We start from the raw sequence: 72,089 nt of genomic DNA, 5'->3' as shown, positions 1-72,089 counted from the left end.
TTCAGAACAAACTCCATTTATAAATAAAGAACAAGCTCAAAAATTCTTCCTAAAATAAAAAAAAAAATTAATGTAGTATTTATCTTCTAAAATAGAACAAAGGCAAAAAAAAATCTGTTGTGTTTTATCAGTAAAACCACATTTATGAAAGTAAAATTTTAAAAATGTAAAAATAACAATAAAATAAAATTAGAATATCTTTTCCATTTGCTTTAGTGTCTAAACCTTTGGGAGAGGCTGGATTTTACCAAAGCAGGAAAGATAAATTGAATATCACTAGTTTATAGCTGACCAAAGGCAAGATAGTAAAAATTAGCATATTCTTTTTCCAGTTTATAAATTAACAAAGGCCCAGATAGAAAAATAAGATATGAGATAGGAGATCAAAGTATGATATCAGCTCTCACATTCTTGATTTAATAATTTTATTTATTTTTCCTGATTAGAAGGGTCAAAGAAAAATAAGGCAAGAAACATAGGAGGAAAAGAAATACAATACTTTTTCTCATACTAGAACTGTAAGCTAAGCCTGTAAAATACTTTGAGCTTACAGAAAAGTCACACCCAGTTAGGTAATGCTGATGAGCACTCCATGCAAACTCCACAAAATCTGGACAATACAAAAGTAGGGCAAAGTGGGCCTAACAATCAAATTACTTGAAATATGCTTAACAAATTTCAGTTTTTAAAGAAATATTACATTGATTCCACTCATCGATGGAAAAAAATTATTCCTGATTTTTCTTTTACTGAATTACATATACAATTTGCTTAAAGCTAAGCACCACAAAAGACAAGAGCAAACTTTAAAAATAGTTTTGCACATAAAAAATATAATAGAAATAACTATGGTTCTGACTGAGAAATTTATCTTGTATTTGGATGTTTTCTGGTATTTGGCAATTGGCTGGGATAACTTATGTTTGTTTCAAAATCTGTGTACTCTTTATTTTCATATAAAAATCATTTTTATATAGAATTCTTTTCATAAAATAAAGTTACAAACTCAACCCAGGCAAATAAAATACAAAAATTATTCACATTAAACACACAGACAACAGACAATTCCATTATAATTTTTCTCTGAGGTCATATACCACAATTAAGCCATTTTTGTTTGAGTCTGGGGCATACTTAGCTTTATAAATTTTTTATGAGATAATCACTTATCTTCAGGGAAAGCTAAATGAGCACCCTACTGAGTATAACCTCATACTGAGTAATCACACTGATAATCAGTAATGACAGCTTAAATAAAATTAAGTTAATAAACAACAACAACAACAAATAGGCTTTATAAGACTATTTAGATTTTTATCTATAGCATATTGTACTAGCTAAAAATTCAGTGTTTCGAGTTTTCACTTTTACAACATTGTAACTACCAAAAGAGCTGTATGAGGTTTTTCTGAAAAAGAAAATACATTTATCAGTCATTTTACAATTTCACTAGTTTGAAAAATTATGTATGACCATAAACATATTTTTTAAGAATCCAGTAGTGAGACTATTCATGAAATCCAGGAGAATTTATTCAGCAAAGAGAAGATCCTCCTAGCTATGTAATCAATTCTAACCAAATATGCCTAAAATAAATATTGCTTAAAATTATCAGTCTTATATAATCTTATATATGTATCAACAAGCTGACAATTAAAATAGCCTAATTCATAAAGTTAGCTTACTAACTTGATGACTTCCTGATGAAAAACATGGCTACTGTGTGTGCCTTCCAAATCTTCCTGGCCCGGGGCTTGCTGTGGTAATAATCACCACACCACATAGGCTTTGCATGACACTGCCTAGCACAGAGTGTTATCAAGAAAGACGACTGCCCACTAGTGGCCTGAGGGCTGGTTGTTCCAGTTGGTAGGCAGCTGGCAAGCCAGTCTCCAGCAGGAGAGAAAAGGAGGAACTCATGCAAGTGGAAGAGGAGAGCGGGGAATGTGTTGCACCCAAAATTAACAACAGTATGGGAATGTGGGAAGACGGAGCACCTTCTAGTCCTTGATGCCAAAAGGCCCTGCTCCTTAACACAAGCTCTCCAAAGGAGAGCTAGGGGTTTTAGCATCAAGGCTGAACAAGCATATGTCTCACTGCCAGAAAAGCCTGAGCACTTGTGTGGGCAGCTGTGGGGCTAGAGACCCCTTGCAACCCTTTATCTTCTAAAAGGGACTTAGAGACATTGCCTTGGCTAAATGCAGTTACACTTTTCATAGGATTTCAGATGTCCCACGGGTACCTATATCAGGATGAAGCCTGTCTTTATTTTGTATTTTTTCTCCTTTACAAGCTAAAACTTTGTGATTTACTCAGTTCTGCCCATTTTGCCTTATTTTCCTAACCCCCTCCCTTCTCTTCATTACCCATTGTCTAATCTACCACACTTCTATTCTACATACTCCTACTATTGTAGGTTAGCTTCCCCATATCAGAGAAAATATTTGGCCTTTTTTTTTTTTTTTTTTGAAAATGACTTAGCGTAAGGAAGCACGATAGTCTCCAGATTGATCCATTTAAGGCAGATAGCATAGTCATTTTGTTTTTCCTGCAGGTTGGTATCTTTGTTTTTAAATATTTTGTTTTAGTTGTCGATGTACACAATATATATTTATTTTATTTTGATGTGGTGCTGAGGATTGAACCCAGGGCTCTGCATTTGCTAGGCAAGCACTCTACCATTGAGCAACAACCCCAGCCCATGTTATCTTTTTAAATCTACTTTTAAAAGATTTGTTCTAATTCTACATGACAGCAGAATGCACTTTGGCATATCATATATAAATGGAGTATAATTTCTCATCCTTCAGGTTGTACAAGATCTAGAATCACATCAGTCATATATATATATATATATATATCTATATATATATATATATATATATATATATATATATATATATAATGATAATATCTGATTCATTCTATTATCCATTCTACCTGCCATACCCCTGAACTTCCCTTCACTCCTCTACCAAATCTAAAGTAACTCTATTCTTCCCTAGCCCCCCAACTGTGATTAGCTTATTCATATCAGGGAAAAATTACAACCTTTGGTATTTTGGGCTCATGCTACTATCACTTAGCATGATATTCCCCAGCTTTGTCCATTTACCAGCAAATGTAATAATTTCATTCTTTTTAAGGCTGAGTAGTATTCCATCATATATATGTGTATATATATATATATATATATATATATATATATATATATATATACACACACACATACATATATATGTATATACACACACGCACATATACACACATATGTATATGTATATATTTTTATATATACTTCCACACACCACAGATTCTTTATTCATTTATCTGTTAAAAGTCACCTAGGTTAGTTCCATAGTTTAGCTATTATTCGTTGAGCTGCTATAAACATTGTTGTGGCTATGTAAGTGTAATATGCTGATTTTAAGTCTTTTGGGTTTAAATTGAATAATGGAATAGCTGTGTCAAACATTGTTTTCATTCCAAGTTTTCTGAGAAATCTCCATACTGCTTTCAATAATGGTTACAAGAATTTGAACTTTCACAAGCAATGTGTGCATGCATCCTTTCCCCCACATCCTTGTCAACATTTATTGTTACTTGATAATTGTCTTCTTGATAATTGCCTTGGTGATTGGGATGGGATAAAATCTTACAGAAGTTTTGATTTGCTTTCCTCTAATTGCCACATATGTTGATCATTTTTTTTTTCATGTATTTGTGGGTCAATTTTATTGCTTTTTCTGTGAAGTGTCTGTTCAGTTCCTTAGCCCATTTATTAATTTGGTTATTTGTTTTTCTGGTGTTAAGTTTTTGAGTTCTCTATATAACCTGAAGATTAATGCTCTATCTGAGGTGCATGTGGTGAAGATTTTCTCTCATTCTATAGGCTCTCTTTTCACATTATACATTATTTCCTTTGCTGAGAACATGCTTTTTAGTTTGAATTTATCCCATTTATTGATTCTTGATTTTACTTCTTGGAATGTAGAAGTCTCATTAAGGAAGTCAGATCTTAAGCTGACATGGTAAAGATTTGGGCCTATTTTTTTTTCCTATTAGGCACAGGGTCTCTGTTCTAGTACCGATGTCTTTGACCTATTTTGTGCTGAGTTTCATGCAGAGTGAGACAGAGGGTTTTACTTCCTCTTTGCTATATGTGGCTTTCCAATTTTCCCTGCACCATTTGTTGAATAGGCTTTCTTTACTCCAATGTAGTTTTTGGCACCTTTGTCTAGCATGAGATAACTGTGTTTTTGTGAGATTGTCTCTGTGTCTTCTATTCTGTACCACTCATTGGTGTATGCATCTGTTTTGGTGCTGATACAATGCCAATTTTGTTACTGTGGCTCTGTAGTACAGTTTAAGCTAAACTATTATGATGTGTTCCACTTCACTTCTCTTGCTGTGTATTGCTTTGACTATTCTGGGTCTCTTACTTTTGCAAGTAAATTTCATGATTGATTTTCTAGTTCTGTGAAGAATTATCATTGGGATTTTTAAATTAATTGCATTAAAATTTGTGCCCAAGCACAAATTAGTTAAAACTATGAAAAAGAATCCTGGCTTAACATTGACCTGACAGCTATCTGGTCACGAGTGTCTGTTGACCAAGGAGCTGTCCCCTGCACACTCGGTGATGGGTAAGCTGTCTGCATTTCAGTATCAACAGTGTCTTAGAGTTGAGTCTACAAAATCTGCATGTTGGTGCTGAGGTCTGGCTTCAGCCACACTTTGCCACCACACAGTCAGGGATACTTTGCTGGGTTTTAATTGTGTTAGAATTTTGGGTTTTATGTGGTATATTCATTTACACATAAGAATGTAATTTTGTCATTAAGTGCTTAACAATTTTTGACCAAGGGTATTGTCATTTTGCAGGGGGTCTTTGTGCCACCAAAGTGGTCCTCTCTGTTGAGCATCTCCTCATGTCTCTGTGTCAAAGCACCTGGCGGCTTTCAGTTAATACCAGTTGAATGGGACTATTTTCCCCTGGAACCAGGGCACACCTTTCTGTATTTGTTCTCATATGGCCCCTGCTGGGTGGTATATGGTGCATATAACTGTGGGGAGAAGACAAGGCCAGGTGCACCATGCCAAGCCAGTCTTAAAGACCCGTTGGGCCCTCTGGAGTTAACACAGTCTTCCTTCACAGGACCTGTATATTTTGACAGGAATTAGCAGAGACAGCTGCAGCAGTAACTGGAGGCCTTGCTGGAGCTATGCTGGCAGCCTGACCATCATCCTGGCTCACAAATCTAGTTCTGAAGATGGAGCTGACTTCTGCGTGAGGGTGAGGTAATGGGACAAGTTACACCTGGGGCCCCTGAAGGTGGTGTGCAGGGCTTTCCCACAGACACCTTGCTCTGCAGAGTATAGGTGCCCCTTGGGCAGACTCTGCAGGGGCTCTTGGTGTCTTCCTACAGGAGGGTGAGTCACCAGAGCTCATGCAGTGTACCCTGAAAAGCCAGAACCCTTCTCTAGGTGGCAAACCCAGCCAGGCAGGCACAAATGTCTTTTTTCCAGCTCAAATTAGTCATCACAAGGTGAGGCCAAGAGCTTTCTTTATGGTGATAATGACTATCTGGGTTGCCTAGTCTGTTCTTTCAGAGATTGTACTAAAAATTACACAAGCAATGTCGTGTTTGCTTCTAGTAGCTCTGGTGGCTTGACTGCCTTCTGGAGGTTGGCCCCTTAGGGGAGACAACATGGCGGGCCATGGATGGGAGTGGGGGCACCTTCCTGGAAGCCCTTGTATGTTGGGTATCTTTGTTGCTCAGTTCTGGGTTCTTCTATCCTCTTTCCCTCAGATGGGCTCAAGAGGATTCTCTTGGGCTGAAGGCTCAGCCCTTCACAGTTACCTTGCAGCTGACAGGCTGGACAGTTTGGAGGCCTGGAAATGGCCATCCTGAAAAACCAGCTGCTGAGTTGTTCACCTGTGGGGAGTTGAGTAACAAGCCCCTAGTTGCTATTTATCAGCTGTGGCTCTGAGTATTGGTGTGTGTCTCAACTCACACATGCAGCCTCACGGAGCTCCAGTGAACATAGAAAATAGGCCCAGGAAGATGGAATAACTTGACAATGGTTATCCAGCCAAGAAGCAGAAGAACTAGGACTTGAGCACAGATTTGGGCTCACTTACCTCTTGGTTTTTTGGGGGTGGTAGGGACTGGGGTGACTGGGGTATCATCCCACATACAGTCTTCCTTCCAGCAGTTGTAGCCACACTGGGGTGAAGGCCAGCTTGGGCCCCTAGAGCTAATGTCTCAGAAGAAGCCAGGAGTCTGGGTTCTTAAAATGTAAAATACTCTGATTTTAACCAAGATAGAATATTCTGAGTGGGTCAACCCTCAGGGAGCTCAGATGGTCTTGGAACATTAGTTTATCCTGGGTCCAGAATCTGCAGAGTGCCATCTCCAGAAGGACCCCGTACCCTCTCTCTGCCAGGCTCTGGGGGCTTATCTGTTCTTTCTGTCTTCGGGGAAACTGCCTTTCCAGGTCCTCTCTGGATTCTGCTGTTGTTTTGAGGACATCTAGCTTCTCCTCTAGGTGACAGTCCTGTAGAAAAACACCCATGATCCTTGCAGCTCCTGCTCAAGACTCCTTGAGAAGAAATCAAACCTCAGACTCCTTCCTCGGGCCAACCTAGTACATCCCCTCCTGCCCGATTCTGAACTTCTCTCCCAGCCTGATCATCCCAACCTTCCTGCTTTTCCTCAATGCACCAGGCTAAGGGTTCTTCTTAAAACTCCTTTATTTTGAACAAATGTCGGATGTGGAGAGAAATCACAGAAAGAGTACAGAGAGCCCCGCACACCTTCCTCTGCCTCCATGTGGCTGCTTCCTAAAAGGAGGTGGGCAAAGGCCATCTGGAGGAGGTGGCCCTTCAGCTGGGAGCCGAGTGATGAGAAGGAGCCAACTACTCTATGTAGAGACCCATGGAGGGATCAGGCAGTGCAAAGGACTTGTGGCTTCCTCCTTGTTCCTGGTGTGACTGGCAGGGGGCTGGTGACATGAGGACTGTTCAGCATGAGCTGCAGAGCAGGCTCCTCATCAGATGTCAGAGCCAGCATCCCCACCCAGGACAATATTTGAGAAGATCAAATTAATGGCAAAAGATTTCACATGAATAGCTAAATTTATGACTTTGAAAATCTATTGAAGGGGCAGAGTGGTGTCAGCCAGTCCTTTTGGCCCAGGCAGACACCTGTGTCTTGTACAGAGGGGCACAGCTCCCAGGCCACTCAACTCTTTTGAACCCATCCAGCCTGCTGATGCCTTCAGCTGTGCCTATGATACCTGCTGTTCAGTGACTCTGAGTTTCTATTTCCAGGGTGAGCCCCCTGGGGTGGTGGGAAACCATACCACAGAGGCCACTGGAGTGTAGGGGAGGGATCAGGCTCCTGCCAGACTGCCTGGGCTCAAGTCCAGGCCCCACTACACCCAGCTGTGTGACTCTGCAGGTTGCTTACCCTCTCTGAGCCTCAGCTTCCACATCAAATGGAGCAAGTAATAGTACCTGTGGTTGTTGGGAGGATTCCTTGGGTTTGGTACTACACAGGGATGTGGCAGAATGTGCCATGTGAATGGGGAGGAATCTGGAGCACCACCCCTGGGGCATCCACAGAAGGAGGCTCCCTGCTGGACTTGGGTGTGTAAACATAACACAGGACACCTGTATTCACTGCACTTGCAGAGAGGCACAAACAAGAAGCACACGTGGGGAGGGGGATGCATTATCTCCCACCACATGCATTATCTCTTGCCCACATGACTTTCCCTGGACTTGGAGAGAGGCTCTGGATCTGGTTCTACCATCTCTGTGTTGGTAGCCTTTGGCAAGTATTTCCCTGCTGGGCTCCCACCACTGGCCCCAGGGTCCACCTGGGAGGTAGGCATGGCTTCCAGGACTGGACCCCTCCATGTCCAGGGAAAGTGGGGATGGAGATGTGAGCAAGGTTAGGTAGGGTCTAAGAGGATTGCTTTCTGAGGCACAGACAGGCACTTAAACCTGGAACAATTTGAGCTTACCCTACAGAAGAAGAGCCCCCTTCTGCATTCCCACCAGTGGAGCGGTGTGAGGCAGAGAGTGGGCAGGTCCAGCGATGGCTCCATGGATGTGATTTGACAGACACAATGTTGAGCACAAAGGGCCATCACAGACAGACACAGGGTAATGCTGTTTATATGAAGCACAAAAGTCTAAAAATGAATATTTAGCAACAGAAGGAGACATTACTATGTGACAAAATTAATGCAGAAGTCCCCTGGGGTCAGCAGGGAGCACATTTATGAGGACGGTTTCCCAGGTTGGTGGTTGGAACCTGCGTCGCCACTGTGTCCCACATAACTCCTGTTAATCTTAGGTGTTGTGTATAGATTTTAAAATGTTTTGTTTGAATGAAAATATGCATAGCTAAAAAATAGGCCTCTAAGTCACTGGGCTGGATGCTCTACAATTTCCTTGCTGGACCTGAGCCTCTAGGATGTCCTGGTTTTCCTCAGGCCATCAAGGTGACCCTAGGTTCAGGTTGGCCAGGTGGTACTGTGGTAAGGGAATTAGTCAGAAGAAGCTGAAGACCTGACTGGGTCCTGGTGGTTTCAGACAAGAGCTATGTTCCCTTGAGTGTCAGTTTCCTCTACTGTGAAATGGGGAGAACTTAGTCATTGATCTCCCAGAGCTGGCATAAAGGTATTTGGAGGTGACGGTGCATGGAGTGAGTTCAGCTTTGTTTCAGGGTATATGCCATATATCAAAGACTGCTGAGAACAGCACAGTGAGGGCCCAAGTAGAGGGCAGGAAGAGGTGGGGTAAGAAGGACATGGTCCTTCAAGAGAGGCCCTGCTTTGGTGACTCCTAGGGCTCTACATCAAGGAGCCTGGCATCTCAAATTCAAGCCCACAAGGACCAGCTGGTCTTGAAGCACATGAACTCAGAGCCTTCTTCTGTTCTGGTCATTTTGCACAGCTTTCCTCCTTGGCCACAGGCTCACTCTGACCCATCAGGAGCCCAGGGCTTGCTTTGACTTTCTGCTGACCTCCTCCCTTTTCCAGATGGCATGGCTTGGGACATTCCGACTCACATGGGGTGATGGTGCAGCCTGTCCCCCTTGGATCCATGCACTCCACCCTCTGCTGATGGAGGGCTGAACCCATAAGGTGGGGTGCCACTCATGGCAAGAGAAAGCCTAGGAGGCGTTTGCTGTGCTGGCGCAGTCAGGGCCCAGGAGTAAAGCTGTTTTGGGGGTCACTTATGTTCCTCTTTGTCACATAGTAGGGTCTGTCTCCTGTTGTGCTCCGGGTGCAAGGCGAATCCTGTGAGTCACAGATGTGCATTTTGCAGAGTGTAGTGCCAGGCTCACCTGTAACCAGATGGAGCAAGGGACAGTAAGCAGCCTGCCGGATGGGCTTTATCGGGCTGCTGGCACCAGGCAGGGTGGACTTAGCACAATGTCTGAGGAAGCCAGCAGCCCACATCTGGGACCTTGAAGCTCAGGAAGCTGAAGCAGGGCTGTTCTTCCAGCTAGAGAGAGTGTTTTATTCCCCTGTTTGCTAGCTCTTGTGACAAATTGTCAGAAAGCTGGTGTCTTTAGAAAACAGAAACTGGTTTTCTCATATTTTGGAGGCCAGAAATTCAGAACTATGGTGTTGGTGGATTGACTCCCTCTGAGGCTCAGGGAGAGGCCTGGGACAGGCTCTGGTGCCGGCAGCAGCCCTTGCAGTCCCTCTTGGTCTCTCCATCTTCACTTGGGGCACTCTTGGGGCTCTGTATGTCTCAAGCATGCTGTCAGTACTCTTATGAGGACACTGTCATTGGCATTATGATGACTCATCTCAAGACCCTTAACATAAACACATAGGCAAAACCCTATTTCCAAATCAGGTCACATTTGCAGAAACTGGGGTTGGGACTTGGAAACAGCTCTTTGGGGAACTGCTGGGGCTTGAATGTATCCCCAGCATTCATGGGTTGGAAACTTGTTCCCCAGTGTGACTACATTGAGGGAAGGAATCTTTGGGGTTATAGGTGGCTACAGGGGCTGTTCCCTGAGCAATGGATTCATGTGGTCTCACTGGGGTGGGCTCCTGATAAATGGAAGATTTTGGCCTTGTCCCTCTGTCCCCATGTGTGGGAGTACACTCTTTCCCTTCCACATTCCCTATGAGGGACAGAGCATGTAGGTCCTTGCCATTTGTCAGCATCTTCATTGTGAACTTCCAGCCTCCAGAACCATAGGAAATAAATCTCTCTTCTTTATAAGTCACCCACCCTTAAGTATTCTGTTACAACAGCACAGACCAGATGAGACAGGGACATGCTTCCCCCCATTGCATGAGGAAAATCATGTTAATACCTTTGTGAATCACAGGTGTCTGATTCCAGCCACCACTCATGCAGGTCCTGGGATTCTGCATCCATCTTCCAGTCTGCTGTCCTCAGTGCTGTTCTCACCTTTAAGGCAGGAGGAACAGGCCTAGTACACATGTGAGTGAGAGAGCTGGGGTGAGTGTCAGGGAGGGATGGGGCCTGTGGCAAACTTCATGGAGCAGGCACTAGCTAAAGAGCAGTGACCAAGGCTGTCAAGCTGTGGCTGCTGGTCAGGGCATTTATCCAGCTGGCTCAAAGCTTATTTTATTTTTACAGAAAACCCAGAAATATGAATATTGTGTGACCAATTTCATTTTTAAAAAACTATTGAGTAGGTTAAGAAAAAAACAACAACTATGTGAGTCTGATGGAGTCCCCAGAGACTTTTTAATCTTCTGGACAAGGTGTCCAGAGAAAAGTGGGGATGGTGGCCTGAATGTATGCCTGGGGTAATTCCCATGCACTCAGAGCCCAAGGAAAATGCAGTCTTCTGTTTAACAATGACAAAAATGCCTTTAAAAGGAGAGAATATAAATTCTTTCCCTCCTTCTGGGTCTCTCTCATCTGTTATAGAATTTCTATTTGCTCTTTAATGATATTCTAAAAAAGAAAAATTAAAACCCTAAATCATAGCATAATATTTCCCATTCATTTTAAGTGTAAAATATAAACTTTCAATACAAATGTCAGAGCAGTTCACTCTTATGCAGATGCCTCAGATTTACACCATTCCTGCTCTGAAGCTCATGCCTTTGCAGGTATTTTATCCCCAGTGGAGCATCAGAAGTACTTCCCTGAGTCCATTCAGCAATTTTATTTGACTTCTCAAAAGGTTCCCATCTCACCAGCCCCATATCCACAGGTGGCCAATGAGTTGGGAATGAGTGGAAGCAAATGGCTCGGGGTTTCCCTGCCTCTGTTCTCCTCATGTGTGACCATGTTCAGCAAAAGTGCTTTGATGCTGGAAGAAACACGGATGGTAAAGGATGTGATGAGTTCTTTGGATGTTGCCATTTTGTAGAACATCTTTGCCTTTTCTCTTCATTTGGAGCAAGCTCTGGTTTGAACAGCCAGCAGGGTTTCTCAAAGCAGTGGATTCCCCACTTTCTCATTATAGTTGCAGCACATTTTCTTGTAATCACTTTGAGACCAGCAAGCAAGCATGTGGCCCACTGCTCTTCTGCTGGTGGGCATGCCCCATTGTCCTACCAGATGTCACTCCCAAAGAGCATGTTTAAAGTCAAAGTCTTCAGAATTCAGAGGTGGCAACCCTAGGAGCAGAGTTTAGGCCCAGCACTTTCCCTTCTGATCAGGAGGCCCTGTGGGAATGCTCAGATCACAGGCACAGAGCTGGTGCTGTTACTGCCTCTGAGATCACTCTTGAAGCATCAAAGGAGTGCTTCAGTTGGGATTGGCTTGCTTTGGATCCTATGTTCTGAGTCTCCAACTTGTCTTTCAAGTATAGTGCATCATCAAACTGCAAAGGCACTACTTTCCCACAGGGTAGCTGCTAAAATGTTTTTTGGACACAGCAATTCTCCTTTCTCTTTTCAGCCCCAGTGGTTTTGCGAGCAGCATTGGCTGGAAAACAGGCCTGGACTTAGGATGAACAGGAGCAGCCAGAGACAGTGGACTTTGTGTTGTTCTGTACCTTGAACCTCCTTGTCTTCTTGTCAAAATAGCACCTTGATGATGCTTTGGGGGGCCCTCCCAAAGTTTCAGCTAAGGGTGACTCCATCTCCAGGCTAATGAGGGGGGACCATGACTGCAGTTGAGCCAAACTGAAGAGACAATTTCCTGATCATAGTGATTGACTCAGGGATGGGCATATGTTCCAGGCTGAGCCAATCAGAAGAAGCCATTCATTAGCCATAGTGATGGTTCAAAAATTGGCAGATGACCAAGACTGAGCCAATCAAAATAAGTCATTTCCTGACCATAGGGATTAGCCCAGGGATTGGGCACATGGCCCTCAGAGCCAATGAGAAGCCCTGATAGTAGTTTTCCCAGAGACTTTGGGGAACAGAAAGTTTTCCCTTTACTTCCACTTAGATTTCAAGGAAGCAAAATGTGAGCCTGGAGTTGCTGGTTCCACACTTATGTGGAAGTTGAGAATCAAGTCAGCTTCATGGACGATAGTGAAGAGTGATGATGATGATTCATCTTAAAAATCACTTTATTCTTTACTCAAATACACTTTCTGGTGTATTTGAGTGAAGAATACAGGACACACAGCAGCTTCATTCCCACACCCCTGTTCTGTGCTCTGACTTTTTGTAGGCAGAGCCTCCCCAGCCCTGCTCTCCTGCAACAGTCAACCCATTCTCCACCCATGCAGTTTTGAGTTTTCAAGAGCAGTACTAAAGGGAATATACATTAGGCAGCTTTTTGAGGTCACCCTTTTCTGCTCAGCACAATGTATTCAAGATTTAGCTTTGTCATCGTAGGTGTCCATCATACGCTCTACTTCATTGCCAGATAACCCACTCCATGGATGCACACAGTTTCTTTTGCATGCATCCACCAGGACATTTGTGAACATGCACCTTGTTTAAATGATGAATCCAGCCAGGCCTGAAGCTTAGCCAAGCTGTAAACTCGCCAACAAATATATCTGCCCTTCTATCCCAGGTTTGTGTAGACTTACATGGTTTGAGTGTTCTTCGTGTTTAAGGAATCATCTTTTATTCCCATAGTGAACTGATGAAGAAAGTCTCATTTGAATTAGCGAGAGGTCCAAAGGCAAGGGGCTTTCTAAGTGACATTCCTGTACATTCAGTTGCATAGTAATGTGCCACATTGCTGGGTTACCTCATGGAGTGGCCTTGGCAGGTGATAGGAATTGACACCCCACTTGACACACAGTGAATTTGATTCTTGGGGGGGGATGAAGTGACTCATCTTGAGAAATAACCTAGCAGTCTGGCTGCAGCCCAGGTGTCTCCCTGCCTCCCCTGAGCTCAGCTGCCTCCCCATCAGATGGCAGCAGAGCTGGCAGGATTACTTAGTGAATTTTCCTCTCTTATATAAACAACCTCCCAGGTGTCCAATTTAGAACAAATATAAATAGAAATTAGAACAAGGTCATCAAAATTTCCTGTTGTTTAACAGCTGACAGTGCCTATAGGAACTCAAAATTACTGTCACTAAGAGGTCCATATAATCCATTTGATAATGCACATTCTACATCTGGGATGCACCGGAAATCCTTCATATTGGCTAAGCAGTTCTTTACTGTTATTTTTTCTGTCATTATTTCCTCCTTGCTAACAAAACAGTTTACATTGAGAAGGAAGTGTGTAGAGGGTTTTGCTGCACCCCTCCCCTGACTCTGGCAAAGGCAAGGCCCTACTGAGGTGGATAGTGCAAGATGTCCATCCTCTGGAGGAGTTCAGTATGTTTCTGGGAATGGGCTGGTTTGTTTTTGTATTCTTGTTGATAAGTATAGCTGCAACTTCTCACATGACCATTAAGTATGAAGAAAAAACATGACTTTCCCAATTAATGCAACTATTTCTAACGAATAAATCTGTTTGCTCTAAATGCAACGATTCAGCTGTGGAATGTAGATTGTTAGTGTTTAATGAAAAACCCCCTGTAGGAAAAACAGTCAAAGAAGTTTTTGATAAATTAATTTAAAATCTAGAGAAGAAAAATTAATGTTAAAAAGAGATTAGTGCTTGGTACTGGGTAACTTTTTCTTGTTCCTGTGCACAATGGTTTGTGCTCTTACTCTTGTTTGATTAAATTAGTAGCCTCTCTATCTAGTTAACCACTTGTCATAACCTCAGTGCCAGTTCTAGCCAGTAAGTCAAGAAAGAATAGTGAAGGTATAGGCCAATAGTCTTGGACATTTCTAACTATTATTAAAAGCTAACTAAGCAGAAACAGCTCAAAGCAAAATGTGAACTGAAAGTAAAAATGCTTGCTTATGCATAAGCCAAGATACATTCTTCTTATGTAATTGTAGCTATGTAATATTTTGTTTCTTTGAATAATGATTCCTGTCTTTTAATAACAAAATACTGTGAGCCTGCCAAAATGAAAAGTATATGTGATTAACTTCACAAGTAAAGATTGGGATTCAGCACCTTCACGTTTGTGTCTGTGTTGTTTCTCTGCTGCCTTTTCTGACTCCTCACCATCTGTTCATCTCCTGAGACCCCCAGGTAGAGCTGGACTCTGACAGGTTTTAGTCTTTTTAGTAGGGGCCTGATTATGAGTGTCAACATGTGACCAGACCACGTGATGGCATGTGGTGGTTTCTCACTGATGGCTGTGACTGCTCCACCTGTGGCTCAGCACCACCTAAGAGGACTTCTTGCTCAGATCCCATGTGGGTGTGCATGTATGGCAGGCAGGGTCCTCGATGTGGGGATCAGGGACCCAGGCTGCTTCTAGCTAGTGGCTCTGCCTTACTCTAGGGCCTCTGTGTCTGCAATTTGTCCCTAGTGGAATGTGACAGCTGTTGATTCTGGCTTTCAAGTGATGTGTGACACTTGGGCTCATAGTTCATTGGCCAGAAGTAATCCTATGGCCACAGCTGGGAACAGGAGAGGCTGGCTAGGTCCCTAGCTGTGGAGCTGTGGGCAGTGCTCTGCAGAGCAGGGGATTATGTGTTTATAAATCCTGACAGGTGGCAATCTCCCCCACCAATGTGACTCCTCACTCCCTTTGTTCTACACTCAGAATCCAGTATTATTTACAAGACTGTCTACGCCTTGGGGTTCCTGCAGAACCCACCTACTCACCCTCAGCCAAACCTGGAGACAGTGGTTCAGGAAAATGTTCAAAGACAGATAAGAGCCTTCTATTGCACCATGGCCTCGACCTCCCTCCCCAAAGCCTTCAGTTTTCTGTGATTACCTCTAGAACATGTGCTACTCTCCTACCTCAAGCATTTGATTTAAAACTGTAGCTATAAATTAAAAATGAATATGAGGATTAGCTTATTTACCTGCCTTCTGTTTTTTTTTTCTTTTTTCAGATAGTATTTATCTATAAGTAACAGAATCTTAGGCTACAAAGCTCAACCAAGCAGGAATTTTTTTCTCATGCTGTGGCTTGCTCCTCTGACTTCCTGCTTTGTGTTCTTATCATTTAATTCTGGTCTTCATGGTCACACAATGGCTGTTTTGTCTCCATCTCTCTCAGGATGGAGCAAAAGCATTCACAGTTGGACACCTCATATTTTTCTAGTGGGTTATTTCAAGGGTCCTTTGGGAATAATTTATCTTTTTTTGGAATGTCTACTGGGGATAAATATCAAATATCTTGCCTTTTGGTTAGGGTGTGGGCATTGGGATGGGTTCTTCCTGGAGAGGGGGCTCTCATCTACAGGATGTAGACAGTGCTTGATGTCAGCCCCATGTCCCATGCCTCACCTCATGGTATTTTGCCATAGTGAGTTAGGAACACTTCTGGAGGCCAGTGGCAGCACAGCCCCTGAACTCTGCAGAAACCCAAGTTATAGCTTGAGGTGCCCTCTGCTGCCTTCCCCCCAACATTCACCCACCTGCTTCCTCTCTTGCACATGTTTGTTGAAATACTTATGGGGATGCACCAAACCTCTGAGCTTTTGCTCCTGGATCTCCCCCTTCCTGTGTCTCTGTGCTTTCAGGGGGATACCTGTGGTCAGCCTGCAGCTTATGCTGAGCTCCAGGTCTTTCTTTATAGAGGAGACATGGAGCTATGTAGTTGGATGGAAAGAGCAACATCTGCTCCTTCTAGGAAACTAGAAGATACTTGATGGGGTCCTGTGGCAGGGAGTTGAGGGGCACCGCCACCCCAATGTGCAGGCCTCACCTCCAGTGGGCTGTGTGGGGGTTTTGGCTTGGGCAACTGGACACGTGATTCTAACGTTGATTTGGAAGACAGAAGAGAGGCTAGTCCAGCTGATGGGAATGTAGTAAAGAACAGCAGTCCTTCCATTAGCTTGCAAAGGCTGCTGTCCCCAAGGTCACAGGCTGGAGGACTTCCACAACAGAAATTTGTTCTTCAGAGTTTGGAGGCTGGAAGTCCAAGACTGAGGTGTTGGCAGGCTGGTCCTATTGTGGCTCCCACTTGGTTTCTGGGGGCTGCAGTTCCTGGGTCCTCACACGGTCTTCTTGCATGTGTTGGTGTCCTCATAGTCCCTCTGTTTATAAGGACATCAAGTATTAACTTGGTTTCCTCTACAGAGTCTCTGTTCCCCCCATAAAGCTGGGCTCTGCAGGGCTGTGGGTGATAACTTCTTGGGAGAGGGAACCCCACATGGTCCCCAGCACTTTAGTGGTAGCTGTGTCCTCAGTGCTGCCCTCAGCCCTAGTGTATCCATGTGAGCATTTACCTGCAGATCAAGAAAGCTGGATGACTGACCAGAAGGTGGGCCCCTTGGGCGACAGGACTCAGGAAACAATCAAAGCCCCAGGAATCACCTAAAAGGGGAATGTAAAGCCACAGACACAGTTGTCTAGCCACATGGGACAACAACCTCATGATCAAGGCAAGATGTACCCCAGAAATGACTGAGAAGAGCCATGGACATTCATGTTGGTGACCAGGAGTGGGTGGAAACTGGGCACTTGATGCAAAGTGTTCAAGTTCCCTGGATTCCCAGAAGTGGAATCCAGCCACAGAATACTCAACTCCCAGGCCCCAGCTAACATCAGGTAACAGGAGAAGCCCCTTTGGGCTCCAGACTGAATGTAAAGCTGTGGAACACCCACAACCAAAGAGGCAGAGGCCATGTGTCCTGTGGGTGTGGGTTGGACGGTTCGGGCACATAGCAGTGGTGGCCATCACACTAGGGCACAGACCTGCTCTTGGTTCTCTTTTAAACTGTGCCTTTTCCTGTGGTTGCTGGTGGAGCACCTGAGGCTTGGGCTGTGGCCTGGCTCCTCCAATCCTCAGTGCCATCAGGGGCCAGAGTGTGTGTGGTGTGGTCTGTGGTTAGTCAAGATGTCACTTGTCCACCAGGCCAGGCCACACAGAAGCCCTCAGCTGCCTGACTGCATCCTGCTGCTGCCCTCTGCCTTCTGGTCCTTCCTGCTACAGCCTGGCCAGGCATCAGCCCAACTGGATAATTGCACTCTGTGGTGAGGCTGCCCTGGCACCCAGGGACTGCTGAGAGCACCCCATCCTGGAGCCAGAAAAAGCTCTGTTTCCTGCTTCATCACAGGACAGTGTCCAGCCAATGACCCACATGTGGCCCTTGAAAGCCACACTCACAACTCACTGCCATCCTTACTGGGCTCCTCCAGGGTAGAACCTGCAGAACAAGTGGCCTCTGGCAGCAGAGCACAGTGGCTACCTGGAGCTGGGCCATTTGGATCAACTACCACCTCTGGCTACTGTTGTGAATGAGTGCAAGTCACTTAACCTCTCTGACTCTGTCTCCTAATTTATAAATGGGATGCTAATCAATCCCTCACAACTGAAAGACTGTTGAGATTGACAGCATTAATGCCTGTAAAGTTCTCATAACAGTGTTTGGTCTGTAATAGTGATTATGCAAATAATGACTATAATCATGATAATGGTTTCAGGGCCTATCAAATATTCAGACCAATACTGTGTTGATGATGGTGGTTTTATTCTTGCTTTCCCTTTACTCTAAAAAAGTGCTGGACTGTGGTGTGTCCCTGCCTTCTCTCTGTCAATGGATCTGCTGCTCCACATTTCAGGACCTGTGGCCAGAATGGGCTCCCCCTGACCTGATGTTCATTTATATGAGCATACACAAAGTGCTTACTATGTGCCCAGTAGGGTCCTTGAACTTTTAGAGAAGTGGTCTTCCTGCTGTTGTTCATTTGCATCAACGGAGGACCATAGGAACACTCAAGACCCATGGAGACCACTTGAGTAGTCTCTGGCCCTGAGTGTAAGGCATAGCTCATCCTGCAGTGGGAGGTGAGACTGTTGAATAACAAGGCAGCTCTGATGTGTCCTCTGGGGTTTTCCTCTGTGGGAGAGCCTGTGGGAGTTCATCCTATTGTGCCATCACTGATTCAAGTTGTCCTGCTGTCCATGTCTGCTGAACTTGAATATGAGTAAACAACCCCCCCACTCTCCCTCATGCAGCCCCCATGGAGCTTCTACAGCCACTGATCGCCTCTGTTCTGTCCACAGCTCCATGGATGCACACCCAGGGGTCTTCCAGGATGGCAGATGCCATGCACAGCCTATGATGGGCTCTGGCATTCTGGGTTCCTGCTTCTGGTCTCAGAAGTCTGGCCCTGCAGGTTGCCCTTCAGATGCCCCTTAACACCATCATGTCTCCTCTAGAGTCTGCATGATTCCTGCCCCAAAACCACAATTTATTTGTTGCATGACTTAAGCCTTTCATGCCCCAGTTTCCTCTTCTGTTGGCTACTGTGTGTGTGTTATTAAGTTTTTACTCTTCGCTCTAAACATGTCCTTTTATCTCTGATGTGCAATGCTAGGGCCATGACTCTGAGCCACCTTTCCTGTTGCCAGCTGTCCTCATGTAAGCCCTGCAAGTAGAGGACACAGGGTACTGGAGCAGGTACATGTTCTTCCCTTTTTCTTCCTGATTACTTCCTGTCTAGTCCTGTTTGCTTCCATCTAGCTCCTTCCTCTCTCCTCCTCTTCCTGTTTCTGTTGAGCACCAGCTGGCTTCTAGGGCCACCCAGCCTGAGAGTCAAAAAGTTTGGTCATAGGAAAAAGGCAGGCATCACCCTTCCTGCCAGCCACAGGCACTGGCACCCATGCTGGACTGTGGTGTGGCCCTGCATTCTCTCTGTCCAGTTTGTGTTACATGTGGCTGGAAAAGGAAGAAACTTATCTGACTGTTTCCATTTTATCTTTTAAACTGGCAGCATTTAAATTCAGTAGTTGAGTATTTGAAGTTTTTCTCCTTTTGCTTTTGTAATGAGTTTTTCCAAGGCTGAGATATAGAAGGACCTGGCCTTGGGTGCCATGGGGCAGGGACACCTGCTCACAGAGCTGGCTATTCACAAATGCAGGGTGGCCTGCAGCTGGTCTCTTTAATCCAAGGTTCAAGTTGCTGCACTGCTGTTCCTGCTGAGGCTCTGGGATTTGCAGGGGGCTTCCAGGGAGTAGTGTTTTCCTACACTCACTTTTGCCTTGAAGGTCTCGTCACTGGCTCTTCTGCCAGCAGCTGTGCTGTGATGCTCTGAGACAGATGCACCTATTTTCCTGAATGACCTGGAGATCCAGGATGACAGTGGGCACCTTGGATAGGGGACACAGTCATCCATGATTTTAGAGTAGTGAAACCTTCTGACTAGTGCAGGATTCATGAACTTGGCCTTGAGCACTGAGTCCCAGCTCCTTCACTGTAGATCCACCAGGCCAGGAGAAACTCAGGGAGTTGACAGAACTGGAAAGTTTTGGAGGTGGAAAGAACAAGTGTGAATCCTGACTTTGACCATGTTCAGATTGGAGAACTTCCCTGTGGCTCAGTTTTATCATTTTTTGAAAGAAGTTTTGAGACTACACATCTCAGAAATATTGTAATGGTCTCCTGACATGGCAGGTATGTGGACCCAGGTGGGATGGCACCTCAGTGGTGTGTTTATCCTATTAATTGATATTATCCCTTTTTATATGAAAATTGCAGCACCTTTCTTGGCAAAACTGGCTGCCAGACTAGCAGCCCTGTGACATGATGTTGCAGAAGGAATTGAATGGCATGAGAATGCAAGGGGCAAAGGCTATGTTAGTGGAAATGGTGTCTGTTCACAACAATGAGAGGAATCCAGAGAGACTCAGAGCAAACACAGTATATTTATTCTCTCAAGCACAGAACCCTTGTAATCATAATTGATGGACATGCATTCTATGAGCATTTGTTTAACTTCTACTAGGAAGGAAAATAGACCCAGCAGTAAGTTGGACACCAGTGTCACTGTTAGGGAAATCTGGGACCAGGGTGGAGCACTGTGGGGGAAGAAGGCATAGGACAATCAGGGAGGGGAAAGGGTGACATGCTGTGGCTCTCATGGCCTCCTCCCTCCAGTCCTCCTACCAGAGCTTTCCTTTGGCTGTATATGGATTATAGAGTGGGGAGTTGTGTAGACAGTTCCCTGCCAAGTAGAGAAGCTCAGAGGAGGGCTAAAGTCACCACCTCCAGGCTTAGGAAGAAGCCTGCTCTGCCTTGTGGTGGAGGAGCTTCCCATCAAGTGGAGAGGATGGGAAGAGGGCGAGATGACAGTGCTGAGTGGGCTGTGGAGAAGGGGAACCTGGGGTTGGAGAGTGTGCAGATGTTCTAGTCCAGACCATCACTTCCACAATTCCTGTACCACCTGCCAAGACTTCCTTCCAGACACGGGCCTCTGAATACTGAAACATGGAGGGTAGTTTGCTCACAGTTCTAGCCAAGGCAGCAAATGGCCTTGTAGAGAAATCTTTACACACCCCATGCCACCCCGATAATCAGAAGGAGAGATTTCTAGTAGTAGAAGTGTGAAGCCAAAGATTTGCCCTTCTTTTAATGATTCTGGATATATCTCAGCATCTGAGTTTTGTCTCCTATGGAAAGGAGAGAAGCATGTGCTGCCAAGTCCTAAAGCTGGGTGGGCCCCATGTGGATCGTGGGCATGGTGGGTTCTGTCTGGTCTGCAGGGTAATGAGCCATGAAGATGACCCCATGCTTGGATGTGGGGCTCTCTCTGTGAGGTTGAGATCTGCAGGAGTAATGTTTGCCCTTTGAGGAGGCAGCTGTGTTCATCAGGGCCATGGGATCAGTGACCATCTTGGCTCCTTCCCACTTCACATGGTTTTGGGGATGGTCCTGAAGAACACATTTTTGTGGAATTATAAGACTTTCACTGTGGCCAGCAGGTGGCTCACTGGGTGGCAGGCAGGGACTCCATTGGGTCATCTTCTCACACAGCATAACAGGGTCTCACTCTTGGTTTGCTGCCCTCCTCACAGAGGTCGAGGGTCCAGTCACCATAAATGGCCTGCAGAGGTTCTCCTCACTGCCCGCCTTCCTCCCCTTCAGCTTGCACATCTCCAACTCTGAGGTGTTCTCCTTCCTTGAGGAGGCCAACCAAGACCTCAGGTGCAACTCCCGCCTACAGGCTGGGGGAGTCCTTCTTGATCCACAGAGCCTGGAGCCCCCTTCAGTCAGCACCAGCTATGGCCTGTTCTCCATGGAGCTCCTGCTGATGCCCATGCCCTTTAGTAACTTGGAGAAGTTTCACTTCAACTGGGAGCTGAAGTCCCACATCCTCCACAACTCCATCCACTCCATCAGACCCAAAGTGAAGTTCTATGTCACTCACATGGGCTAGGATTACAGTGACCCTGGTGAGGATCTAACCTGCATCAAGATGTTTGCCATTCCTGAAGCCAGGGAGGTGGTGGCCAGCTTCTGGCTGCAGGGGGGCCCCTGACTGTGCATGGCTGAGCTGGACCTGCATGAGTGGTTTAGCTCCAAACTGGACCTGGAGCCCAAGGAAGAGATCCTGACCCTGCTGGGGGGCATGGCCATGGAGCTCTCCTTCAGCTTCTACCTGGCCAATGAGGCAGTCCAGCATCCCCTAGAGGAGGAGGGTGAGTGGGAGGACAAGATCCACTTGGTCCAGGACAGCCCCACACAGGTGCCTTCTTCCTGAGAGTGCATCTGCAGCATGGCAGTCTACGTGACCCAGGACAACCTGTAGAGGTCTCTGTTGAGCCTGGATGAGAACATCACCTTCTCTGTCCTGCTGAACCTCATCTGTGAAGGGGATACAACCACCCTTCAGGTCTCTGACCAGCGGCAGCATGGCAGACCAGTTCACTCTTCAGTTAGAGGCCTTGCCATGTTGGGTTGAGTGGCAGTCAATTCTTAGAAATCCCAAGCTACGGGCTGATAGATGGTGTCGGTCGTTGGCTGGCGTTTGTCATCAATAAACATAGCCAGGAATTAAAGTGGCCAGGACAACTTTTGTCTGGAGGGAGGGAGCTTAGGCCCTCACATGTGTGCAAAGGTGGGCTGGGCATCAGAAAGGGACCATGAGGGAGGGGAGCACAGGAGTTAAGAGACAGAGAGGTGACCCAGCACCAAGGGTTGGTGGCATGGACCCAGTACCACCTCTGTCTACCTACACTAGCTGTGACCTAAGTTAGTGGTCTGTCCTCCTTTGGAGTCCAGAAGACAGAGCTTGTCCTTTCTGATGGTTCTATTTTATGAAATTCTTATACCTTGCTCTGAGTTGTCAGTGACAGCTACATACTATTGCAGGCCATCATTAGAATATGCTCCAAGAAGGAGGGTTCATGGGCCAGTCACCACGTGTGCTTGGCTAAACAAGCAGCAGACCTTCCCTGCCAGGCCAGTCCTCCTGGCAGCATTCCAGGGGCCTGTGGGTTCGGCTAGTGCTGTGTGTGCTGACCTGTCCTGGGCTGAGGATACTGCAGTTCTCCGTGTGTGGGGAGTGAGCCTCTCAGGAACAGGAGGAGAGAGCCAGGAGACAGGCCAGGCAGAGAGCTTCTAGAAGGGATTGGCTGGGAGGTGGCACTATGGGCCACACCAAGCCGAGGGGCCTCTTGGTTCTGTTTTTGCAGCATGAAAGCAGCCATGGTGAGTAAGTGCCACTGGTCTCAATAAACCTTCATTTACAAATGCATGTGGAGGGCGGAACCTGGCCCCCACAGAGTCCCTAGAGAGCTCTGAGTGAGCTTTCACCTCTACCAGCAGAGAGAGGGAGCATGCTCTTTCCTCTCCAGGTGTGAAGACCTGGCAGCCTGGCACCATCAGCTCTGGTTGGACGTGGTGCACCATCTAACTCACAGAGTCCTTTCCCCTCCCTTGTGCCCCACACTGCATTGCCCGCCTGGATCCTGTGGTTGTTTGGGTCTGGAAGCACTGACACAGTTTGGAATAAAGGTGTGCAGCACTGGAAGGAGGGCTAGCTGCTGGCCCATGATGACAGCACATCCAGTCACTTACTTTCTGTGGGGAGGGGAATCGAGTGACTGGGTGTAGTGTAGGAATGGGCTTAGGCCTGGGTTGGCTGATTCATGCAAAGCCCCCCAAAAGCCTGGCCCCCACTCTGTTCAGTGTGTGCCTTTGGGTGGCCAGGCCTCAGTGCTGTAACTGTGTTTTTTAAGCTGCTGTGTCCCTGCGCCCAGTCCTGGGTTGGGTCTTTGCCTCCATCTCTCTGCAGTATCACAGCCACACAAAGATTTCACTCCTGTTCATTCTATGCATGTGGAAACCGAAGCTGGGAGGTTGAGTTCCTGACCAAGGTCACACACTGGAAGGGGATGGGGTTGGATTCTTTGCCTACATGTGTGAGTTGAGAGTCCTTGTTTTATATTCTTAGTGTGCTCATCTGGAAGGGGTCTGTGTTCCACCATGAAAGCACCTCGATGGTTTATTTATTTATTTATTTTTTATGTAATAGCCAGAGAAAAACCTCATTGATGTACTGGAAATAAATGAAGCTAGCAGGGCTCTCTTCAGAGCTGGCCATGGTGGGACGTTGCCACCATCTCTGTGCTTGGCAGAGACTCCAAGGAGGCAGAGGAGTGGGGAGCTCATATAGGACAGAAGAGGAGGACAGCCCCCTGTGCCCAGATGGAGGCTCATTGTTGGGAGGTGGAGGCAGGTCAGGGGAAGTGGCAGCTTCTGTGATGGACGTGGGGAGCACCTATGGCTTTCCCTGTCTGGGGGAGTTGGGAGCACAGGCACAAAGAAAGGGGGGCCTAGAGCTGTGCCCACATTCTGGCCACCTTGGCTGATTTCCAGAGGGGCCAAGTTGAGTCCTGGATGGAGCACTGCACTGTGATCAGTTATTCCATTGCCATGTGGCACATGGCTGTTGTCCCTGCTGTATGCCTCCTCTCAGAATCAGGCACAGAGAAGGTGTTGATCTTCCAACCTAGAAGACTGTCTGTCTGAACCATTTCCTTTGTAATGGGATGTGACACACTGAATTGGACTCCAGCATGGCCTGGATCCAAGCCTGTGCATGGGATTTGCCAAGGTCTCCTCTCAATGCTGTGGATATCAGGCAGGGGACAATGGGGGCCGTGCTCATGTCTCACTTTGTGCTTCTGACCTAGTGCTGCACAGGGTCATGATGAACAGAAGTGACCTTGGTTCTTCTCCAGCACTGAGGTACTGTTTGGAAACATCGGTATCAATGTGAAAATGTGCTGTATTTGTATTTCTTGCCTGGCTCATGTCAAATGATAGACTTTTGTTATATTTAATGGCTGAATAATATCCATCATGTATAGTCACCAAATTTTCTTTTTCTACCTATACACATTCCATATCGTGGCTATTGTAAAAAATGAAAAAAAAAATAGCCACCTGTTTGATGATTGTCCCTCAAGTGGCACCAAAATTCCAGGCTTTATTCATCTTTCTTCCAGATGAAACACAGGTTTTTCCTTAAGAAAATTGTGCCTAGACACAGGTGTTCTGGAACCTGCACTGCTGGAACCTACATCAAGCCTAGACCTCAGAGCTCGGGTTTCAAGTGAGCATAGAGAGGATGGTGGATGACTGTTCCCCAGACAGATGGAGCTGCGCAGCACACCCGCTGCCTTTGGCTGAGTGTTTCTGAGCAGTGCTCATGATGCCTGCCTTGTTTGCCCTGCCAGATGCATTGGGTCTGTGTGCTGCCTGGAGGTTGCTAGGGGTGTGCTGGCTTTGGAAGCTTGAGGGTGCTGTTTGTGAAGGGGGACTTCCCTCTATGCTAATGGTGCTATCTGAGGTCACAGCTTTGGAAAATGAGTGTACTTAGATCGTGGCAGTGGTTGATAACTTGGGGACACCCAGGCTGTGTCAAACGACATTTGTTTTGTTATCATTTTAGTCCCTGAAGTCCTTGGAGGAGGCCAGGGTCATTGTGTCCATGCCTATTATGCAGATGCAGAGACCTCCCATTTCTCTCTGCTCCATGCCCCTGGCACAGTGGAGGGTGGAGGTGCCATGTGTAGGTGCCTGGCCCTCATCTGCCACACTGGCATGGCTGACCTGACAGCAGTTGCAGGACCACCTTGTGCCTTGCTCAGGGCAGTGCATCTGGGCTAGAAGGTTTCAGGTCCCCCACTGCCTCCCGCTGCACTGCCTTTCATCTCTCCCCACAGTGCCCACCCCATGCTCCCTGGAGGCTGGACCAGTGATTTCATTTCACATATATGGAATGCTGATCTGAAAAAAAAAGAAGCTCTGAGGAGAGTCATATATGTCCTGGGGGACACTTCTTATCATGGCAACACCATGCTGGGCCAGCTGCTTCACAACATGTGTGCAGGGCATGGAATGGCAGTGTTTACCTTGTGCCACACTGTCTAGTGGCCTCCAAGGGCCATTTCCCCCATGATTTCCAGTGCCTCAAGGGGCTCTCCTTCCCCACACTATCTCTGGACCATCCTTCCCCACTCTGTCTAGAGGTCTCCAGGGGCCATCCTTCCCAACTCTGTCTAGAGGCCTCCAGGGGCCATCCTTCCCCACACTGTCCAGAGGCCTCCAGGGGCCTTCCTTCCCAATGGCATCTAGTAGGCCTCCAGGATCCATCCTTCTCTACACTGTTCAGTGGTCTCCAGGAGCATCCTTCTCATGTATAGAAAACTCACCCACCCCAATGGAAAACTTGCCACCTCCTCTTCCCCCCCAGCCACCACCCATGACTCTCCCCATCTGTGGTTCCCACTGTCTCTGGTAACTCACGTGGGGATCACAACACGTGTGTCCTCTGTTTGTCATCAGCTTATTTGATGATGACTTTTAAAGTTAACATTATATAAAGGTGATGCAGTGAATGTTTTCTTCATAAAAGAAAAAGTAGAGTGCAGCTCAGTCAGAGCCCGAGCTCCTGCCGGCACCCAAGTGCTGAGCCCCAGCCAACCCATTCATGGCTTGTGTTCACCTCATGCTCAGTGCTGCTGTGTGTAGACTAATCATCCTGCCTCTGTCTGAGCCTTAGGCACCTCCCTGAGGATTATCTCCTCCCTCAGCTGCTGCCACCTTCTGGTGTGAACTGTCTACTTGTCCCTTGCTGGTGCGCATGAGGTTTCTTCCAGTTTTCCACTGGCCCTTGGAATGGCACTCCAGGCAATTTCCTCAATTTGGACAAACATTAGCATCTGTCTGGGTGAGAGGCCAATGCCCAGGGCCTGGGGCCTGGCTGCCATGGCTCTGCCATGGCTCTGCTCGGGTGAGGTCCTTCAGCTCTTCACACCTTAGGTTGCTCTATGTAAGAGAAGCTGGTGCCCCCCTCCTATCAGGTTGTGCCAGAATGGACTAAGCATAATCAGTTGTGGGGAGTGGCCTCCCCTGGATCAACACTCTCTTGTGACAGCCACGGTGGCTGTTTCTTGCTGATTTTGTTATTGCTCTGCTCTGCCACCAAGCTTTGGGGTTGACTTTTGGAATTTGCACCCCCTGCATGTGGTTGCTCTTGTTCAGCAAGGAGGTCCACAGAACAGGGTAGAGTGTGGCTGTGAAGTCTCTACTCTAGGCCTCTGGAGACCAAGCAGGAAGCAGTTCTGATTTTATTTTGCAGTTACCATGTACATATACTGAGGCAATAGCTAAGCAGATGATATGCAGCCAACAATGCAATTTCTGCTAACTTCCCTGCATTGACCAATCAAGGAGCAGGCCATAGAGCAAGTGCAGGGACTGCAACACATGACCTCATACCCAGGGCTGTGCCTACAGGTTAAGTAGCCTTAATGTACACCATGTTTACAGTGCTTCATTCACCTGTCTGCACATTTTCCCATTTCTTTCCTAGAGATATGGAGTTCCAGGTGCATCTGGAAGTCTGACAATAACTGAAGCCATGTAAAGAATGAGATTTTCTCAGATGAAATCATGAGAAGAAAAGAGAGCTTATGAAGTAGTCTTGAAGGACTCCTGCATTGAACAGGTTCATGGATGATCAGTTCTCAAAACATGGCAGACAATTGGAAGGAGAACCAGGAGAGCATCACTTCACACAGCAAGGAAAAGGAGACTGAGGCTTGGAGGCAGCAGGATGCATGCTTCAGAGAGAGCAGGAAAGGGCACGAGCTGTCCTGCATGTTTTGCCCAGGGACACTGTTGGTGACTTGGATAAGGTGTTTTTATTTACTCTGGATAAAAAACTGGATTGGAGGGGATTGAGAATAAGTAATCTGAGGGTCAGTTCTTGTAAGGATCAAGGTCAGCTGCATGTAGTAGGAACCCCAGAAAACATGAACATCACCAAGACAGGGATATAATTAAGGCTAGAATTGCCCCAGGAAGGTGTTAGTCTGGGGGATCGAAGATGTCTGAGTGTCAAGGATTTTACAACTCTTGGCCATTTCCTCATTGTTACAAGGTGGCTTCTATAGTCATGGCCATCAGATTTATACTTCACTCAGAAAGAGAGATGGAGACATAGGGAAAAAGCCCTTTCATTGGAGTCTGCTTCCCTTAAGGCACACTTCCAGAAATGTCAATCAACATCTCTGACTGTTGCCCAAAGCCAGGCTGCTCCTTTTCCCAAGACTGCCTCTGGGGAAGTGGAGAATGTGGCTTTGGCCATCAGTAGGCCTCTGTGGGGGGCTGGGCCCAAGGATATTCCTTGGATACCAAAATTCCATTATGCTCAAGGTCCTTATGTAGGATGACAGGGTTTGCATGGGACCCAAATACTTCCTCCCATGAACTTCAGTCCTCTCTTATCACTCATAATGCCTGGTGCAGTCCACAGACTCTGGGCAGCATTGCCCCACTATATCATTCATGCATCATGAGGAGGAGAACTGCAGGTGCAGGACAGGTGCAGCTATTTCCTGGAATTTTGATCATCAGAGGGTTGAATCCCTTGAGTGCTAACCCTGGCTACTGAGGGCTGCCTGTGTGTGGCTGGGCATTCTGCTGGGCCCCTCCCACCACATTAGAGTTTTCCTGCAAGGACAGAAATGGAGACTGGCTGTCAGATGAGCAGCTACCAACATTGGCCACACATGACAGTGGCTTTCCCTGTGACCCAGCATTTGGTGGGGAAGAAGGGAGCCAAGGACAATGCAGTGGGGAGTCTCAAGGGATTCTTTTCCCTAAACTGGTGGCTGCTGTGTGTGTTTAATGCTGAGGAGAAGCTCAGAGTTCACATGGTATTGTGGGCTATTTTCTGGGGTCCTGAAATGCTCCTCCATGGATTTCCCAGACACAGTGGGGCAGTCATCTCGCTATTACTCCTCCCTTTAGAGAATTCTATTGAAAAGAAAAACTGCCAGTTTCATGCATAAGTAGATTTGTTGCACATACTTATTTCACATGGCATGAGTCCAGCTTGCCTTCCCAGCATTGTGCAGTTGCCCTCCAAGAACTTGCATGTGAGTACCTTTAGGGAAATCCAAAGGAACGGTGCTAATAAGAGACACATACTCCCTTGGCAATCTCCTCACCCAAATAAAGGAGATGGTTTTCCTAATCACTTGAGGGGTGGGGTGTCTATGAGTTTAGGGTCATTCCACCCAACCACTTTGCCCTGTACCAAGGTAATTTCCAGCCACTGCTGAAGAGAACACCATGGGGCACCTGGCTCAGCCATTCAGGGATGATGCTGGTTGGGTGGATGGCACCAGACCTCATTGGGTTGCCATCAGGCCATGATCCCAGTCTCAGGAGTGCATTTGCCCTCTGTCCCTGTGGTGGTCAGTTTGTTCTCTGCATTCTTGCAGAGAAAAGGTGGAGATCTCATCTTCTACACTTCCTGCTGACATGGGGACATTGTTACAAAAACATCTCACCACCTGATCCAAAGGGGATGAAAATGACAATGCAGATGTTTGCCGGTTAAGAGCTTGTGCCCCTGAGCCACCAGAGACGGCCCCTGAGTTATGTCACCAGGTTGCTTGTCCTGCTGGTGGATTAACCTCTGTGAACATGGCTGGAGGCCTCCACAGTGTGCTAGTGTGTTTTTGTGAGTCTGGAAGAGCAAGTGAACTCTAGCACAACCAGCCACTGCAAGAATATGGGGTAGCAGAGACCATCATCAACCAAGAGGGAAGAGAGATGAGGTGAGGAAGTGCAAGACTGGGCCACTCTGCAATCAGAGGAACCCCTAGCCTCGGGGTCATCATAAAGAGAGTGTCCTCCTGGAACAGGTTCCAGGGATGTCACATCAGCTGTCTTCTGAGGCCTCTCCCACTGCCCATTACACACACCTCAGAGGTTAGACTTCCTCCATTTTCAATCTTTTTCCCAAGTATAGGCAAAAGTCTTTCCTTTCTTTCGCCTTAGCATGGGGAAAATGAACATCAATTTAAGAAATGCTTACTGAGTAAAAATGGACAAAACCAGGGAAACCAGCATTCAGCCACCTAGTTCCAGTGTAGTCCTGGCTCCCTGGGACAGTAAACACTGACTCATTATAAATGAGGTCTCAAGGCAAGAGGGTACTACAGGATCCATCCTGTTCTGACTACTGAACAGACATCTTTTATAATGAACATGCCAGGTTCCTTGTGAACATCAAGATCCAGGCTAATCCAGGCAGCTTCCTTAACCCACAGGGCTGTAGCTTGACACTTTAATGAGCACCACTGTTTCACAGTCACAGGGTGAAGCCCACATATACACATGGCGGGTGCTTTCTTCTCAGAGGTGTCTTCTGTGTGGAATCCTACAGAGGCCTTGACAGCAAGAACTGTTGAGGGTTTAGAAAAGGATAGTGGCAGGCTGGGGTTTGGCTCAGTGGTGGAGACATTGGTTTTGAGGTCAAGGTGCTTGGAGTGTTCTGTGAGTTCTGCTCTGAGGCTGCTATTGATGCCCATGAGCCTTCCTTTCCTGATTGCTCCATCTCTAGCTGCCCATTCCACACCCTGGCTCCTCTCCCCAGGAGTTCCAGGATGGGGTGGGAGACCTTCAGCTTCCTTTGCCTTCCAGGTTGTCCTCAAGGCCAGGTTGATGGAACCTCCTCATTTCTGAGCTCATTGTCTTTAAGAGGCAACAAAGCAACTGGAAGAAGTCAGAAAAACTCCAGAATTTGCCCCAGACTCAGTCCTTTAGGGCCATGAGCACAGCATCTTTTCCCCAGGCTCCTAGCACTATACCAGCTTCTTTAGAAAGTTCAAACAAAGGGAGCAGAGAGCAATGTCACAGAAATCATGGAAATCCAAGGCAAGAAGGGGATGGTTGAAAGCACCCCACCTTCCAAGTAAACTGTGGACCAAAGCCCCCTCCTTGGTTTCCAGTGGGAAGGTCTGGGGGCATTTTGCTATGACATTGCTATGGAGGGATGTGGCTGGTGGAGGTGTGATTAACGAGTGGCTGGCTGAGTAATGACAGGTGAGCAAGGATATGCTGCACAGTGTTACTTGGGATCCGGGCTATGGAGGGGGCAGGGAGATGCCAGGGGATTCAGGATTTTGGAAAATCACCTTCATTTTCCTTCGTGTGTTATTGTTCACCCTCGTTTTTCCCTGGGAGAGTCTGCTGCTGGGAAGGGGCTCATGGAGAAGGAGAGCACACCACAATGACATGGGATGAGAGGCCGCTTGAGCTGTGGACACCTCCTGCCTCTGCCACTGGAGGCGTTGGCTGGTTGGTGCTGCATACAGGCTGGGCCAGCACTGTGATGTAGGTAGTGCAGGGAGTTCTCAGTGCAGAGCCTGGTGCTTGTAGGGCTGTGCACAGGTGTCGGGGCCTGGGAGGTCACTTTGATGTCTTCTTTAGAGACCTGCTTCCATCTTTCAGGAGACACAGCTGTTATACCTACCTCAATGAAGTGAGTTTGCTCAGCAACCTCTTCACACTGATGTCTGACAGATGCTGTGGTTGAGTGTAGAGTAACCACATTTGAAGTCTGACAAACCCACAGCATGTGCCAGGAATAGCCACAAGAAGGCCTGATAGTTCTGTCCATCTTCCCTGTAATCCAGGAATGGGACCTTGACTCCTAAGGCCATCTGGAATTGGGGTGTCTGAGCCTTGGTTTTCCCAAGGTAAATTTGGGGGTCTCATTAACCAGCAAAGCAGTTGTATCTCTGATATTAAATAAGCCGGCCACCCCTGGGCCACTGGGATCTAATTGTTCAAAGAAGTAGGCTACTGCTGTGAGATGGATCCAAATTTGGGGGTTGGCACTCCTAAAGCAAAACACAGCCTTTTGTGTATCTACTTGTGAAAGGATTTTGTAAGTCACAGAAGGCCCAAAGTGGGGCACAGCCCAGCTCCAACTTTAATTGGTCAAAGACCCTTCAAGGTCTGGTAGTCAGTGGCAGGCTCTTTCCTTCTCCTGTAAAGGTTTTGCTTTTCCATAATTAGGAATCCATAAATGTTTTGCTGTTCCATAATTAGGAATCTGTAGCAAAGTGAATGCCTTGTTCTGAGGGCAGTCCTACCTGAACTTGGCTTCTGACTAAGGAGGTGTTTGCTTCTGATTTTATCACTAGGTTCCTTCCAAACAGAGGCAGAGGACATTCTGGGACCCAAAGAATGGAGATAATTTGATAACCAATTTTGCAATTAAGGCAAAAAGCAAAGCATGTCACCTTAGGCTTGCCATCCACTCCTGTCATGGGTCACTGCTGGCTTGACTAAGGTCCAACAGACTGAGTTGGGACAAAACAGGCAGCTCCAGCAATAGCCAGTACTTTGGTTTTCTTACCTTCCATGTGAAGGATGGCCAAGGCTCCTCTCACAAGAGGCCCACCTGGGCTTCTGGAGCATCATGGTGTCATTCCATAGTGGTCATTGTCCAATAGTGCCAACAAGGGCTCTGGTTTGCATTGCCACTTGGTGTCCCCAACAGGAAAATCCAGAACACCCATATTCACTGTAGCCTTTCTTAGAGCTCTAGGCACACAGATATGGCCCCTGGGGTTGTTAAAATTCTGAAATTCTGGGATGGCTCTAGTTAGGATGGCTCTCAGGGGGCTGGGCCAGCCTGGGGTAGACTAATTCTGTTTATTTTAGTCCCTGGTCCTCCCAGTTTGCCTCCTCTGCCTTGTCCTGTTATTAAACACCTTAAAGTCCCCAGCAACAGAGTAGCAGTAATTTTTGTCCTGACAACAGTGATGAAATCCAGGCCTCTCAGAGGTCTCCCTCTGTGGAGTTAGGGTCTGTGCCATTGTGTTTCCTGGAAGCTCCTGTGAGCCTTTTTAGAAATGCAGCTGGACCCCCAGCCTCCTTGAGTTGTCACTAGATTTTGATATAGTTTAGTTGGTTTTCATGGAGAAAGCCCTGCACTTGGGGAGACTCCTCCAGAGGGAAGCCTCAGCAGCTGCTTCTCAGTGTCCCAGAATCAAGAGCCTCTCCATTTCCCTTGCTTTCCAAAGGGAGGTCCAGCTGTGAAATGCCAACCTCCTGCTTCTAGAGGCCAGGCCTGAGTCGGGATGGTGAGTGCAGGTCAAGGCCTGAGAACTGTGTTGGTCCCACTCACTTTGACTTCTCCTAAATAGAGGCCCAGGGTAGATTTTGGAAGTAGCTAGCTGTGGCCTTCCCCCACCTTACAGGACAACAACACTGAACCATCTGTCCTGGCCTCCCTGTTTGAACTACTCACTGCTTCCCAGGCCTTTCTCAGCCTTACCAGTAGGTTGGGAGGTCTGAAGAACTTGCAGGACTGCCGCCTTCAGCACTTGTCAAGGGACAGCCCCAGGGGAATCGCTTCCTGATTTCTCTGCTGTTTTCCTCTCTATATAGTTTCCTATAAAATCCTGTCTTTTTGTTGCATTTTCAAACCATGTTCATGCCATGAAAGAGAGATGGCCTAGATCTGCAAGATGCTGTTGCCCTGCCACCAATCCAGGAATTCACATTGGCTTTAAGCAAAGTTAATCTTCAAATAAAGGACTTACACTATTGATTCTTTTTTTAATTAATTTTTTTAGTTGTAGTTGGACACAATACTTTTATTTTATTTATTTATTTTTATTTGGTGCTGAGGCTTGACCTAGCGCCTCACATGCACTAGGTGAGTGCACTCTGCTGAGCCACAGCCCCAGCCCCGACTCTACTGGTTCTTTTTAGGTACACATGACAGGAGGATTCATTTGGATGTAATTACAAAAGCATGGGATGTAATTTGCTCTATTTTGGCTGCAGAACTTACCCAGGCCCTCCTCTCCTCTCTCCCTGTCTCCTTCCCTCTACCCTCCTGATCTTCAGCTGTTGAGGGTTTTCCTTTCCATCACTGTTGTGAATTCACTCTTTCATCTTGGGCAGGGCTGTGTGCTCCCCTGTGGTTCAACCTCCTTGCCTTCATTTCTACCCCAGTGTCGCCTGTGCTTAGTACACATGTCTGGGAAACCCAGGGCCTTGGGATCAAGCCAGCCAGTTTTGAACCTTTGTCATTCTGTTCTTGTGTTAGCAGGTGCTGTAGGAAATACTGTCACATCCTAGTCAAAGGACTATTCATTTTCAAATGGAAAAGCCTGATATATGAGCCAGCAACAGCTACCTGCAGCAAGAAAAGAGGACAACCCCATCCCTCTGCTCCGGGTCCCCAGAAGTCACAGACGTGAGTTATGGCTTCAAAGTACAGTAAGCTGCAGCTGGTGCAGCACAAGCCAGGAAGCTGGAGAGAAGATACTAGGAGTACTCTCCATGCCACCCGTTATCAGGATTCAGAAGACACTGTAAGTGGTGGCAAAGTGGGAGATAAGGGAGGACAGGAGAAGAAGAGCATGTCACATGTCACATCCTAGGACTGTCCACCTGGGCCTGCAAGGTCTTGGGTGATCAGTCTTGCCTCCTTGTGGTAGCTTTCTGGGTGGAGAACCGTGGAGAGAGTTGATGAGTCAGGGGCCTTGACATTTTCCAGCGCCCCAGAGGCCTCAGTACCACAGAGGACCCCCTCACACCTGGGACTCCAATGGGGCTGAGACAGGAGAATGGGAGAAAAGTACAGAGAAGGAGAAACACAGAAGAGAAAGGAAAGGCAGAATCAAGAAGATGGAGAAAGAGAGGGGAGCCCTGCCTACAGGACCAGGGAGAAACCAGGGCTCACATGTCATGTGTCCCTTTGTTATAGTCACATGTTACTAGAAGTAAGGTGTTCCCCAAGAGCTTATGTGTGAGACAATGCAAGAAGATTCAGAGAAGAAATGATTGGGTTGTGAGAGTCTTAATCCAATAAGTGATTAATCCCCTGATAGGGATTAACTTGGTGGTAACTGAAGTGGTGCAGTGTGGCTGGAGGAAGTGGACATTGAGGCCTGGCTTTGGATATATATTTGTATCTGGAGAGTGAAGTCTCTCTCTGTCTCCTGGTCACCATGACCTCTTCCACAATGATGTCCTGCCTCACCTTGAGCCCCAAGGAATAGAGCTGGTCTTCTATGGACTAAGACCTCTGAAACTGTGAGTCCTCAAATAAACTCTTCCTCCTCTACAGCTGGGCTTGTCAGATCCTTTACTCACAGCAGGAACAAAGCTAATTGAAACACCCTCTCCTGTTCAGGAGAAGAGATTCAGACAACCACCCAAAGTCCCACAGGTTCTGCCCTGTACCTCTCAGTGACCTGCAGGTTACACCAATGCTGCCAAACACAGGATATTTTGACCTGATGGCAATGAAAACAAAACCAAGTCAGGGGAGCAAACATGCAGTCTAAGAATTTACCAGGTTCTCTTGCAGGAAGGGAGATGCAGCTTGGACAGGGGGAATGTCAGCCTTCCCCTGAACCAAAAAAGCGAGCTCTTTTTTTCTTGTCACTTGAGGGTGAGGTGTCAGTGGGCTCGGGGGTACTCCACCCCAGTACTTTGCACTTTGCCAAGCAAGTTCCTGCCACTGCTGCAGAGAACACCATGGGGCCCTCGCTCAGCCATGCTGGGCTGATGCTAGTTGGGTGGCTGGCAGCAGGGCTTCAAGAGTAGTTGTGGGGCCACAGGCTCAGGCCCAGGAGTGCATTTGCCCTCTGTCCCTGTGATATTCCCTGGCACTGATCCACAATTATTACTGTATTCAAACAAGATTTCAGAAAAAAATTCACTTAAAGCCAAGAAGGAAGAAGGTAATGAATTGTGTAATCTATGCTTTTAAGGTTAGTTAAAACATTTAATTGCATTTCTTCCTATATCGTGGTCTACATCTAAAAAACTGCAAGAAATTTAATATGAGGTCCTCTAATTTTTAGAGAATTTTACTCCAACATTAGGTCTCACGTGGATCCTCCATATTTTAACTCACTGAATTTATGCCAATGTCTTTGAAGATAGCTTTGCAGAGAGGGGTTACTGATGTGGAGGACCCTGTGTTCTCTCATGGACTGGAGGCATGAGAGATCAAGAAGGATCCCTGGAGTTCAATCAAATCTGAAATAAGAATAAGGAAATCCATTGCTCACCTCTATTATTTTCTCTGTGACTGCCCTGTGGCTGGCCTCTAGGGTCCTTGCAGCGATCTCCCTTGGCTCTTGGTGATGCAGCTGCCCCTGATGCTTTTCAGATAGATCTGTGTTTCCCTCCAAGTGGAGAATCAAAGCCTCTTCCAGGCTCTTTCCTGTTTGGTTTCACCAAAGAAAGTTTCTGCCTGTCCTCAGGGTGGGGATATCAGCATCAATGTCAGGAGAAGTTTTGCGTTGGTTGGGTTGCTTGGATTGCAATCTGGGGGAGTTCACATGCAGTCTTTGAAATTCTGATTATGTCAAAAGTGGAATGACAGGTGAGAAGTAAAAAGACCTTCACCACAGTGGCCTTGACTCCACAAGGCCCAGCCATGCTTAGCCCTTAGCTCCCCTCAGCCCAGCCACATGTCCTCATCTGGGTTCTGGAGGCTGAGCGTCCTCTTGTCTTTCATGCAGCCTTCATTCTCTCTGCCCTGTCCCTGGGCTTTTTCATTATGGCCCACAGAGTGTCCCCTTCTCACCATTCACAGCTCACTTGAGGGTCCCCTGTCCTGAGAGGCCTCCTGACCAGTCCTGAGTCTCCCCTACAACAACCCTGGGCCCATCACTCAGGTTCCTTCTCCCCAGCACTTGCCAGCATGGGGGAGAAGCTCCCTCATGTATGCACTTGTTTGCCAACTATCTTCCCACATTAAACTCAGCTCCATACAGTAGGGTTGTGAATCCTCCATGCACAAGGATTAAGATAACACAAGGCCATCAGGGTGGGTTTCATCCATGAGGACAGATGTCTTTACAAGAAGGGATGAGAACACCGATTCTTGGAGACTGGGGAAAATAGCTCAAGGACACAGAGAGAATATAGCCATCTACCAGCCAGGGAGTTAGGGCCCCTGATGAGGTGGGTCTCCCAGTATTCTGAGTTATAGCTTTGGCTTCCAGGGCATTGTACACAAGTGATATCTCGGAGCTTGGGAGACTGAGGTGGGAGGATCACTTGAGTCCAGGGGTTCAGAATGCCTGGGCATCATGGTGAGAGGCTGCCTCAAAGAAAAAACATATTATTTAAGCCATATAGTCCATGATGCCTGGCCATAGCCACCTGGAAAGCCAGCACCATGCCCTGTGGTGGAAAGTGATAAAATAGCTTTTCTTGCCAGTGGAGGCTCATTCAGATGTGTTTTCACCTCCCTGTTCCTTCTCTCTTTCATTTTTTTTTCACTGCAAGTTTGGGACTTGCAGGAGTCCAGGCTTTTAGTTTGGGGATGGATTAATTTGTTGGTGACACTATCTGGCAGATGTATCAGACTCTGGAACTTGCTCTGGATTTGAGGTTCCCTCTTTGGGAATTTCCCTTTGAGATGGTAGGTCTAGAGAATGCTGTTAGTCAAAAGGAAAGATACAGCTAAGACTCCTCTGTTCCCTGAGGTCCTCTCCTCTGAGGCCTATACTTCCTGGATCAGTCATGACTTTTCCACTTTAATTCTTTTGGGGTGCAAGAAATTCTAGAACCACCTGATTTCTCCCAACAGTCTACAGGGCACAAAGCTCGACACAGCTCAGCAGCAAACAAATTTTCTTCCCTGTTTTGGTAAAGAAGGATTCTGCTTTTAACTAAAGATTAGTCAGTTCCATGAATCCTCCACATTTTCTGTTCAGATTCAACTTAAATGGGAAATTTGCAGAAGGATATCTTTTAGGGCCTTCTGGGAGTTTCTTCCAGATTTTCCAAATGCATTATCTTTGCAGAGCACCCTTCTTTTACTTTCTTGCCCAGACTTACTTCGGGTTGGCAATCTTATGTGCTTTTCAATCTACCCCTTGATTCTCACTTGCTAATTGCAAATACATGCTATTAAAGAAAACTCATAGAAAGGAGAGAGCCCATCTGTGACTCAAATGAGAAAAAGGAGAGAGTGGGTATTTCCAATGCCACATAAAAAGAAACTTAATTTTGCCAGCTTCATGTTGCATAAAAATACGGAGAGATAAATTTTATTTTGCAGCAGGGCTGGGTTGTAGAGCCAAAGTCTATAACATCAGATAGAACACCTCTATCACTGAGCTGGTTAATAAAACTCCTAATAGGATTTGTTGACTGAAAGAATGACAGACCAAGCCACAGAAAGTTTATTTATTCACTGTCTGTATGTAAATTTTGCTGTTATGGAAATTGTGTCAGGAACTGTACTGCAATTATATAGCACACAATATACTGTAATATTTGAGTTAAGATTCACAAAAGCTGCCTGTGTATCTGAACACACATGTGTACAATCTTGTTGCTTTCTGGAAGCATCTCAGTCTCAGACTCAGGACCCAACTTGTGATCAAAGTGGACAGACTCATTTGCTAAAATGTTCTCACTGGAAGACTAAGATATTGAACTCAGTTTTAAAAAGAACAGAGGTGCCTTATTATTAACTTTCAGGGTCTTGTGCCAATTTGTCTTTTGGGGACTCCCCAGGTGACTATGAAGAGGTCTGTTTTATTGCTCAAGGACACATATTTTTGAAGTTACTTATACTCAGTCCTGGAATAGAGAAACACCCTTCTTTGCTTTTTATTCTGAAAGAAACTGAACCCACTTGGAGAAATTAAATCAGGTTTCAGGTATATGTGATGCCAGCTATGTTACATTGTTAGCCTTGTGTGGCAGCAGCTTGCTCTGCAGCTAGGAGCTGCCAGCTGTCTTTATGTAGCACACATTCCCCTGTATCAACAGGTAGAAACTTTGACATGCCACAGTTGTGTGTTTTTTAAAGTGATCAGAGTCCTTTATTAAGTGAGGCTGAAGGTGGATTTGAATGCCAGGCTGGTGTCCACCATGTAAGGCAAACGTTCCTGGCTCCAGGGATGACTTTGCATCATGGGTCAGCCTCTTCACTGACACTAGGGATTTTATTAAACTCAGCTCAGCCATGTTTTAGAAATGTGTTCTGGGGTTCGACCACTCACTGAAGAGTGGCAGCCCAGTCTAACTCTGTGAGCATTATGGCCACTGTGCTTTTATGACTTTTGCTCTCTGCCTTCTCTCTGCTTGAAAACACTCTTTGTTCAAGGCTTCCCTTTCCCTGCAACTCTGTGAATGTCTAGTGGTAGAGACAGAGGAGACATGGAGGTGAAGGCAGGGGATGTGGTTTCATTTTTTATGACTGAGGAGCAACAGGAGTTTTTCAGCAGCATGATTCCCTCCAGGTGTGTTTCCTGTTTCACCATCTGAGCTGCTGAACAAACTCAACCTGGATTGGACTTCTCTGTGGTTCCAGCCACTCTCCTATTAGCTGAACTGAGAAGGTGCTGAGAGAATCATCCCGACTTGTAGCTCAGAGATCCTTTTTGTGCAGCTGCAGGGGTGTAGTAGTGTGTGAGGCCAGTTGTGAAGCTAGTGACGGGCATTTCCCAGAGTTCAGTAACTCTGTGCCACCTGCTCTTCCCTGCATCCACCCAAGCTACTCTCCATCACAATATTCATTTTAACAGACATGCATTTTAATGAATTAATTTATCTTTAAATTTCATATTACTCTCTGAGGAAAACCAATCTCCTGATCTTCTGGCTTTATTTTTTTTAAGAGAGAGAGAGAGAGAGAGAGAGAGAGAGAGAGAGAGAGAGAGAGAGAGAGAGAGAGATTTAGTATTTATTTTTCAGTTTTCGGTGGACACAACATCTTTTATTTTTATGTGGTGCTGAGGATTGAATCCAGCGCCCCGCATATGCCAGGAGAGCGCATTACTGCTTGAGCCACATGCCCAGCCCTGGCTTTATTCTTTTTCTGGTGGGCTGAGCACATTCCATCTGTCAGCGACTCCACAGTGCCTTGACTCTGAGGCTCATTAGTTCTCTCTGTCAAAAGGCAGGGTTTGCAAATGTCAGTGAAGTTTAAAGCCATTAACACCCACTGGCACCTCTGCAACTGGTTCAGTCAGAGGATTTAAATAGATGAGTGGCCTTCCTGCTAAGCCTCTTTTGCCTGATATTTAGCATTATAAAATCATCTTACCACCTGAGATTTCCTCATGGACCCTTAGAGTGTCTTTCACACACCCTGGAAACACTGCTCTCTCCCAGCTAAAAGATATTTTAATTTTTTTTCATATTAAATTATTTCCTTTTAAAATTTTAATTTAATGGACAGTTAATGATTGGATATAATTGGGGGCTTCAATGTTATATTTGGATGTATGTTTACAAGGTGTAATGATCAAATCAGGATGATTAATAAATCTATCACCTCACTTTTTCAAATACTTTAAATTGTTTATTTTGTGTGGTAAAGACATGTAAATCTACAGTTCTGAAGCACATGATGCATTATCATTCATTAGAGTTGCCTTCCTGTGCTGTGGTCACTGAGGCTCACCAGCCATCCAGCTGGACTTTGCTACTCTTGCCCAGTATCCCTCACCATGCCCCTGGAAACCCTCATTCTAATCTCTGCTCCTGTGCATTCAGCTGTTTTAGATTCCCCATGTATGTGAGCTCATACTGGCTTTGTCTTCTGTGCCTGCTTCTTTCACTAAAACTAAATAATATTCATATTTTATAAATTGAATGAGATGCCAGAATTTTAGAATTAAGATGAAAGCTTAACATTTTTTCTTGTTTTTTTGAAATTCTCTGTTCCTTCCCAGCAACTACTGATGGGGTAAAAAATGTGCATGGCCTCTCAAGAGTTGAAGCCCACGTGTAGGGGACATCTTGAGCCTGGCCATTACTTTCCCATCACACAAAAGATGGAACTGGAGCACCTCAGGAACCCACTGCTAGAGGTGATGGTTGACCTTGGACTTCTTTACCATTGACAGGCTACATGATAACAGGTGCTAATGACATCTGTGTTGGACATTTTGCAACTACCAGGCTGAGGTTTCCAAGGCTTTATTATTGTGACTTTCCTGTATTTTCTAATGGAATGGGTGCCTGAAAGAAATAAGATGAACTTACTTAAATCAGGCTCCAATAAATGCCAGGGTCTTACACTGAGTGACCTGTACTAATGCATCTGTGGGAGACCTATTAATTTCTTAATTTAACAAATATTTGAGTGTCTCCCATTTCCCAGGCATTGCTTTTGCACTGACTGTGGAGTGGAAGGATGTGGTTATCTGAGTTTCAGGAAACTTATATTCTAGTAGGAAAGACATGGAGAAATCTCTGGTTTTTTTTTTTTTTTTTTGATGTCCATATTTTCTGAGCCCAACAGGTGCTTAAGTACTTGTTGATGTTTAATAGAGCAAGAGTGCAGAGGGATCCACAGCAGGAGGTAGGCAAGGTTAGATGACTGGAATGGATGAAAGGCCAGACCAAGCTGTGGTCTGGACATGCACAGGCACTGGGGTAATTGGTACTTTTGAATACTGGAAAGTGGCATACTGAGATTGAAGTATTGTATGTATAAAGAATAATGTTGTAGCAATGACTACTAATGAAAAATGCCCGACCTACTTGAGAAAATGAATAGATTCTGCTTGTCTTTGCACCAGGCAGAGTGATGATTTATTTGATCAACATTGGTCTTGTTTGAAACACATCTTGAGCTCTCTGAGATCTTAGGCTTCTTTAAATTTTATTTCTCTGGACAGGCAGTATTTGCAGGCTATGTCTAAAGACTATCAGAAGTGGTTGTGTACATTTAAGGAATCTGGAGGATAGGGTGGATACTGTCAAAGCAAGAGGGTCCTGAGCTTTTTTGGCTTGAACATTTAGAGAGAAGTTTTGAATGTGAACACCCAAATTGGTTCTCTGGGTTATTGAATAATTAAGAATAGTTTGGTCCCTGGTCTGTGTGCAGATGATGGACTTTGGCCTTGCAGGAAGGCCACTCAAGGCAATGTCAACCGGTGCTTGGTTTCCTTGGTCTTTGTGTGCCCCCATGTAGATTAGAACCACCACACTGTGCCATTCCTCAGTGATCTTTTCTCCTACTTTAGGCTGAAAGCTACTGTTGGTAACTCTTGTGGCTGCAATAGCAGATATAGCTTTTATAATCTTATTTGTAATCTTAGTTTGTAAATATCACCGACATTGTTGTAGGTAGTCATTCATGGAGCTGCTGTGACTGGATCAGGTAGGACATTGGAAGTCTGGAGTAAAAAATGATAATCACTCCTAAGAGGCTTATCCTTGAGATGGAGAAATACCTATCTCCATCTGTCTGTCCTTCTGTTTGACTCTATCCATCCATTCAACTACCATCCATTTATCATTCATCCATCCTTCCATCTACCATCCATCTATCCATCCTTCCATTCATCATCCACCATTCATCCCTCTATCCACCCATTTATCTATCCATCCATCTTACACCATCCATCCATCCATCCACCATTAAAGTTTTCTGTCAAGTGTGGTCTCAGGAGGTATGCCTTAGACTGTAAAAATGGAGAAAAATTGTCCTGGAGAATAGGCAGAAGGACAAGGGCAGGAGATTCTCTGAGACCACCTATGTAGAGGGGCCCCAGCTGCAGCTCTGCTGCCCAGTGGTGTGAATGACATGAGAATGGCAGGTCCTGTTGCCAGAGAGCTGCTTCCTTTCCAGGTTGAAAGGGGCCTGATGCCACTCAGAGGGGCAGCCTCTGGATTGAGATTTGTGAATGTGATCACTAGGTTCCCAGTCTCTACCTGCTGGGAGCCATTAGCCAAGTATGTATGACAATTTCCTTGCCAGCGTACCCCATGTTGCAGTGACATTGAATGTAGGTGACCTTGCTCAAGGACCAGGGCGGATTAGGGTGTTCCCGGTTTAAGATAATCGGGTTTAGGGCATTCCCAGTTTAGGTTCCAGGTTTAAGGTTTAAGATTATTCCTGCTGGGAATAGGGCGTATCCTGCTGCCTGAGTTCCCCTTGAGTTCTCACGGGACTTAGACAGTATTTTTGGGGAGACAGAAGCCCAGTGGAGGTGGATTTGGGCAGAGAACGTGGATTTGGGCAGAGAACGTGGATTTCCCCAGAACGTGTTTGTAGATGGCTGGTGTGAGTTCGGGAATAAAGAGTTGCTGTTTGAATCTACAAGCTGTGTGGTGGCTCGTGATTGTGTGCCCAGCCAGACTGCGGCATTTTTGCCCAGCCAGACTGCGGCATTCATTAGCCCAATGTCTCCCTCTACGGCATCGTGGGCAAATACCCAGTATTCTATTCCTGCAGTACAACAGGCTTTAGATGCCAGGCCAAAAACATGCTATGATTGTGAACAAACAGGACATTTTAAAAGGAATTGCCCCATAGGAGGAGGGTTTAACAAAAGTAGGTATCAAAGTGCTGTCCAGGAGGGACAGCACTAATAAAGCATGCATGGTGGATGTAGCATGGTGGGTGCTCTGAAGGAAAGCAGTTCGTGGAAGCAGCAGAAAGCCTGATCTTATACCCTGGGAGGGCTTTCTGGAGGAGGGACCATCACCTTGAGACTTGAAGGATGGACAGTGAAGGTCCAGACAACCAGGGGCTCCCAAGTGTGAGGGGAAAGGTTCAGAGGGCCTAGAGTGGCCTTGCAAAGGCAGGCAGCAACTGGTGCACACTGAACAGAGCACAGTGGGGGGATTTAGCTAAAGGTGGGCCAGAGGCACCCATGATCAGGAAGCAGGGTGATTTACAGGGAGAAGGATGTCAGATGAGAGGTTCCAGCAGAGCCAAATTCCTGGGGGATGAGCCCTAGTATCTATGTAAACCAGCCTGCCTCTGTGTCCAGCCTCCCTTCACACTGGCTTCCAGCTGGTTCTGCCAGAAGGGGCATAGCACAGGCCCCACAGCAGAAGGCTCCAGTGTGATTTTGAGGATGGCTTGAGCTCCAGCAGACCACCCTGAGGCTGCTTGGGGTGTGGCTAGGAACCTGTGTGCTTCTGGGGACATGCATGGGAGGACAGTGGCAGGGAGCATAGGGACACACACATCCTATGGTGCCAGTCACTTCATGTGACCAGCACCTTGAGACTCCAGTGGCTGGTGAAGTCCACATGGTGGTTGCTGGTCATTTGTAAAAGGGCACAGAAGGGGGAGTTCTGAGTTTATGTTTGGGTGGGTTGATCTTGAGTTTGGCTTGGGCTGTTTTATTTTTCTTGGAAATTCTAGGAGGCAATGTTGGTGTTCCTTTGCCTATGAATTTGGTACTTGGAAGAAAGTTCTGTGCAGTTCTGATGACCATCTTAGTACAGAGGGCAGGTGAGCTGTGAAGGTGTCACGGTAGGCGTGAGTACCCAGGTGTCCGACAGCTCTTCAAGGATAGGAGTGCCTAGAGCACCAGGGCAAAGCCCGAGTGTGTTTGAGTGAGAGAAAGAAAAGTGACAACATTTCACACTGGCTCATGGACTACTTTGAATCACCACAATGAAGTGGTTCTTTCTTGAGCATTTGAAAGTTTATGTCAGCAAGCATTATACAAAGAGCAGGTTGGACAGAAAATTAGTTTAATTGTATAAAAGATCATATTGCTTTGCAGCTATAAATTGATTTTTTCTATCTTAGCTTTGTTTATTAATATTTATTCTTATTGTGATAAATATTGACAGGAGAGGCTCTCTGGCTATTTCCATGGATCCCTTTTACTTAATATTTTCTCTATATATTCATAGAAATGATTGGAACAATAAATACCCACTCACCATCTGTTTTATTTATTTATTTATTTATTTATTTATTTTAATTTTACCTTGAATTGCAGGGGATACACTTGTGTGTGTGTCTTCTGTGGACCTCAGGTGGATTTTGTCTGGTCTTCTGAGTGGTGAAAATTTCAGTGCCTAACTGTTTTTGCTAGTGAACTTTCAATTTCAAATAGAATAAACCCAACCCAATGTGGCTTAAGGGAATTTCCTGGCACATATAACTGAAAAGCTCAAGGATAGCCTCAGGTCTGGCTAGATCCAGGTGTTCAGAGATATGGCCAGAAAGTGATCTATGTCCATCTGTTGCCTTTGTGTTCCTCTGTTGGCTTTAGTCTCTGGCAGGTGCTGGATACTTGGAGCAATCATTGCTTTGTAGAAGGACAACTGAGCTCAACAATTCCTGACAAGTTCTGGTCCCCTGTCTCTTTGTGAGTCAATCAACTGTGGCCAGAAGATGAAAAATCTGATTGGCTTGGGTGATTGCACAGTTCCTTCTTAGACCAGTCTCTCTCCATAAAGATGCTGTGCTTTGGCCACACATGTCAATCCCAGAAGCTGGAGTACAGCCGGCCCAGCCTGAGCTGCCTGGAATGCACAGGGTGCCCCTCCCCTGGGAAGCCCTGGTGCTGAGTCGCTGGGTGTGGGCAGGTGGCACTGTTCCCAAGGGCCCTCTGTTTGGAGAGACACAGAGCAGGAGCTGTTGATGATTCATGAGAGATTCTCTCCAGGTCTGTGTGTCCCTGAGGCAGGGTGGGACTGAAGGTGACTGAAGTGTGGCAGGTGGGCAGGAATGGCTTCTGAGGGGGCAGCTCCTGGACCCCATCACCCACCATGATAAGCCTGTGTGGTACAGATTGCCTGGCAGAGTCTGCAGTAAGTTCTTTGCACATAAGATCCTGATCCTTGAAGAGATGCTGAGAGGTACCTGTTGCTTCCAACATCCCAATTTTACAGATGAGGCATTGGAAGGCCAGAGGTGTGGTAATTTTGATGGCTTTATGCTGGAGTCTGACCTCAAGGCAGGTGTGTGGTCCCAAACCTAAGCTACTCGGCTGCCTCTGGGAATGGCCATTCCCACAGCAAAAAGTAGGTAGTCAACTCCTGGTGTGTAGCAGGGTCTTGGTGAACAGACATCAAAGTAAAACACATGGTTTAGTGTTGTTCCTGAGTTCTCCCGAGCTGCACCCGCCACATTTGACTTTCTCAGATGGACAGTTAGGCTGAGTGGTGAGACCAGAGCTGGCAGCCCCTCCTAGGAGCCAGGGCACTTTTGGGGTCCTCACCTGTACCCGGATCCCTTCCTGCACTACCCTGGAGCTGCACTCTGGCCTATCCAGCTCATCTTTTTGGCAGATGCATTTTCTCAGCTCCCATGGTCTGCTGGTCCTCCTGGTCCCTTTCCAAGTCAGAGGCCAAAAATTTACATCCTCAAGGTTCTCTGCTTCCTGGGCAGGAACCTACAGAAGGAAGATCCACTGGGCCAGGACTTCCTGGCAGGTGTGAAGAGAGATCTCCCCGCCTGCTCTCAGGGCTCCTTACTCTGCCCTATCATCTTTCAAGTTTATATCCCATTTTGAAAGGCACACCTGGCAGGACCCACCTTGCCAGCCTCCATATCCCTATTGGGATGCAAGTGGCTCTCTGCTAATTGATCATAGGCAGAGTGGTTGGCCAAACAGACAGAATCTCTATGCTCCCCTTAACCAGAGCAGAGGCACTGCGCCTGGGGCTGGGCTTAGATCTGGGGCTGTGAAGTGATCTCACCTTCCTCCCACATGATGGGATTCCCTTAAATGTGCTCCAGATCACACTGCCTGGTGAGGGCTGCCTGGAGCCCATGGCAGAGTCACCCCCTGAAGCCCATGTGTCCTCTTTACCAGCCCAGTCTCAGCTCTGGAGGGTGGACACAGAACTCTGAAATATCCCTGGTGGCACCAGTGATCCTGTGTGCTTCTGAATCTGAGGATCTCTGGTCCATGGGATCCCTCCCTCCCTACAGTGTTGGTGACATTCCTTACTGGGGCCTGGGGGGAGGGCTCAATGGAGGTGATGGTCACTGATGCCTGCCCCAGGTATGTGAGGGCAGCCCCTGGAGGCCCTGAGACTGAGAAGAGAGGCCAAGGCTCAGGATTGCACAGGGGGGACCACTGGGGCACTTCCTGCTGGGACCATCATCCTGGGCGCAGCAAGCCTAGTGGGTCCCTTAAATCTGGGTAAGAAGGAGGGCTGTCTACATGTTGCTGGTGCATGGGCAGGGGTTTCCAAGGGGTACCTGGTCCAGGTTCTTGGCATCCCAAACAAAGAATGGAGTAAGATGTGGGGCTGGTGGGCAAAGCTAGTGGGGGTTGATGAAGGGGAAAGTCCACACTGTTGCCCCAGAAAATGCTGAGCATGTAGCTCAAGGCCCATGGACACAGTGAGCTCCTCTGTGCTGGGATGTGCTGGTTCCCCTTTTCCCCCAGCAGATCTGGGGATAATGTGCACTGATCGATCACCTCCTGAACTTGATATGAATGCTATAGTGCCCATGAATTTTTCCCCCAGCGAAGGCACAGGAGAGGCCCATAGCTCAGGGCTAACCATGTATGTACAAGCAAGCTGCAGGTCAGTGCCTCGGGCCATGTCATGCCCAAGATAGGGACGACCCCCTGCAGGGTCTTGACCTGAGGGTCATCATCTGACTTCCTCCCTTAACCACAGATGCCTCAGTTCCCCTCACAGGAAGATTCTAGCTGGGGCAGGGGGGGGTCCTGGCCCTGCCTATCCCAGTCTTCTACACCACACACAGGACTGATGTGCAGGTGACCTCTTCTTGACTGAAACCCACCTCAGGTCACCTTATGGGAAAGTCAGACAGTCAGACTCATGCCTTAGCGAGGCTGGCAGCAAACTCCACCCAGCACACAGTGGTTTTGTCAGCATTTATGGTGCTGGGAAATGACCTAGGTCAGTACCCCTGGGGCACTCTGGGGCAACCATGTTGTTATGTCTCCACATGTCATGTAAGCTGAATCCATAAGGTCACACCTACCCAGACATGAAGGAGACTAGGGAGTGAGCCCCACATGCACCCATGGGAGAGTATTTCTGGCAGAGGGAACAGCATGTACAGAGGCTCAGAGGCAGGAAGGAAGGTGCTATTTTGGGAAGGAAGGGAGAGTTCTTTTCTTCTCCAAGATAGAATATTCACATATTTTCACACATAAAACATGCATTTTCATGAGCATTGCCATTCAAAAATAGGAGGGTATTATGGGGAATTATTCTTTACTCAGAGAATATTTGCCTAATTAAAATGGGAACCAATCCTTCTCAAAAATAGACCATATATTATGCCATAGGGCAACCCTCAGTAAATATACAGGGTTGGAGATAATGCCATGCATTTTGTCTGATCATAATGGAATGAAACTGGAAATCAATGATAAAAGAAGGAAGGAAAAATCCTACATCACATGGAAAATGAACAATATGTTACTGAATGATCAGTGGGTTACAGAAGACATAAAGGAGGAAATCAAAAAATTCTTAGAGATAAATGAAAATACAGACACAACATATCGGAATCTATGGGACACAATGAAAGCAGTTTTAAGAGGGAAATTCATCGCCTGGAGGTCATTCCTCAAAAAAAGGAAAAACCAACAAATAAATGAGCTCACACTTCATCTCAAAGCCCTAGAAAAGGAAGAGCAAAACAACAGCAAATGTAGCAGAAGGGAAGAAATAATTAAAATCAGAGCGGAAATCAATGAAATTGAAACAAAAGAAACTATTGAAAAAATTAACAAAACTAAAAGTTGGTTCTTTGAAAAAATAAATAAGATCGACAGACCCTTAGCCATGCTAATGAAGAGAAGAAGAGAGAGAACTCAAATTACTAACATACGGGATGAAAAAGGCAATATCAAAACAGACGCTATAGAAATACAGAAGACAATTAGAAATTATTTTGAAAACCTATATTCCAATAAAATAGAAGATAGTGAAGACATCGATAAATTCCTTAAGTCATATGATTTGCCCAGACTGAGTCAGGAGGATACATACAACTTAAACAGACCAATATCAATAGATGAAATAGAAGAAGCAATCAAAAGACTTCCAACCAAGAAAAGCCCAGGACCAGATGGGTATACAGCAGAGTTTTACAAAACCTTTAAGGAAGAATTAATACCAATACTTTTCAAGTTATTTCAGGAAATAGAAAAAGAGGGAGCTCTGCCAAATTCATTCTATGAGGCCAACATCACCCTGATTCCGAAACCAGAGAAAGACACCTCAAAGAAAGAAAACTACAGACCAATATCTCTGATGAACCTAGATGCAAAAATCCTCAAAAAAATTCTGGCAAATCGGATACAAAGGCACATAAAAAAATTGTGCACCATGATCAAGTAGGATTCATCCCTGTGATGCAAGGATGGTTCAATATACGGAAATCAATAAATGTTATTCACCACATCAATAGACTTAAAGATAAGAACCATATGATCTTCTCAATAGACGCAGAAAAAGCATTCGACAAAGTATAGCATCCCTTTATGTTCAAAACATTAGAAAAACTAGGAATAACAGGAACTTACCTTTACATTGTAAAAGCTATCTATGCTAAGCCTCATGCTAGCATCATTCTCAATGGAGAAAAATTGAAGGCATTCGCCCTAAAATCTGGAACAAGACAGGGATGCCCTCTATCACCACTTCTATTCAATATAGTTCTCGAAACACTGGCCAAAGCAATTAGACAGACGAAAGAAATTAAAGGCATAAAAATAGGAAAGGAAGATCTTAAATTATCACTATTTGCAGATGACATGATTCTATACCTAGAAGACCCAAAAGGGTCTACAAAAAAAACTACTAGAACTAATAAATGAATTCAGCAAAGTGGCAGGATATAAAATCAACAAGCATAAATCAAAGGCATTTCTGTATATCAGCGACAAAACTTCTGAAACGGAAATGAGGAAAAACACTCCATTCACAATCCTCAAAAAAAATAAAATACTTGGGAATCAACCTAACAAAAGAGGTGAAAGATTTATACAATGAAAACTACAAAACCCTAAAAAGAGAAGTAGAAGAAGATCTTAGAAGATGGAAAAATATACCCTGTTCATGGATAGGCAGAACTAACATCATCAAAATGGCGATATTACCAAAAGTTCTCTATAGGTATAATGCAATGCCAATAAAAATCCCAACAGCATTTCTTGTAGAAATAGATAAAGCAATCATGAAATTCATATGGAAAAATAAAAGACCCAGAATAGCAAAAGCAATTCTAAGCAGGAAGTGTGAATCAGGTGGTATAGCGATATCAGATTTAAAACTATATTACAGAGCAATAGTAACAAAAACAACATGGTACTCGTACTAAAACAGGCGGTTGGACCAACAGAATATAGGACACAGAGACTAATCCACAAAGCTACAACTATCTTATATTTGATAAAGGAGCTAAAAGCATGCAATGGAGGGAGGATAGCATCTTCAACAAATGGTGTTGGGAAAACTGGAAATACATATGCAACAAAATGAAACTGAATCCCCTCCTCTCACCATGCACAAAAGTTAACTCAAAGTGGATCAAGGAGCTAGATATCAAATCAGAGACTCTGCGTCCGATAGAAGAAAAAGTTGTCTCCGATCTACATATTGTGGGGTCTGGCTCCAAATTCCTTAATAGGACACCCATAGCACAAAAGTTAATAACAAGAATCAACAAATGGGACTTACTTAAACTGAAAAGTTTTCTCTCAGTAAGAGAAACAATAAGAGAGGTAAATAGGGAGCCTACATCATGGGAACAAATTTTTACTCCTCACCCTTCAGATAGAGCCCTAATATCCAGAGTGTACAAAGAACTCAAAAAATTAAACAATAAGAAAACAAATAACCCAATCAACAAATGGGCCAAAGACCTGAACAGACACTTCTCAGAGCAGGACATACAATCAATCAACAAGTACATGAAAAAATGCTCACCATCTCTAGCAGTCAGAGAAATGCAAATCAAAATCACCCTAAGATACCATCTCACTCCAGTAATATTGGCAGCCATTATGAAGTCAAACAATAACAAGTGCTGGTGAGGATGTGGGGAAAAGGGTACTCTTGTACATTGCAGGTGGGATTGCAAACTGGTGCGGCCAATTTGGAAAGCAGTATGGAGATTCCTGGGAAAGCTGGGAATGGAACCACCATTTGTCCCAGCTATTGCCCTTCTCGGACTATTCCCTGAAGACATTAAAAGAGCGTACTACAGGGATACTGCTACATCGATGTTCATAGCAGCACAATTCACAATTGCTAGACTGTGGAACCAACCCAGATACCCTTCAATAGATGAATGGATAAAAAAAATGTGGCATTTATACACCATGGAGTATTATGTAGCACTAAAAAATGACGAAATCATGGAATTTGCAGGGAAATGGATGGCACTAGAGCTGATTATGCTTAGTGAAGCTAGCCAATTCCTAAAAAACAAATACCAAATGTCTTCTTTGATATAATGAGAGCAACTAAGAACAGAGCAGGGAGGAAGAGCAGGAAGAAAAGATTAACATTAAACAGATACATGAGATGGGAGGGAAAGGGAGAGAAAAGGGAAATTGCATGGTAATGGAGGGAGACCCTCATTGTTATACAAAATTACATATAAGAGGTTGTGAGGGGAATGGGAAAATAAACAAGGAGAGAAATGAATTACAGTAGATGGGGTAGAGAGAGAAGATGGGAGGAGAGGGGTGGGGGGATAGTAGAGGATAGGAAAGGTAGCAGAATACAACAGTTACTAATAGGGCATTATGTAAAAATGTGGATGTGTAACCGATGTGATTCTGCAATCTGTATTTGGGGTAAAATTGGGAGTTCATAACCAACTTGAATCTAATGTATGAAATATAATATGTCAAGAGCTTTGTAATGTTTTGAATAACCAATAAAAAAATAAAATGGGAACCAAGATTTCACAAGAATTACAAAAATTAAAAAATGAGAAAAATTTTGATTGGGTGTATTCCTTGAGAAATGAAATTCAGATTATTATAATAAGTTTACTTGATCTTATGTTAAAGAAAACACAGGTTTAATAATTTGCATGTTCTAATATGCAGAACAAAGAATTTATAGCATGCAGATCATCTGTGACTCTTCTTCAATTTTATATTGTCACATAATATTGAATTTTTAACTTCACATTTGACATTGCCAATATGATCATTGAAAGGGTCAATTCAGCAGAAATATTCAAGGGCTTCCGCAGTCCCCAGCAGCTTCACTGTGCCTGGCAGTATAAGCTGCTCTCTTATAAAGCAGTGCTCTCCTTGGTCTTTTCCTCTCCACTTGTTAACTGTCAATGACTCTCCCTTGAGGAGTGACTGTAGACCCTTGCTGCATTCTTGTTGCCAAGCACCCTCCTGGCATGTGTCAATCCTCCAGGATCACAAGACTTGCAATTTCACTTTGCAATAAAGATGCACTGCATGCATATTTTGTTTGAAGCTGCCAGTAAGCAGAGCCAGCACAACCAAGATGGCGGAGATGTCAGAGTAGTGGGTGGGATAGATGCTGCTGTTGTCCAAGGACAATGGCTAAGTGAGGACAGACATTCTTCCTTCCTTCCATCCTCACCCCCCGACTCCATCCTCCCTTCCTTCTTTCCTTTCTTCATTTTTCTTTAAAAGAAAATTCTTGGAATGGTGGTATAAGGATTTATAAGAATTTTTTTATTATAATGGAAGCCATGTTCCTTTTTTTGTGTGCACCAAATGTGGGAGCATATGCAGAGACTTGAGAAATTACATGTAGTTTTTACTTCAATGATGCCAGGACATATATAACAGATGACAGCAATTGGTATTGAGTTGTTAGCAGGGAATTTTTTTGAGAGCATTGTAGTAATTTCTAGTAGTTTCATTCATCCTGACAATGTCATAAATGCATGGGATTTGATTTCAGCTCATGGTCTCCCTTCCCCCATTCTCCTTTCTCCACTCTATAGATGTTTCTCATCTATTTATTTATATTGAGTTGTTCTCTCTACTTACATATAAAGTTGAAATTTCCTGTGGTGTACTTATATATGCACATACATGGTTTTTCAGAATTCACTCCCTTGTCCTGCCCTTGACCACCCCTACTCCCTCTTGGTCTATTTCTACTCCACTGACCTTCCCTGGACACTCTCCTCCCTCTTTCCTTTATTTCACTCTAGTTTCCATATGTGAGAGAAAACATTTGACCTTTGATTCTCTGAGACTGGGCTCATTTTCCTTAGCACAGTGTTCTCCACTTCCATGATTTCATTTTTCCTTATGGCTGAGTACAACTCCATTGTGGGGCTAGAACACATTTTCTTAATTCATATATCTATGACAGGCATCTGGGTTGATTCCATGACTTGGTTGTTGTGATTTGTGCTGCTGTAAACGTTGTTGTACCCACATCATTGTAGTATGTTGATTTTAGTGTTTTTTTTTTTTTTTTTTTTGGATAAATACCAGGGAATGGGATAGCTGGGCCCCATGGTGGTTCCATTCCTAATTTTTGAGGAATCTCCATCCTGCTTCCCAGAGTGATTGTGCTAATTTGCAGCTCCACCAGCAATGTGGAAATGTGTCCTTTCCCCAAAATTCTTCCGAGCATTTATAATTCTTTGTGGTCTTGATAATTACCATGCAGATGGAAGGAGATAAAATCTTGATGCAGTTTTGGTTTTCGTTCCTCTGATTGCTAGGGCGGGTGAGCATTTTGTCATATATTTATTGTCATTTGTTTTTCTTCTTTTGGGAAGTGTCTGTTTAGTTCTTTTGCCCATTTATTGATTTGGTTATTTGTTTTCTGGAGGTAAGTTTTTTGAGTTTTTATGTGTTCTGGGTATTGATCTCCCTCACAGGAGCAGCTGGCCAGGGTCTTCTGCCATTCCATAGGTGCTCTCTTCACACTCTTAGTCATGTCATTAGCTGTGCAGAAACTTTTAATTTGATGTTACCTCACTCACTGATTCTTGTTTTATTTCTTGGGGTGTAGGGTTTTTTTGAGGAAGCTGGTGCTGCATCTGTATGTTGGAGTATGGGACTGTATGTTTTCTTTGAGAAGTTGCAAGGTTTCTGTTCTGATTCCTAAGGTTTGGATCCATTTAGACTTGACTTTTGTGAAGGGTGAGAGACAGGGGTCCAGTTTCCTTCTTCTACATATACATATCCAGTTTTCCCAGCACAATTTGTTAGAAAGACTATCTTTTATCCAACATAAATTTTTGGAAACTTTGTCAAGTATCCAATGGCTGTAAGTGTGCGGGTCTATTTCTGTGTCTTCTAGTCTATTCTATTCATCTTCATGTCTGTTTTTATGCCAAACCATGCTGTTTTTGTAACTACAGTTCTGGAGTATGGTTTGAAATCCTCTACATCATTGTGATGCCTCCTATGTCACTCTTTGTACTTAGTATCACTTAGACTATTCTGTGTATCTTATTCTTTCAAATGAATTTTAGGGCTGTTTTGTCAAATTCTGTGAAAAAAATGACATTTTAATAAGGATAACATTGAATCTGTATATTACTATACTGGTAGTATGGCCATTTTGACAGTACTAATTCTGCCAATACAAGAACATGGGAGGTCTTTTCCATTTTCTAGGGTCTTCTTCAATTTATTTGTTCAGTGTTGCATGATTTTAATTGTAAAATTTTTCACCTTCTTAGTTACATTAGTACTCAAGTATTTTATTTTTTTGAGGTCATTGTGAATAGGATGGTTTTCTTGATATCTATCTTGGCTGAATCAGTGTTGGAGTCTGGGCTTTAATTGCTCCAAACAAATATAACCTAAATTGAGGGAAAATTTGGACCAAGGATTGTGATTAGGAAAAAAAAAATTAACTTGTGTTAAAGAAAGGTGCAAAATGTCAATAGTTTGGCATCGGGCTTATACTTTTGATACACAGCACTCCACTTTAATTATAACTTCAATCTTCTTTGAGGAGCTTCTCTTTGATAACCCTTCATGGATGATTAAAATGGGATTAACTTTGCCCTTGGCGCAGGAATAAAAAATGTATACTCAATAGGATTCATCTCATAAAATTTTGGCTCCAGAATTTTTGTTGTGGGGAAGAGAGTTATGCTTTCTTTCTTTATGGATGTCGGTATAAGATCTGGAGCTGTGGCAGCCACACTGTTACCATGAGAAGCCTCAGGTGTAAATTTAATAGGATCAGCTGCCTGAAAGAAATGGGGGCATCAATTAAACCTCAGTAGTGAGCTGCACTGGAAATGGCTCTATGAATAGAACTTGAGCAGTCATGAAGCAGAGTTGGTGTTTGTGTGTGTGTGTGTGTGTGTGTGTGTGTTTACAATTGCAACCGCTATAAAATTTCTGAGAATTTTCAGATATGCACTGAGGTCTTATGGGTCCAAAGGTTTCAGAGTTTGATGTTCTCTAGAGCAAAATATTTTATGAAAGAAGTGGATTTGCCATACCAAAGTGAGGAGTTTTCCCTGCCTTGGGGTGTGGGAAGAATTTTCTGCCAAGAAACAGGAGGTGGATAAGGAAATCATATCTGGACAGCAGGTGGTTGGGGTGCTGCTGGGGTTTTAGAACAGTTCCCAGGGACCTCAGAGGAGGTGGTTGGGATGTTGCTGGGGTCCTAGAGCAGTTCCCAGGGAACCTCAGGGGAGGTGATTGGGGTGCTACTTGGGTCCTAGAGCTATTACAAGGAACCTTAGGGGAGGTGGTTGGGATGCTGCTGGGGTCTTAGAACAGCTCCCAGGGACTTCATAGAGGTGGTTGGGTGCTGACTGGTGTCCTAGAGCAGTTCCCATGGAACCTCATCAGGTGGGATCAAGTGCTGAGTTTGTCCTCTCTGGGGAGTATCTGGAGGTTCATGTTGAGAAAGTATCAGTAATTAACATGGATCAGTTTCTAATACTCCGTGCAGGGCACATGTGTGCCTCATTTAACATTCACCATGGCAAGGAGGGTGAGTGTCATCACCTACTATTCATGTACATGGATGCCAAGTCCCAGCAGCTCAGCTACACTGCCCAGGTCTCACTGGGAGTCAGCTGAACCCCAACCTGCTCCCAGTGCCTCTGTGATCCTCTCTGGCCCAACTGCCTCCTTCATCCTGCATGACTCCTGCTGTCCTGGGGGCTGGTGGATGGCGTGTTTAGGGCTTCTTAAGCCTGCACGGCAAACTCATACCATTCATTCCTCCTCACCTGCCATGTTGTATTATTTGCATAGTTGTTGTCCCCTAGATATTCTTGGCACCTCCTCTGTGCATCATATGTAAAATAACATGCATGCCAGGACCTGCCCTCTACCTGTTCTCTACTTGCACCACACCTGCCCTGCCCACATCTGCCCTCTTCCTTCTCTGCACCTGCATCCCACAACACCATCGTAGGACTTCATGAAACAGCCCTGCACAAGTGTCCTTCAGCTGCCACACCAATGACCAAGGAGGTGGTGGTTAGAGCAGTGGGGATCTGTGCTCTGGGCATGGGGTGCCCAAGCTCACAGTGCAGATGCTGTGGGGTGGAGAAGGTGCTCCAGCCTCTGCTCTTCATCTTTTCCATGACTCTGTGTCTTTTCCTGTTTTGTCTCATAAAGACACAACTCCCTGGACTCAGCACCCACACTAAAACAACAAGCCTCCTCTCGAGATCCTTAAGGAACTCCAGGGGTGGAGGACCCCCCTCTACATAAAGCCACATCATGGGTGCTGGGTGGATGTGGGGTTGGGGAGCTCTCCAGACCCCACTGCATTTTCCTCTCAGCACTTTCCATTACAGTCTTAGCTACTGGCAGAGCCAGGGCCTGGGCCTGGCCCCTGTGTGGCCAGCCATGCCCTGCCTCCCAGGGGCAGTGTTTGAGCTTTGGCCTGCCCTGCAGTAGGTGTACCTTCTGATCATGTTGCTTGGCTCCCCAGGCTTCTCATCTGGGAGGCCAGATAATGAGTCCTGGTGCTGTGCTGGAGGGGTCAGCATGGTGCAGGCAAGGCCTGAGGCAGTCTGTGCAGAGCCCACTGGTTTGGCCATGGGCCCCGTGGATTTTGGTCCTGGAAGCTACACAGACCCATGAGAGCCCCATGGGCCTTCAGCTGCCTCTGTCCTGTTCACACCAGACACAGTGTTCTCACGTGTGACCTGGGTTGGTCATGGTGCCTTTGCATTTGGATCATGAGTGCTTTTCCCAGGGGTCATGGGGCCTTGATCTAGTGGATGCACTGACCTCACTCTCCTGCCTGTTGGCTACCAGTAGAGATGGTGGCATCTGCTCTCCAAATATGAGCCATCTTTACTTCTGCTGGCTGAAGTGGACAGTTTTCTCCTTGGCCACCCACATAAGAGCCTGTCCAGTGACACCTTAGCAGTGTAATCACATGGAAAATGGGAGCAGAAAGCATGCCTGCCACCCAGTGGGATGAGGGTGCCATGGATCTATGAGAGTCTTCAGGCTGAGTTGCCTGTAGTAGAAGGCCAGAGGCATGTTGTCATTGGTTACTAAATCATTTTCCTAGTGTTAAATTGGTCCTGGGAATGTGTGTCCATGGTCTTGGCCTGTGGCCCATGCCATCTGAGACTCACAGTCCAACCTGAGCTCTGTGCCTTCTTATTTCCTTGGGCTTTGTGCATAGCACTTGATCCCAAGAAGTTCTTAACTGTCAGGGGATGTTGGAAACAGTGAGTGGGAGAAGGTGCTTGGCAGCCTTGAGCATCACTGAGTCCTGGTCACAGGCTTCCTTAGTGATCCCTACCCATGGCACATAGGGACCACTGTACTCACCCACTGGAAAGTTTGGAGTTCTTGCCACCTGTGCACATTATTAAAAAAGCCAACAGGATACAGAAAGAGGGACAGAAGAGTCAGGGCAAGATTTGTGAGGGTCTCCAGTGGATGCCATCTCTCCTGGCCGAGGTTTTTCAGGAAATGCCAGGAACAAGAGATGGCAGCCAAGCAGCTGGGAGTCTGGAGACAGACTTGTCAGAGAGAGAGGGGGATGCAGAAGAGGGGGCATAAGGAAGAGGGAGGCAGGAAAGGAGGGCAGTTGGGGAGGGATCCATGCCAGGAAGGGGAGAGCAACAGGAGTGGAGGGCAGCAGGACAGGGAGCAGCTGGAGGGGACAACACCGCATTTCCTTTTCTTTTAGTTATAGAGGCACACCTGAGTCCCCAGTCCCACTGCAGGGTTCCCTGGGCAGGCAGCAGCAAGAGCTTCATACCATCCCCACGTTCCATCCTTCAATGCCTCAAATTCTGCTACAAGAGCATTTCTCGCTTGGGCCATACAGAGGTTAGGATTCTGACAAATCCTTTTAGAAATTTTTTAAAGTTTCAGCCACATGGAATTATGGTGGGTCATTTACCTGTGCCCACCCCAAACTTTTTTTCTTTTTTAAAAGATTGAGTTAGAATTCATGTAACATAAAATTAACGACTTTAAAGCCATCAATTCAGTGGCATTTAGCAATCACCCAAAAAAGATAGTTTGTACCCACTAGCTAAACAGTACCTCACCATTCCCCTGCTGTTCCTAGACCCTGGAGACCACTGATCTGCATTTCTGTCTCTATGGTTCACTTTCTGTATGAATCATACCACTCAATATGTTCACTTTCCCACACTTCATAGAATAGTTTTTTGATGGGCACTGTTGGAGCACGCATCTTTCTTCAGCCATTTAAACAGCTCAGTAATACTCCAAGGTCATGAATGAACCATGCTTTAGTTTTTCCTCAACAGTCGATGGACATTTGAGTTCTTGCCCCCTGTGCACATTATAAACAGCACTGGCCAGGTGGTGATGCACAGCTTTAATCCGGGTGGCTTGGGAGGCTGGGGAGGAGGATTACAAGCTCAAAGCCAGCCTTAGAAACTTAGGAAGTCCCCAAGCAATTTAGCAACCCCTGTCTCTAAACAAAATTTAAGAAGGGCTGGGGATGTGGCTCAGTGACTAAGTGCCCCTACATTCAATCATTGGTACCATAACAAAACAAATCAAAAACCCCAAACAAACAAACAAACAGTGCTGTTGTGCACATGTTTGTATGTGTATTTTACTGAGTTCCTGTTTTCAATTCTTTGGACTCTAAGCCTAGGAGTGGGATTGCTGGGTCCTATAGTCATTTTATAAGAAACTAATTGTTATACATACTAGGGGATCTCTTGCATCCATAAGTATGCAAACATGATTTGGTCCAGTTCATTCCCCACTCCCTCCTCCCTGCTGCCACTCCCTCCTCTTCTGGTTTTTCATCTATTTTCATGAGACCCTCCCCAGATTTTTTTCCTTTTTGCTTTCTAGTTTCCTAACAAGGGAAAGCTTATGTGGGTCCTACAGTAGTTCTAGGTTAACGTTTTGAGAAATTGGCAAACCGTTTCCATAGCAGCTGTGCCTTTTATATCCCCACCAACAACATGTGAGGATCTGATCTCTCCAGGACCTTGCCACCTCCTTTATGTCATATTTTAAATAGTGAGTGAGTGTGGAGTGGTGGCTCACTGTGGTCTTGATTTGCATTTCCCAATGACTGACGATGCTGAGCATCTTCTCATGCACCTGTTGGCCATCTGTATGTCTTCTTTGTAGAATTATGCAGTCAAGACCTTTGCCTATTTTTTCATTGCATAATTTGTCTTTTTGTTATTGATTTGAAAGAACTCTTTGCATATTATGGATATTAGCTCTTATCAGATGATCTGTAGATCATTCCTCCCATGTCACTGTCTACTATATCTTTACTTTTGCTCATCTTGTTTTAACCAGCAGCACCTTGGACCGTATGTGGTCTGATGATTAATCTTGAGGGGATCTTGGCTCCCTAGGTCTCAGCAGTGCTGAACATGAACTCCCTATGCCTGTCTTTGCTCTCTGACTCCTGCACATGGGCCTCGTCTGCCCTTGGCATTCCTTTTGTGTGTTCATAGGAAAGACTGCAAGAGCTTTGCTGAGCATTCCCCATCACTGAGTGCTCAGTGCAGTGGCCTCCTAGGTCCCTGATGTGGCAGCGCCTGGCCTTCCCCATCCCATGGTGACTGTTTCCCACTTGCAGGTGAGGGGCAGAGTCCATCTACTTCCCCACATGCCTATCACACCCAATGAATCCCAGTGGCAGGAAGTGACCTGTCCAAACTCAGACTAAACTGAAAATTAATGGAAATGGCCAATGCTTTGGGCTCCGATTTTCAGGCACTCGTAAAAATAACAGGACACTTTGTTTTCAGAGGAAAGCCACTCACAGTGTTCTTCTTGTCTCCTGGGGAGAGGACAGTATGCCCACACTCCCCCTTATAGGGTCGTGTTGGCCTGCGGAGTTGTCCTGGGATGCTTTCTTATACATTTTGTTTCCTACCTCTCAGAATTAAGGTGGCAGCAGGTGTGAAGATCGCAGCCTTGAGAACCAGCAATAGAGACCAGTGGGAAGTGGACCACAGCAGCACCCAGATGATGGCCACTTTGGCCTGCATGGGCCACCAGACACCCAGGGCAGGTGAATGGCCCAAGGCCCAAGGCAGTTGAGAGACTGGGTACTGTGTGGGAACCGAGGGCTGGAGGTGGCGTCTAGACCGATGCAGCTCCACTGAGGGGGTCATTGTTCCTTTCCACTTAAATAGTCATTTTTCTGATGTCACACCTGGGGACTGGTGCATATCTTTGGTCTTAAGCTAGGTTCCTGTAACTGCTGGGGGGCAGCCTCTCTTCTCCAGCTGGGGCTCGAACCACAGGTATGTGGGCTGTGCTCAGCTCTGCTGCAGAGAGAGGCCCTCACTGATGATGTTGCATCGGGACAACTTGTGGGTGACCAGATCCCTTGCCTGAAGTCTTGGCCCCTGCCCTGTCCCATGTATGGGGCAAGCATCTTCAGTGGTTATTCAGGTTAATTACTGTGGCAGCTATGCAGCCACAATCATGGCTCAGGCCTCACCCCGAGTGAGGCACCAGCTCCTTATCTGAGTACATGAGCCCCTCAGGCAAGTGCTCTGTCACGCTGCATTGTCATAGTCTTTTATCTTTCCTTTCTTCTCTATTAGATTCTTTGAGGACCACAAACACAGGATCTTTGGTGGGTGTGTGAGTGGTGGGGACAGCCTGTTCCCTGAAGTGGCATGGTGTGGCTGCCTCTTCCTGGTGACCCTGACAGCATCAGCTGGTGTTTCCCTCTGCCTGCTCTTTCAGGGGAAAGAGGGCCTCAGATAAGTGCTGGTCAGAAGCCTGTTAGGAACCACTGTCTGGGTGATCTGGACACCTCTCCCTTCAAACTCATTCTAGCAGCCTCAGGTGACCACAATGTCTCTGGAAATCTATGTCTATCTGCTGCTCACCCCCAAATGCTGGGCACCCCAAATCTAGAGCATCCCCAAATCCTGAACATACCCAAATACTGAGCACCCCAAGTCTTGATCACATCAAATTCCTGAGTTGTTAATATTAGCTCAGGGCATTCAGCTGCAAGTAATAGATCATCTGCCTGCCGATGGCTGCTACAAAAGAATTTTGTCATCTCACATCCCAAGCAATTCAAAGCTGGTTGGTCTTGTTATTGGTGACACAGTGGTACCACATGTCTGCTCAGTGTTTCTGTCCTTCTACTCCAATCAAGCCAGAGAACTGACCACCATCCTGTACCTCATCTTCTCATGGTCACAAGATGGCTGCAGCTCTTTCAGGCATTGAAAACTTACCCAGAAATATTCAGGGGTTGAAAAGGAGTGGGACTTGTCCTAAGTGTCTTCTTCTATAATCAGTCTCCAGGGGAGTCTTCCCTTAAGAGCTCATCAGTAAGCTGTGGGATCTCTGCCTTTGCCCAAGAAGCAGGTGCTCTTGGGAAGTACCTGTTGGATAGTATTTTGGGCTTTGTAGTGGGAGATGGTCTCTGCCATCAGGGAATGAAGAGGGGAGAGTGGCAGATAGTACTCTTCAGAGTTGGTGTCTGTCAAGGGCTGTGGCTTTATTCTGTTTTGCACAGTGTGTGATGAAGCTTTTCATTACTGTGACCAGGATACATGACCCCTAGAGCTCTGAGTAAAGAAGGTTTACTTTGTCTGACCATTTCAGAGGCTTTAGTTCATGGTTGACCAAATAGATTGCTCTGTGCCTGAGGTGAGGCAGAACATCATGGCTGGAGGGTGTGGTGGGGAGAGCTGCTCAGTCCCAGGCCTTGGAAGTGGAGAAGACAGGAGCTGGGGATGAGAGGTACCTTGTCAGGCCACATCCCCAGTGATGACATTCCTCCAACAGGGTCCCACTCCCAATAATCCATTCCCATCTTCAATCCATCTGGTGCATTATTCCAATGAGGAGGTCAGCACCTGGGGATGGAGTCATTTCCTATGATCCCCACTGTTTTCGCTGTTGACCAGTGATGAGTCCTTGCTTCCCCAATGTTGAGGAATAACTCCAGAGAAGCATGCTGAGGCAAGGTCAGAGTGGAAAATTAGAAGTTTATTAAAAAAAAAAAAAAAACCAGCAGAAAAGACTTCTCCCAGAGGAAGAAGGGGACCCAAGAGGTGGAATCCATTGAAGGGCAAATGTGTTCACCTTTTTATAGTTTTTGGTGATGGAAAGGTGAATGTGTTCCCCTTTTTATAGTTTTTGGTGGGAAGGGTTGGGACACAGGTTGGCCAAAGAAGTAATCTGGGCATTTCTGAGTAAAGTTTGATGTTCATTAACATTTCTTTGGGATGGGGGTATCTTCAAATCTGTTGGGGGAAGTTTCCTGGGCTTCATTAACTTTCTTTGGGATGGGCTGTCTTCAAATCTGTTGCAGGCTGTTTTCTGGGCTTCATTAACATTCCAAGAGTTGCTCAGCTTTTCCAGAAATTCATTCTCAACATGGCCTCCATTTTAGATTTCACTTGATATTAGACCCGATTTACCTAACTACACTGACTACCTAATTTTAAATCTGGCTTCACCACCTCTGGACATTTCTGCACTGGGGACTAAGCCTTTAGGTGCATGAGACTTTGGGGGACTTTCCAGACCCAAGTCATAACAAACAGCACTGCTGTGTGTATTCCTGGTAGAAAAGTTCCTCTCGGGTGCTTGGTTTATTAGGTGGTTTTGTCCATTTGGTCCTGTAACAATGAAGGTCTTCAGGCAGGTTGAGTTTTTGATGGACGGGCACCAGGAGCATTGGATTAGGGCTCCAACCTTCTACTCAGAGCCTGTCCCCATGTTCCCATGGTTGTACACCTCTCAAGTGCTCTCCATTCTTGAGGAGGATGGTGGACACTGACTACATCTGCATCCATCTGTTGATGTGGTCACTCTGATAGAAGTTTTTCTTCCCAGACAGGCCCAGCAGAGGTCCTGGTCATCCATGGCCCTGGGGATATAACTATGATCATGTGATCCCCTAAGCAACTGCCATAGCCATCTCTGAAGTCAGGGGTTCCCATCAACCTCAGCTGAAGGCCTGGATGGAAGGTGGGAGGGGATCTGGAGGCCATGGACTCTGATGGGGACTTGAGTGAGAGTGAGCCAGACAGTCACCATAGTGTCAGGGGTCCTGATACCCCCAGAGCATGCTGTGGGTGCCATCTGTCCCTGCATCCTGGGACACTGGGTAGGTGATGGTGTCCAGGTTCCATGCAGAAGGAATTTTGTTGAAATATTTGGTCAAATGGTAATGTTTCAAATGCAGAGAACCACACAAATTCTTGGAGGTGGTTGTCACTGTTGTCTTCTGAGAGCAGAGTTTGAAGTTCTTAGAAGTGACTGAGAAAGAGATGTGTGATTGACATCTCCTGGCCCCACCCTTCTCCCCAGGGCTGAAGAAGGGCAGGGATTGTGGCTATGGTGTGATATTTTATGCTCATCTAGTATCCCTCTAGAATCCATTCCATAATATAAATAAATAACTGCTTATTTTTATGCCTTCAGTTGCATTGTGATATCAAATGAGGTGTGAAGCACAGGCCCATGGAGGGAACTTTCTGCTAACAGGAATGTGTGAATATATATCAGCACATCATCCAGCAGGAAGCTGTGATCTCTGAGTTGTGACAACCTTGAGTGGAACTGAGTTTTTAATAGAACATAATGTACAAACTGCCTGAAATTCTGTGATAAGAATTACACGTGTTGTGTCGGGTGCCCTGATGCACACAGCTAGGAGGGCAGTGCAGGTCTTAATTTAAAATATTGTAATGACTACTAATCCTGAGGGAATGTCAGTAATAAAGATGAAGCCAGAAGATAAAGGGCTGTGTTGCCAAAAGACAAAAGATTAGAAAAAGAAGCAAATTGGAAAGGTTCAGTACAGATAAGCTGAAGCCAAGGGAACAAGACAGAGGACATGGCTCTCTGCATAGAAGCCACGTGCCTTTGGCCAGTGGAGGCAAGTGTTTCCCTGCCTTTACTGGCTGTTGGACCTAGACCTCAGGAGGTGAGCCACCAGGACCCATAGTTCAAAGCCCTCCTCTTCTGAGCACTGTGGTTGGGGCAGAGGGAGGCTCTGTTGTCCACAGGGAAGAGGAGAAGCAAAGACAAGGCTTTCTGCAGAGGACAGGCCCTCTCCATGCGGTTGCCATGGTCCAACGTGCACTGGGAAATGTGATCATGTTTGGCATGCATCAGGCTGTGTCTCCCAGTGGGCTGACACTTCACACCTGAGCTGAGAAGAAGGAGGCAGCTTCCAGCTGGTCCTCATCCGGCCATGCAGCACCTCTGCAACTTTCCAGTGCAGCTGCCCCCTCCTCACCACCGTTTGGTGTTAGCTTCTCCTCTCCTCATGTTAAAGGGTTCACTGAAAAGTGGAAGAACACAGGGAAGGGTTAGTCTGTATCTCAGGAACATCTTGTGTGATTTGTTCATCTATACCTTATTTTATGTAAAGATTTTGTTAAAATCACACACACACACAAACACATATATAGACAGACTTATATAAAATCATATATATATATTCATATACATGTATATATATACATATATATATATATATATATATATATATATATATATATATATATATATATATCAGGAGCTAGGAATAATTTTTAAAGTCTTTAAGGTGAACAACATTTCAAAAATTAGAAACCTGAGTCCTTGAAGTGGACATCTGTCATTATTCCCACTTGACAGCTGTTTGAGTGGAGGCCCAATTAAGCAACTCTCATGGTCCCACAGCCAGTTTGTGGTAAAAGCCATTGACTCCAAAGCCTGTGCTTGGACCACTGCCCGGGGCTCTGAAGATGCTTGTCAAGGGGTCCCTACATGGGTCCCCATCCTGCAGCTCTCTGTCCCACTGGATGGAATGCTCAGTAGCAGCAGCTCCTACAGTGCCAGTAGCCATCTAGCACATGGACCTAGGCAACAGAGGCTCCTCCAAAGATAGGCCCACATTTTCATCTCCAGAACTTGTTTGCCTGATCTTTGGTCAATGGGCCTTTGCAGAGGTGGTTGATGTGGGCTGTAAGGTGGCCTTCACTGAGGAACTGGCACCTCCCTCCTCAGCTGGACAAGGGAGGGAACTGTCACCATGTTCTGGGAAAGAATCCATTGCAGCTTCTCATTCAATAAGGAGCAGCCTTCTGTCCACAGAGGATCCTGAAAGCTCATCCTGAGATGGGGCCACAGACAGGCAGCTTTGGGCCAGGTTCTTTGAACACTGCCATGTGTGAATCAAAGGTGGCAATCGTTTCCTTGGTTGACAAAGGGGAATGGGCCATTTACTGCGTTCTTCACATTATGCTGTTAAGTGCTTCAATCTGAACTTTAATATGTGTTTGTTTTCCAGAGCAAATGGCTCAGTGTACAGGATCCTACAAGTGGACTTTGGCGTCAACAACAGCAATGGTCTGGCTGGGACCCAGCAAATCAGCTGGCAAGTGGTATACCCAATCGAGGACTTCATGAGTGAGCTGGTAATTTCTGAGATCTTTATCAGCCATACCACCTTTGTGGGCATTGTCCCTCTTGCAATGGTACACAATTATGGCTTTAGGAGAAGAGGAACAGGGAAGTTTTCTTTAAATACTTTGATCACTCTAATGTCATGAAGCAGAATGTCATCTGTTCTCTCGCATTCACTTGGTACATGTTGTTTAAACAAGAAAAATATTCTTAAATTTCATTTCCTTTATCTGCTTTCCATAGTGCCTCCTGGAAACTATGTAGGTCTATTGTGTAAATCCCTTTTCATTTTTGGAGACTGTGGAATGGTTTCTTGGGGAGCCCTCATCCTTTATTGTCTCCATCTTTGTGCATGTCAGGACCAAGTGATGTGCTGAGGGAAGATAGTTTTGTTGAAATGTATGGTAGGGTGTGTGTTGGGACAGAGTTCTGTGTGCCCAGTTACCAGCCCCTCATCAATTGGCTTTGCTTTGGGAGTCCCCAGGTGGGCTGGGATTGGCAAACTTTGAAATGCAGGTGGACCAAAAGAATCTTGTTGGCAACTGCCCAGATGAACTTATTCAGGATCCCAGAGCCCATGAAACTGCCTGTGGTTTTGCTTCATGGGTCAGAAAGCAGCTGGGATTTTCCCTGTGTTTTGCTGAAACTCTTTCCACAACTAAGGCCCAGGGACCACACTTGAGGATGGAGTCATTGATGATATTCCAGTTCATAAAAAGGAGGGTTCTGAGGGTCTGTGGGAGGGCCATGCACTCCATACTCTTCTGTCCTGGAAATTATCAAGTAAATTCTTCACTGAGTTGAACTTCCTGCCGGGACCTCACACACAGCTATTCTGGGGAAATCTGTGGCTGCTTTGGATCATTTATCACTCAAGTTGGATATCAGAGTTGAGCCAATTGCAGATGAAAACCCTATTCATTAATTAATCTACTGTTACTCCCCCATCTTGAGGTCCTAGCATGTGCCCTTTGCCTGAAACACATGTTCCCTGCCTCTCCCTGGGTTGGTTCTTTTCCTGATCCTTGGCTGTTAGAGAGGCACCTTCCCTGACCACACTGGTTTGTGCAGCCCTCAGCTTCTCCCTGCTCTTCTGTTACTGTCCATGTCTTCCTATTTCATGATCCTCACAGATGTCACCACTGGCCATTGCTGGAGTCATCTACTGACTCTCTCCCCAGAAGATGAGATCCTAGTCAGTTTCATCCACCCCTGTCTCTGTGGCACCCATAGCAAGGCCTGGCACAGTTGATGGTTGTTGAATGAATGAATGGACCCCATGCTTGAATACAAGTTCTAGGGCATTTACATTTTGAAAATTATGTGATCCTGTCAGCAGTGATCCACATTTTGGTGTGGGGGAGGCATGACTTTGTAGGAAATCAGCTTCTAAGCAACAGTGGTGGCTGGTGTGTGTTTCAGGGAGGATGAGGCATCCTTACAGTCCCTCTCCCTGGGAGCGCTCCTGCAGATTCTCCAGCTCACCCTAGCTTGGGCCACAGTTGGGGAATATCTTCACTCAATTCCTTGCCCTTTGTCTGCTGCTTCATCTCTAGCCCTGAAGTGCCAAAGCCTCCTGACACTTATGAGGGTGGAATTCAGCAGAGAGCTTCATGCTCTCTTCTTGAGAAATCACCAGTTTCTAGAGTTGCTGGGAAGCAAGATGTGTTTGCGGGTCAGGGCCTGGGACCAGAGCAGGAGTAGAGAACAGGGCTGGGCAGGTGCAGAGCACAGGCTGAATCCAGCCTGGTGCCTGGTTTGTACATATAGTTGTATTGAAATCCAGCCATGATCATTGTCAGAGTCTATGGCTGCTTGGATGGTGATGCTGGTGGATTTGAGTATTTGCAACAGAGAGTATCTTTGGATGAACTTTAATTTTAGCATCTTGTAATAATTTGTGAGGAGGCAGGTGAGAAAAGGGCTGCTGTCCTGTTGCTGTTAGGCAACATTGTTCTTGACTCTCAGCATTTTTCATTACTAAACAAGACTTTGCTAAAAGCACTCCAGTCCTCTTTGACCAGTGGTGACATTGTCTTTCATTGGGCCACATGACTCAGGTGCTGGGCTAATTGAGATGTCACTCACAGGGTCAGGTCCCAGGGTGGGGACAGAGCAGAATTGGGGGGAAGAGCTGCCAACAACTTCATGGCTGTGAATGAAGGGCTGGGTGACACTATGTGGCCTGTGGTCAAGATGCAGGTCAGCTGGACAGTCTTTTACAAGCATTGCCACTGTCCCCAGGAGGCTATCAGTTTCTTGGTGACTGGATCAGAGGCCAGTGGATAGAGCTGGGTGTGGCCCCCATGGGTGGCTGCCTGCAGCTTGGGTGAGGTGCACTCTCTGTCACCGACCTCATCATCCTGTTTCCTCCCTGCTGGTGCAGGCTGAGCGACTTGAGGCCACACAAGGCCATGATCCTGCTGTGTGCTCTGCATCTAGTGGCCATGAACACCAATACCTGGTTGATCTTCAATCAGGGGCACTCATGGTGTGGCCATCTGCAGTTGGAAAGTGCTGTGGACGGAGGGCAGTGGTGTCTGGTGTAATCACGCTCAGGACCCTAGTCATTTAGTGGAGTTTCCTGAGGATTAAGTGAGACATTACAGGCAGTCTTTGCACACTGGCCTGCATATTGCATGCAGTTAATAATATTTAGTTTTTGTTATTTTCATCCAATATCGTCATCACACTCACCCACTCACAGGTAAAAGGAGCCATTTCAAACTGTCAAGGTCAATGTGTGTTCAGTGAGCTCATATTATATATGGCCAGAAATAACCACTCTTATTAGGGGAGCCATATGCTTGTGCAGCTGGTGTTCACACTTGCAGCAGAGTGGGTGCTACATGGGTGCCACATGGGTGCCACACCGGTGCCCAGCTGAGCATCTTTCCAGCACATGGCTGTGGTGAGGGTGCTTCCTGAGCCCATGTCTGCTGTGGCCCCAGATGGATTTAGGCACTGTGCCTCTGCCCAGCATACACTAAAAGATACCAGTGTGCAAGGCTGCCTCCTAGAAGGCCAGCTGGGGTCAGCAGAGTGCAAAGAAGGGACAGGCCATCAAGGTGTTTGGTTCAGCCAAATGGCGTCTTTGTCAAGAACCTTTACCAATTTCTAATTTCTGAAGGTGAAAGGAAGGAATGGACTCAGAGGAGGGAGTTCAGGAGAGAGAGAAGCGGGTGGTGACAGTCAGAGGCACCACCCGAAAGGGTTTGGGCACTCGTGTGCACAGATGCGAGGATGTGTTCCTCAGGGCTGTGTCAATAGCAGTAAAATTTATGATCCACCCACAAAACAGCCATGGTGTGGCCCATACATCAAGGGCTTCTATCCTGGGAGCATTGGATTTTGTGGGCCATGAGGCCTGAGTGACAACTTTAGGAGTGATTATGCGAGGGACTCCAGGTTCTTTTTGACATCACATTTAAGGTGGCGAATCATCAGGAGAGCCTGTCTGGAGACAATGGTTTTCTGAAAAACCAAAAGACCCATTTGACTGTTGGCAGGTGAACTAGGCTGTTTATCATGGCATGTAGCCGTGGCCATGGGAGCTGTCCATGTGCACTGTGGCTTCCAGAAGCCTTCCACAAGCCTTCTATTTTTGTTTGGAAATGACAGAGAGTTCTTGCCAACAAATGGCCTTCCAGTCTCTGTGCTGGCCCTGGGGGGAGAGCCCTTCCCCACAGCTGGGGACCAGGTAGATGGCTGTACTCACACTAAGACAAGCTGATCAGTTCCTGTCTGACTCACTCTCTGCTGAAACTGTGCCTTCACCAGGTCTGCCTGGGTTGTCCCATCTGCAAAAGGGTCACATGGACTCTGCAGTGTTGTGTTACCAGTTATTGTGAAGGCAAGACACAAGAACAAACCTACATGAATGCCACATAATGCACATATGGGAAATGCTAATGCTATGGTTCCTTTTTATTTTTGCTTAAAGAGGAAATACACAAGAGCAGTGGTGGCATTCAGAATGTTTCCTAATGGGTGGCACAGGCTCTGACCAGCTAGAGTAGGTGCGACTTGTAAATAATCACAATGATTCTGCCCTTTCCTGGGCCCACCAGCTGCATGCCAGCTTCAAAGCACACAGCAAGTGCCCTCATGCCCCATGCTTGACTGGCTCACTGCAGAGCCCAGAGAACTCATTTCTAAATTCCAGTGGTCAAGATGGCATTTTTAAAAAATCTGCTTTGATTTTTTCTTTTTCCAGAAGGGAATCATGGGTGAGTGTCCATAATATTCCCACTAGATGGTGCTGACATGCCAGGTTTTGGTCACAGATGTACCATTCTCCCCTCCCCAGAGGGCTCCAGAACACCTGTGGCCAACTGGCTTTGTCTAGTCTCCCCTGAGAGTGAGCAGAAAGGCTTCCTTCTGTCACCCACCTGATCCAGCCAGCACCTGGCACCTGGCAGGCTGGAAAGGTACTGCCTCCCTTCTCTACACTATTGCAGGCCCCACAGCTAGATGGATGCCTAGTGGACTTTTCCCATCAAAAGTCTTTAATATTTTTATTTCTAAGGATTGGTGCTCATTATAAAAATTTTAAGCTACAAATGGAGAAATCAAAATCCCAGCACCCCCAGTATGACTCCCATTCCAAGTGGCTCATCTAAGTCAATGCTGGGCAGAGACAGCTGGATGGACAGAGTTGGGGGTGAACATCACATCCTGTAGCCATGAGCTCCTGCTCTGCATGCTAGGATTCCATGAGATGTCAATTCCCCATTCCCTTATACTTAAGAGGAGCCAAGAAATCTAATGTGTGATCCTTGCACTTCAAAAAGCATCAACCACCACAAGGTACTGATTTTTGATAGAACAAAACCAATCTATATTTTGCCTAGAAGAATCTCAGTTCACCTCCAAAAGAAACACATAGGACAAAAGTGAAGAATAAGAGAAAGTTGTTTCAAGAAAATGGAAACAAAAATTAAACAGAAGTAGCTATTCTTATATCCCAAAATTTACACCTTAATACCAAGGGATTCTCCTGCCTTAGCCACCTGAAGTGCTGGGATTACACGTGTGCACCACCATACCCAGATGACTTTAGTTTTTAATACAGTTGGAATTCAATCAAATTATGCAAAAATCTTTTAATTGTTCAATCATATCCAGTTACCCCAATAACCAAAAGGTTCATTTCTTCTGATTTCAATGTTATTGTTTTGTTATATAAAGCTTTAAAATCAGATTTTTCTTATTTCAACTGATTTATAGGTTAGTGTTATGATCCCTAAATAACCACTGTTATTTACTTATAACATATTTTATATAAATGCATATTTCTTTAAAGCATAGTATTAAGATGTATAAAGATTAATAAAATGATAATAATGATAATGATAATAATAATAATAATAATAATAATAATAATAATAATAATAATATCTAAAAATTCCAAACATAAAAGAGTAAATAGTATTTGTCAGGAGGGTAGATATTGTCACAGGTAAGAAACCTAAGCCTCTTCACACCTTTTAATTATTTGATTCTGCAAATGCTATATCAATTAGATTTACATATTCATTTAATTTTCAACTCTCAAAGAGTTGTGGTACAAATCTATGTAGTACAAGATAACAAAAATAGAAGACAGTAAGACAGGAAGAAATGTCAGACAGCACAAGTAGTAAACAATAACCCAAATGACACTAGTAAATATTCACCTATCAAGAACCACCTTAATGGCATAAATTCTCAAGACATAAAGTCCTATAATAGATAGAACAAAAAAATCTATATTTTGCCTAGAAGAATCTCATTTCACCTCAAAAAAAAAACCACATAGGATAAAAGTGAAGAATAAGAGAAAGATATCTCAAGAAAATGGAAATAAAAATTAGAAGTAGCTTTTCTTATATTACAAAAAAATAGACCTTAATACCAAAGTAAAAATAGAAAAAAGTCATTATATAATGACAAATGGTTTTAATTAAGCAAGAAACTATCATAAGTATAAATATAAAATCACATAATACTGCAACACATAGACATAAGACAGACACTACTTCATCTAAAGGGAGAGAGAGACTTCAATGCATATTAATAGAGGACTTCTAATAACAGCGTTTGAAAAATGGATGGATCTTTCATCTGAAACATCAAAAAAGAGACACAGGATTGAAAGTGTTTTGACCATAGAAATATAAGGACAGCATTCCTCTGGTGAGCAAACTCCCAGGAGGTAACAGGCACCCTGTTTCCTATGTTTGGAATATTCAGCAGTTTCTTTCAGAAACCAGCAAGATAACTAATACATGTGCAATACCTAGCTGTTGTGGCAATGCCTTGCATGGGGAAGCTCTTTGCTAGAATCTTATCAGTCTCGACCTTGACCTTAGACACTAAGCTTTTGGGGGGGACTCTCTTTTTAGACAACCACAGTGTTTTGCCAAGCTCTGCTGCACCTAAAGCTGTCCACATAATAGTAACTTTAAGCAATGGACTTACTTGAGAACCACACAAATCTCCTAACATTGCACATTGCAACCTTAGTAGGTAAATAAAAAAGAAGCTGTATAATGTTGCTAAATCTGTAGCCTAATGGCACAATGAACAATAATGTACTACTGATTCCAGTGACCTAATGTAACCTACTACTATAAGTAAAGCTGGCAGCTTGGACAAGGAGAATTTCTGCCATTCTGTCATTCTGCCTCTACAACTTGCTTCTGATTCTTCTTCTTTCTTTACACAGGATTTAAAGTACACTGCAGAGCAGATGGACTCAACAGAAGTTTCAAAAAAAAAAAAAAAAAAAGAAGAAGACAAATTATTCACAACAGTAACAACAACATTCTCCAGAATAGACACTAGGTTAAGTCATAAAACAAACCTTAACAAATTTTAGAAGCTAAAAAATCATTTCAATTTTTTTTTCTGAACACAATGGAATAAAACTGTAAACCTACAACAGGAGGAACTTCAGAAACATTCTGTGTGTCTGCAAATGTAACAACAAGCTTTCAAATAGCCAAGAGTCAATGAA

At 45.5% G+C, this 72,089-nt stretch overlaps 1 pseudogene; it reads left to right on the top strand.

Moving 5' to 3' along the window:
* The first annotated feature begins 19,864 nt into the window (after positions 1 to 19,864).
* Positions 19,865 to 66,258, top strand: LOC139704243 (transmembrane protein 132B-like; annotated as a pseudogene).
* Positions 66,259 to 72,089: the final 5,831 nt, after the last annotated feature.

This window comes from Marmota flaviventris, unplaced genomic scaffold (genome assembly GCF_047511675.1).
Source record: "Marmota flaviventris isolate mMarFla1 unplaced genomic scaffold, mMarFla1.hap1 Scaffold_48, whole genome shotgun sequence".
NCBI classification, from domain to species: Eukaryota; Metazoa; Chordata; class Mammalia; order Rodentia; family Sciuridae; genus Marmota; species Marmota flaviventris.
Note: the sequence above shows the minus strand (reverse complement) of the source record. Positions and strands in the feature narration are given on the sequence as shown.